At 40.5% G+C, this 72,089-nt stretch overlaps 1 long non-coding RNA gene across 1 annotated transcript; it reads left to right on the top strand.

Annotated features, from left to right (window-relative positions):
• Positions 1–27,976: 27,976 nt before the first annotated feature.
• LOC142018454 (uncharacterized) lies at positions 27,977–63,524 on the top strand. The gene is made up of 5 exons (XR_012646829.1): positions 27,977–28,155; positions 33,155–33,220; positions 55,806–55,943; positions 59,662–59,746; positions 61,972–63,524. It is a non-coding gene; the product is annotated as an uncharacterized LOC142018454 (long non-coding RNA).
• Positions 63,525–72,089: the final 8,565 nt, after the last annotated feature.

Below are 72,089 nucleotides of genomic sequence, written 5' to 3'. Positions count from 1 at the left end.
AATCTCTTCCAAGCTGTCTTACGTTACACTTAAATGCATGGCATGAACTATTTTGACTCTCATCTTATACACAATTTGCCCAATGTTGCAGTCCTTTAGATTTATGCAGTAGCCATGTTGTTAAAGTAGTTGGCAGTGGTGACATCACCTTTGTTGAGATGCCATTCTGAGTGATGAGTCCCAGATGTTAACATGCAGCCAAGAGAGAGAATACAGCGTAAAATCAAATACAGTAAGTAAAGAGATAATAAAAGTTATGTCCTTGTCTTTTAATATTACAGGCTTTATCTTATTCATATGTTCAACATGGATTAGAATGAAGGTACTTATGAAAATATGATTAGCTATCACCATGATGATTATACTGTGTTGTGCTGCATGAGAGGTGCTAGGCACATCTTGGGATAACTTGGTATAAAGACTGAATGAAACATAGTATCATTTGAAACATATTTTTGCTTTTTTTAGTTTATTCATGTCCTAAATTTTGCATGAGCTGATTACAATATACATTGGATAGGTACACAAAAAGCCAGATGTGTCTCTCTCTTTGAACTGCCAGGAGTTAATGTGTCATTTAGATAATGGTCATGCATGGTTATATCTGCACATCATGCTTTCTAATGTACTGTAACATGACATGCCAATGTAACCAAGAATAACACAGTTTCCTAATGACATGTCATGTCTATGAAATGGAAAAAGGATGTGGTTTGCTGAAAACTAGGCTTGAAAATGTGTCTTCATTTTAAAATAAAATCAAAATAGTTTTTATCTTAGATTATTGTAAAGGTGATTAATGAATGTGATTGACTTCACAGAACAGAGCTTCAGTTTTCCATAATTTCTGCAGGTGATACCCTGAATATTATATATACAAAGTATGGTATAAAATTAAAATGAATAAGGAATACATATCTACTCTTATCTATGTAAGTGTAGCTTGACTAATCTTTTAAAAGAAAAACTAGGTAGAAGTCTTCCCTTCATCTGGCACTGACAAGGATGTATTTTCTTTAGAACTTTATACAGGCTGAATGCTGGATAATGTTTAGTAGCATAAAAACAACATCTACAGCATTAGGAACTTGAGAGAACTGAAAAAAACCTGCTTAGTTGGCACATTTTTTAAAAAAAGTATTCTTCATGTTGCTAGGCATAGTAAAAACTTAGCTAAAGTTAATGGAGGAGAAAAAGACATTTAAACATGGCATATTGGGAAGGGGTTTTCAAAACGAATGCATCTAAATATGCATTAGTAGTCTGTTTGCATAAAATGTATGGATGTGACCTTAATTAAAAGTTTCATTAAGAAAAAATAGATCCAGTGATGACTATTCTATGGCATTACTTTATTTATGTTGGTTTATGTTTAGTTTTCTAGGAAGAAGAGGTTTTTTTTTAAATTTTAGCACTGGATTCAGGCACTTGGTATGTCTTTACTTCAAAAAACAAAAAATATTTTCTTAATGCAGGTTAGCAGTGAAGACATGACAATTTGGCTTTGTTTGGCTTAGGTGCTTGAATTCAACTCTGGACTCTTTAAAGACTTTGACTTGAGCTGCTAACCTGAACTGAAAGCAGAATTATGTCAACTTGTGTTACTAAAGTTAAGAACAACCTTTTATTTATTTTTTGTTAAGATGTATCTTCAGTGACTTGCACAGGATTTAGCTCCTAAGCAACTAGGGTCAGGCTTTCAAAAGTATGTGAGCACCTAAAGATACAGATTGGTGCCTAGTGGGATTTCCAAACGTGCTTAAGCAAGGCACCTGGCTTCCATTGAAATGAGCTGAAGATGTCTAAATATTTTTAGAAAAGCTGGCCCTAAATCACTTTTAAAATTGGATTTTGGCTCCTAAGTCACTTTGGAACCTTTGAAGCATATTCCTATAGCACAGTTGTGCTCAGTAATACTTTTTGGAAGGCTATACTGTGAATGGAATGATGTAGTCCAAGTATCATTTCCCCAAAATTTAGGGATGAATGTTGCTTTTTATCATTTTATTATTTTATGCACCTTTTCTTCTTGAGACATATCATTCAAAACCTGGGTTATTTAGGGCATGCGTAAATGAGATATCAAATCACCCAAACATTTTTAGGGCTAGCTAATGTGAGCCAACTTAGCTGTAGAGCTGACCCTCAAAGTCTTATATCTTCCCCATGGGAATTATTGAATCTGCATGTCCTGTCTTCCTGTACTAGATGGGATGTGAAAGACTTCACTGACTAGCCTGCAGGCCTGATACACTTTCAATACAAATTTTGTTAGATGATTTTTTTTTCCCCACAAACCATAAAGGTTCTTGTTTCCCATGCGGCTTATGGAACATTTCACACAGTCCTTTTAAAAAAATTTAATGGAATAGGAGATTGAAAGAAAAAGTGTGGTCAGTGTTTTTTTACATACCAATAGAGATGTGCATTTCCAGCTGTGCATCTACCCGGTTTCTGCGTGCATCTATGCAATATACAGGAACAGGTGCATATGGCATAACATAGTTTTACATTTGCCTCTGTACCTGAAATAGCCTAAGAAGGGTGCATGCCCAAATGTTTGATTTTCATGAGTACAAACTAAATAGGCATATGTGTGCTCATGCCTACCTACCTAACCACCTGACCGGGCAACACTCCAAAATGTACCCCTGGATGTTTGCTAAAGCTGCCAATTGCAGAAGAAAGAGAGAGCTTTGCCTGATGGTAAGGGATAACGTGTTTTCTTCCCATATATTGCACATCCTTGTGATATTGTAATTCCTTTGAGTCTATCTAGGCCAGTGGCGTCAATGTTCTTTGCCACACTAGTTATAACTGCTCTGGGCCAGCTATTGACTGGAAATCTGACTTTTCCAGACAACATAGTTAACTTTGCCTCTACTTTCAGAGGTGTAGCTGTGTTAGTCTGTTTCAACACAAGCAGTGAGGTGTCCTTCTTTTGGGATTCACACTTTTTTTTCAACTGTTGTGAGTGGGCCACATCCACCCCAATTGAATTGGCTTCCTTAGTACTGGTCCTCCTTGTAATAATGTAACACACCCATCTTTGCATGTGTATATAGCTTTGCCAAACTTAAGTCAGCACTTCATGCATCTGACAAAGTGGGTTCCAGACCATGAAAACTTATGCCCAAATAAATTTGTTAGCTTTTAAGGTCCTTTTACCTTTTTTTACACTGAAGACCAACCCAGGATTACACATAAACTAATTTATTAAATGCCACTATGGAACCAAACTGAAAAGGAGCCAACGCATAGTGGATCTGAAGTGTTTGCCTGCAGTCACGAATCTGGACCAGAGAGCTGATCATACGACCTGTAGTCTGTGTGCTCTCTTCTTTTAGTAGAACTGGGCAGCTCCTGTCACATACACAGAGTCCTTCTTCTATGTCCAACACCGAGAATCATGCCCAAGCCTTGTCCTCATGCATACTAAGTTGATTGCTTTACTCATGCTTTGGGCAGCGGTGCCTCTGTGATTTCTTTGGTCATGCCCAGGGCAGATTACATCACATGCCACCTAGCTCTGTGTTCTACTGTCTTGCAGTTTCTTTCCACTCAGTCACACACACACATTCCCGTGTTCACGCTCCCTTATCACATGGTGGAATGTTACAAAGCTCAAGGGTTATACAGGTAATAATGGAAAGTTACAAAGCTGGCAGAAAGCTATGGAACTTAAAAGGTTATGCTAACAATGACTGAAAGTGACAAAACTTACATTCATATTATACTGGACTGGGCTAAGGCTTTTGCCACACAATTCCTCATTGGTTTTGCCACTACTGACGTCCTTCCCCCTTTGTCCATACAGTCTTAAGCTTCTGTATCCCTTTGTTCCCCTCCTTATAGACTAGAGGGGCATCCTGATGCATAATGACAAACTTAAAGTAACTATAACTACCGGGCTGTCAATTAAACACCCCTCTGGTTTCTTGCAAGGCTTTACATTTAAGTTGAAGCTACAGTGTCAGGCTTTCTGTTTGCATGTGGTTCTAATGCAATGGTGTCTCACTGATTTCCTTTTGAACATTTGCTATCACATGACGTTGTTCACGGATTCTCTGCAGCTGTCTGCAATTCTTACAGTAGTGCGAAAGTGATAACTTACCCACTGCACCATAAAGGCCAGTTTTTTGTTGATTTTTTTGTTGTTGTCTAAAGTCACTGTGTACTTTCAGAGCATTGCAAATTATTATCATGAATATTTATGATGGCATAAAATATAGAGCAGCTGCAAGTTGTTTCAAGGATTTTTAAGAACATGAAACCCATTTCTACTGTAAAACAAATACGTCTGTTGGAACTGGGAGAAAGTAGATGTGTTTGGGGCTGATTGCAACCTCTTTGTGCATTTGAGAGCTGGAAAACTCTAATTGTGTAACACTAATATGTGTTGTATAGGTAAAAGTTAAAACATACGGGGAAAGTGTTGAGTTCATAGCTCTAGAGAGCACACATGAAAATAAATCAGCATTAATCAGGGATTAATTTGAAGCTGAATGCTATGAAATGCTGTGGATTCTCCCAAAGTTGACAATTATGGTGGAGTCAGCTTTAAAAAAACTTTGCACAAACTTTGATTTGCCTAAACTATGCGCTTTCTGCATTTTGAAAAAGCTGTTGTTCCACAGCAAGATGTTAAAATATGTGGTATTGGCTTCAAAGACAGTTGTAGGTTTTTCTTCTCAGAATCATGACTTAAAAGTAGCCAGTAATCAATATCTTGTTGGAAAAATATATCAGGAGACTAGCACTATCTTTGGTTTTAGGGTTTACAGAGAATTAATCTACCCTTCATCTGGACACTGCCTGATACTTTGGTCTGAATCTGAGGTATACAAACATCAGAATTGTTTGATGTCCTGGAGCCAGGACAGTAATGTGTGTTTTATGTAATGCACAGTACCTCTCTAACCACTTATGTGAATGGGTAAGACAATTTTCTCGAGATTGTTATCCAAATGTGATCATGCAAAAGAAACAGATAAATAAATAAATGGTCTGATTTAGCCACAATTATTTCATGTTTGGGTATGTCTACACAGCAGAGCTATTTCAAAATAACAGCCATTATTTCAAACACAACACAACTACTATTTCTAAATAAATTTTGAAATAGCAGTTGGCGTATTTCAAAATTGGTAAACCTCACTGCATGAGGAATAGCTTCTATTTTGAAACAGATAGGGATAGAGCCTAGTTTGAAATAAGCCAGAGTGGCTTTTGGCTTTTGAAATAGCAGTGTTATTTCAAATAAGCTATTCCTAAATATCTTACTTCAAAATAAGGGTGGAATGTAGACATACCTTTAGTTATATTCAGTTCTAATATTGAGGTTCAGCCTTCTGTGAAGTTGTTCTGTTTCGTTTATTTACTTTGTTGACTCATTAGAGTCATAGACGTAAAATCTAGTGTCCCTGAGACTACCTGCACTTAGCTTTGGCTTAGTGCTAATGATAAATGTACTTCCTGAAATGCACATCCTCAGACCTTACTCTAGCAACCTCTTTAAGCTGATTCAGAGATCAAGTTCATAGGCAGTCTCCTTCCCTTCCCTGAGCAGAATCTTCATCAACATTTTAATCAATATATAACACCCTCACCCCCACTCTCTGGAGCTGTCATGCTCTTCTGCTAGTGACTAGTGCAGAATGTTACAACTATTAGTTTGAGTAGTGTTGTGTCATGACTCAGGAAGGCTTTCATAACCGTATGCAAGACATCACGAGAAGGCCTGATGTTAGCTTGAGAGGATAATAACTATGAGGCATTCTTTTAATAAGGATCCTGTTTAAATGTTAAGGATGACTTGTTTTAATTGAAGGAGAAGAAAGAAATTCCTACCAAGACTCAGAAAGATCCCCTAGGGCACTCCAAAGCCTTCAGACTGTGACTTGCCAACGAAAACCAAGAGCTCAGCAAACAGAAGAGTGGCCCTCCATCATAGTGTAAATTGCAGCTGACCAGGCTATTCTCTCCTGTAATCAAGGATGTGGCCTCAGTTAAAATAGGAGACAGCTGACTATCAGAGTTATTAGAGGCAGATTATGGGGTCTCCTGATTTTATGGTCCAAAAACTTGCTGCATTTGTAAAAGTAGGGATAAAGACCCATTCTTTTTAGTCTATGTGAGCCACGGATTCTATCACATGGCAGCAATGTACACCTAACATGCAGACCATGGCTGTGACAACAGGAGGTGTGTAGCAGCAGAAACTCATCAAATCAATTGAATTGGCAGGTGTGGCTCATAGCAGAGGACTTCTGTGTTTTGCCATCCAGGGAGATCTAAAGGAAAATAAACATGCGTTGTGTATTTAAATAAATAAATATATATATAGAAACAGCTATGTTTACAATCTGTGTATTATAAATATTAGCTGGGAGGAGAGTGGACTCTTTAAGAGGAATTCAAAATAACATCATCTTTTCACACTCGGTTCAGATTATTAAAGCTCCTTTGGCATTGCTGTGGTCAGCATCACAAAACCTTACTGATTTAGGAGCCTAAAACTCATTTTCCAAATGGGTTTAGGAACTTAGGAGTCAACTTCTGAAAGGGAGAGTCAGAGCATTGGAAATGCTGGTGATGTGTTGCTAAGTGCATCAATGCCTGAATAACTTTTAAGACCCTTAATCTTTGATGTATATGCACAGATTGATATGGGTACAGTATATGCCATTGTGTCTATTTGACAATGACAGGCCTGGGTTTTGATTGCTGTAAAGAAGCAAATGCAAAACAAAACTCTTGTCTGTGCCATATGATTCATGACTTTCATTAGGCTTACAGAAATTTGAACTTGAGTGCTAATACAGTTAGAGCTCTTTACCAAGAACCAGTTCCTGAGGTCTCACCGGCTCAGCTGCTGCTGACTCACAGAGGATGTAGCAGAGATTAGTGTGCACAGGAAAAAAAAATCAGAAATAAAGGAAATCAACCAAGCATTACCTTTTGTGCAAAACAGAACAATGGCTCACCTACTAAGGTTCAAAATGATCCGTCTTATTCCCCTCATTTGTGCTACTCCTGTTGGAAAGACCACCAGGAAACATGTGAACCACTATGGAATACACACTGTAATCCATGGAACATCTCAATTAATATACCCGCCTGACTACCACTAGAACAATACATAGCATCAAGCAGTTTAATCTCCAGCAATAATGCCTTTTGTAAGACTGCAAGGTTTTTCTTTCCTTTCAATTAGGTTTTAAACAAGGATTTTTTTGAAAATTTGTTTGTTATTCTACATATTGTGAAGTGTAATTCCAGATTTCATAAGAACTAGCATATGGCTAGGCAAAATGCCTGGAAACCTGTCGACTATCACTAGCAATATTGCTATCAGTAAGTTCTACCGTGTGGATTTGGCATTGGCTCTCTTTAGAATAGAGTTAACCCTCCAAATATGCTTTGTTAGCAGATAATATACCTGAAATTGTACCATGCTTAAAACTCTTCTCTCTACTTGATGTAGTGCTACATAAATAATAACAGACATGTCAGCAAAAAAGTAATGTCTCCTTTCTAATCTAAATAGGAAGATCCAAAGGGGAAGCATTTTGAATCTCAGTTTACTTATGAGAAACAATTATTGCACTGGTTGAAACCACCACACAGTCTAACTCATTCTGAGAATCCAGTAGATTTTATTAAGTGAGATTATTTATAAACTGGATTTCAAACTTGCTGGGGCATGAGCTTTGTCTCTTGCTGTGTGCTTTTAGGATGCTGTACCCCAGTAAATAAATAAAACAAGAAAAATTAGAACAAATGTGGCTAAATTATATTAGAAGTCTTACCAACCAAAGAAAATGCAGAAAACAAAACAAAATAAGACAAACCAAAAACATCTTCATAGCAATCTGCGTGCTTGTCTGTGTGGTGGGATGCTGCATGGGTGCGATTCCTAAAGCACACATGTAGCACACAAATTGGTCCGGGTAGATCCTGTCAGTGTGCTTTAATATGCTCTGGTTTAGTATCAGTTCAAACAATGTTAGAGAACCCTCAGAGCACTGCAGTATGGTCTACCTGGACTTGGGGGGTGTCACAGATTTGATAAGCCCCTGGGCAAGGTGTTGGGGTGGGGGTACTGGCTCTGTGCCCCTGGAAGAGGTGAAGTCTCACATGGAGGAGGAAGGGCTGGGGGTGGCCAGCCCTCAGCATTGCCTGGACTGTGCCATGTTCCACTGCCTCCCACGCCACTGCACACACTCCAGCCTGAGATCTGACAGGCGTATGCCTTCTGGTCATGATTTAAAGGGCCCGGGGCTCTGGCTTCTGCCACTGCATCAACTATTGCTTTTGTCCCCCTCACCTGCCTGACATGGATCAATTAATATGTAACATGTTGGCGAGCTTTAGAAACCACAGCCCTGTGGAGTGCATTATCCCAGCACCTAGAGATGCCCTAAGAAGCTTTTCGAAATACCTGTGAAAATCACCATTTATATTTCGTACTTTTTTAAAAACTGAGGCTGTTTCTACACATGCCACTTGTTCAGAAAGCGTCATGCTAATGAACGGCCTGGAAAATGCTCATGAGCCGCGGAGGTAAATTTCTGACACCTCATAGCATTAGCATGATTCAGAAGAGGATTCAGAAGAGTCAGCGGGGGCTGCGCTTCGACATGCTGTTTTGGAGTCCAGAAGAGCTTCTTTTGGACTCCCAATCATGTGACAGTATGCTAATGAGGTGCTGAAAATTTACATCTGCAGCTTATTAGCATTTTCTGGGCCATTCATTAGCATACCACTTTCTGAACAAGTGGCATGTGTAGAAACGGCCTGATAGTGTATGTTGGCTAAAATCAAGACCCTTTGTTAACTTTATTAATTTCCTATTTAAAAATCTCTCTGTTGTCTGTGATTTTTATTCTCATGGATACGTTTCATAAATATTTATTAATTAATGTAAAAAATTGCTAAAATGTCCAGATTACGAATTCACTTACTCTCGTCTCCTGTTGTGCTATCAGTTAGTATTTGTGGCCAGAAAGAAAAAGTATGCCACTCTTAGGCTACGTCTACACGTGAAGCCTACATCGAAGTAGCCTATTTCGATGTGGCGACATCGAAATAGGCTATTTCGATGAATAACGTCTACACGTCCTCCAGGGCTGGCAACGTCGATGTTCAACATCGACATTGCGCAGCACCACATCGAAATAGGCGCAGCGAGGGAACGTCTACACGCCACAGTAGCACACATCAAAATAAGGGTGCCAGGCACAGCTGCAGACAGGGTCACACGGCGGACTCAACAGCCAGCTGCTCCCTTAAAGGGCCCCTCCCAGACACACTTGCACTAAACAGCACAAGATCCACAGAGCCGACAACGAGTTGCAGACCCTGTGCATGCAGCATGAATCCCCCGCTGCAGCAGCAGCAGCCAGAAGCCCTGGGCTAAGGGCTGCTGCACACGGTGACCATAGAGCCCCGCACGGGCTGGAGAGACAGCGTCTCTCAACCCCCCAGCTGATGGCTGCCATGGAGGACCCCACAATTTCGACGTTGCGGGACGCGGATCGTCTACACGTTCCCTACTTTGACGTTGAACGTCGAAGTAGGGCGCTATTCCGATCCCCTCATGAGGTTAGCGACTTCGACATCTCGCCGCCTAACGTCGAAGTTAACTTCGAAATAGCGCCCGACGCGTGTAGCCACGACGGGCGCTATTTCGAAGTTAGTGCTGCTACTTCGAAGTAGCATGCACGTGTAGACACAGCTTTAGAGACACTGTACACACTCTCTGCAGCATAGACTTAAGTTTGTAAAAAGGTCAGAAAAGGACCTCCCCTTTTGAACCCATGACCGCCACAGCATTTCAGTATATATTGGCAATGAAATAATTCTACTAGTGATATTTCTGTAGGAAAGACCACTGATCAACTCAATGCCTCTGTACCCTCTGCGTGTCGTGAAACTGATCTGAATGTTAGGCAGTGTGGGCCAGCATGGAAGGCCACACTAATGGTGGTCTGAGGATGGGCCAATAGAGGGATGGAGAATCAGCATTTAGGTGTATCCAGTGCACTCAACCCCCTGTGCCACTGGTGTGAAAGGAGAGGGGCTATGGCTGCTATTACAGGCAATTAGTTGGCGAAACACCTGCTGCTGTACACTTCATTAGCCCCTTACCTGAGTCTGGAGGAGCCACAGGTCTAACTCCACTTGCAACCTGTGTAGGGCTGAAATACTTCAGTAACACAAGTAACAGTGCAGGTCAACTTATCAAACAATTCCTCAGCAATTTGTTTTAGTGTAGTATCTAGTGTGAGGTACTGAGGATGGTGTAGGAATTGCAAGCTTATCACTTTATGGTGTTGAAAAGGGATGTTGGCTCCTAGTCCTGCTTTCAGGCGAGGGGCCTCTGTCAGGAAGCATACGATCAGAGTGACTCAGGAGAAGATTCATCCAAGTGCAAGGTGGGGTGAGTACTGCATTTCAGGGACCAATCTGCTTGTTAGTTTTGTGTGTTTATCTTTCTGAAGTCTAAGAAATCAGGTGGTGGTTTTTTTCGGATTTTCCAGCAAGATGTTTTTTGTTGCTTTGTCTACTTTCACAGCACACATGCTGGGAACAGAAAATCTGTAATTCAAATACCTTGCATTTAGCCAACCTAAAATACATTTTTGGCATGTGTGGGTGGGCGTGAGGGACAAGATCTTACTCCTGGTTCATGACGTACAGATGGCTTCTGAACTAAGAACGTTTACTCATTAAGAAATGTGCAGTGTAAACTGTTTTGATGCTGTAGAAATATTGCTTTTGCCTTGCTGCTTTAAAATGTCATTATAAAGTTGGTTGCCAATACAATATCTCTTAGGGAGTTTTCATCTGGACCTTAGAGCACAACAATATTATTAGTACATAAATCTCTACTGGTTAACTAAATCATGAATCTTTCATCAATATTCACATATAAATTATATAATTAATCATAATGATTTGTTTCAGAGATCATGTGGATGTAACTTCATGAGAGTTCTGCAGTAATTTAGCCTGAACTGATGTCCATTTATTGGGAAGCACTACATACATCAATGCTCTCAGTGTGTAGGGTGCGGCGCCTTTGAAAAACTGCTATTGTAAATGACCAACGTGGTATTTTGTGTTGGCCAAAGAAACCTCAGATTTGCAACTAAAGGTAAAAACAATGCATTTCAGTTCCACTGTATCCAAAAAAATCCACTAGATTCTGCCCACTCTTGTGTGAATGTGCAAAATTTGTGAGAGCGGATACACAGAACTCTCCCTCATTGTGCACGCGTGCGCTGTGGAAAGGCAGGATTGGACACTCGTTCTCTGAGGCCTGGTCTGCACTGGGATGTTAAGTCTAACTTAACTGAGTTAGGCTGATTTTTCTAATCAGTTAGTCCACACTACTGGGTCCATTCCACTGACTATTCGGGCTCTTAAGGCTGATTTTGGTACTCCTGTTTTTCATGAGGAGTAACACCAAATTCAGCCTGCATGGTCAACTTTAAGGCAGTTCAGATGGAGTGCTCTGAAATTCAATGTTATTGGCCTCCTGGAGGTGTCCCGTGGTGGCCCGGTGTGACCACTCTGGCCACCACTTTCAGCTCTGCTGCTCTCCAGGTGTACTGAAAATGTCCTGGGAAAGTTTGAATTTCATTTTCTGTTTGGCCAGCATATTGAGTGGAAAAGGCAGCACACCTCAGCAGCACATCTGGCCATGAATTTCCAGGGTCACGGATGATCTCTAGGATGGAGTGTGCAGGAGATCCATGATCTTTTTGCTGTGTGAGGGGCTGAAGCTGTACTAGCAGAACTATGAAGCAGCAAAAGAAACGCAAACATTTACATCGAGATCTCACAGGGTATGGTAGAAAAAGAATACACCACGGATGTGCAGCAGTGCCACATGAAAATGAAGGAGCTCAGGCAGGCATTCCAGAAGACAAAGGAAGCAAATGGACATTCTGGTTCATTGCCACAAACATGCCACTTATATGAGCAGCTGCACGGGGTTCTAGGGCAGGGCACCAAACCACTGTTCCCAAACAGTCCGTGATTCCTCAGACAGTCTCTGGCAACAGTAGGGAAGACAAGATGAAGGAGGAGGAGGAGGAGGAAAATGGTGAGCAGGCAATCAGGCTGCTTTCACCAACAGCCAGGAGCTTTTTCTCAATTTTGAAGCCAATCCCCTCCTCCCAAGACATCTCTCTGTCATACCCTGATGGCAGGGAAGGTAGCTCTGGTGAGTTCCCATTTGTAATCATGCTACCAATGTTTGGATGTGATCTGTGGCCGGTGCTGTACCTACCCAGACAGGGCCACCTTGGAACAACTTGTAAACATACCTTGGGACAGAGCAGGAATCCTTTGTGCACATCTCCATAAAGCTCTCAAACAGGTGCTCTATTCCTTCTCACAAGGCTTCTGGAGATGCCTGTCTTATTTTGACCTGCATGATAGGACACCTTTCTGTGTTAAGCCATCAGTAAGTGATCTGGTATGATGGCAGCACAGAGCAGTGCAGCATAACGTCCAGCTTTCTGTCCACATTCAGTCAGCATCTTCTTATCATTGTGGGTAATTATGTTATGGCTAATGTCACACACAGCAACCTAGGGGAAGCTAAATGTAACTTAAGGGAAACTTTCACTGTCCAAGCAAAGCGTGGAGGGGAAGCTCACGGTGACCCTGGGGCCCACAGCAGCAACAGAACAAGCTTGGCCCCTCTTCCCTGGGCTCCTGTGGGAATGGAAACTTTCAATGTCCCAGAAAAGCAGGGAGGTCAGGCACACAGCAGCCAAGGGAGCCAATAGTCATCATGCCCCTCTCAGCAAGGTACTAAGCCACTGTCCTACACATGGCTAGAGAGCATGCCCCAATTTGTGTCATGTCATACCTGACAGCAAACCGAGTCAAGCAGGTCCCTTAAAATCTCTGTGTTGTACCTGCTGCATAGAGTAGTGGTTTTCAACCAGTGCCATGAAATTTCATCAATTTTCCCTGGCGTGTCTCTTTGCAAAGCTGCCATGAGGGGAAATAGAGGACCCCTCGGGACACCGTTCACAATGAGAAGCAACTTGTTCCTGGCCCAAATGAGCTGGTGAGGAGTCCAGTCTCACTCCCAGCTGTGGCAAGAGAGAGGGAGGGCACTGCTGTGTTGCAAGACTTTTACCATAGTAAATATGATGTTTATGAGCAATTGACTCATATGAAAAAAGTGCATGTGCTATGGAATTGTTTGGCTCATTGAAGTGTGCCATGTTACTGAAAAAGTTGAGAACCACTGGCAGAGAGGATGCCTAAAAGCAAAAATTTGTCCTTGTACACAACACATTCCTATTGTTGTCCAAAGACACTCTTTCATGAAACTACTTTGTATGTTGTAAAACTTATCTCATCTATAGCAAATGTATCTCCCTAATGTCTTGCCTTCTCTCATATTGTGTTGCAGTGCCTACAACACCACCTTCTTTCACCATTGCCTCCACCTCTCCAGCTGTTATAGGAGCACAGATCTGAAAGTGAAAATGGACTCCGGAAGACATGTTCCTTGAGCACATGCAGTCCACCTTCATGGGCAGGGCATTTATATGCATGGAGGAAAACAAAGCTGCTGGAGAGCAGGATGGATTGAGAAGAAAGGCGGGCACCCAGGGAACTTGAAGTCCAGACCCAGGAGGAGATGATGAAACTCATGATCCAGCAAACAGCTACTGAGGTGGTGGTAGAGGGGCACAGAGCCCTGCTGCAGCCCATTCTGGGACACTTGCCCTCCTTACCATGTTCCATACCATCCCAGATGCCCCCAAATGCATGGGGGAAGTCAAGGGCAGTTTTTCAGTGAAACTCAAGGCATGTTTCCCGGAACAGAATGCTGACATACCCACACCTGTGATTGTAAAATGTCCCTTGCCCTTGCTCACCCACCTCCAAAGCTCCTGACATGAACTCCTTAACTCTCTGCCTCAATTTTGTTCCCTAAATAAAAATGCATAACCTCTCAACAACAGTACCCTTATTGTTTGTGTTGCACAAGTCAGGGCAGGAGTTTTACAGGGTTTACAGGCCAGCACACATACAGGGTGCACCTTCTAAATAGCAACAGACATGAATCTCAAGTTGCTGTCAGGTCATTCATAAAGCTGTTTTTCAAAGCCTCCCTGATTAGAAGTGCCACTCGCTGTGCTTTTCTTATTACCCTCTTGTCTGGCTGCTCATAATTAGTGGCCAGATGATCTGCCTCTGCCCTCCAACCTGACATGAAAATTTCCCCCTTACTCTCACATTATGGAGCACTCAGCAGACTACCACCATGAGAGGAATGTTGATTTCAATGAGGTCTAACCAAGTCACCAAGCTTCTGAACCTGGTCTTTAAATGGCCAAAACACATTCTACCACCATTACACACTTGCTCAGCCTATAGTTGGACTACTCCTGACTGCAGACTAGGCTGCCTGTATGTGGCTTCGTGAGCCAAGGGAGGAAGAGGTAAGTTGTGTTTCCCAGGATCACTACTGGCATCTCCAATGGTGATTTTTTCTGATCTGGGAAGAAAGTTCCATTCTGCAGCTTTCTGAATAGATCAGAGTTTCTAAAGATGGACCCATCATACACCTCTTCCAGCCATCCCACGTTGATGTCGGTGAATTGGTCCTTCGGATCCACCAACACCTTCAACACCTGAGAAATACCCCTTGCAGTATGTATACTCTGTGGTGGTCTGGTGCCAAGATAGAGATGTGCATTCCATCTATCACCCCACTCCAGTTAGGGAGCCCCATCTCGGCAAAACCACCCACTATGTCCTGCACATTTCCCAAAGTCACAGTCCTTCATAGCAGAAGGGTATTGATTGCCTTGGCTACCTGGATCAAAGCAGTCCCCACTGTAGATTTACCCATTCCAAATTAATTGCCCACTGACGGGTAGATGTCTGGTGTTGCAAGCTTCCACAGACCTATTGCCACTTGCTTACAAAGCGTCAGGGCAGAGCTCATTCTGGTATTCCTTGAAAGTAGCCTTACTCATGAGAAAATCTTGTAACCACTGCTGATGGACTCCTACCTGCATAACAATGTGGTCCCACCAGTCTGAGCTTGTTTCACGCCACCAGAACCAGCACTCTACTGTGTACACAACATCACGTGCAGCCAGCATCAGCCCATTGCTCCCTTCCAGTGTTTTACATACGTGTAGATGCATGTGTGTTCTCCTCAGAGTCTTCATAACTCTGATGGGTGCTGCTTAGGCTCTGCATATATGGCAGCATAATGTGTAAGGAGTTCACAATACTTACACAACAGTTTGAAACTGACTGGGTTCTGTACTGGCTTTGCAATGGCATCTGCGTGGATGCCTAGTGAAAAAAGGGCTCAAAAACACTGTTTGCCGTTGCTTTCCAGTGGATGGGCAAGGAGATAAGTGCACTGTGGAAGGCTGACGAAACATACCCAGAACCACCAACAGTACTGTTTTTGTCTCATCAGACACTAAGGACTTAATCCAGAATGCAAGGAGGCACCAGGAACTGTGGGATAGCTATCCACAATGCATTTCTGACAAACTTGAAGCTGCCACTCTAGTGGGAATGCACTCCATTGACTTCATGTGCCAGTGGGGGCATGCACCCTTGACTTTACAAAATCAGGTGCTAAAATGTTGATCTTACTAAATTTGACGTAATCTCCTAGTGTCAACATACGCTAAGTGAGAGTGTAAGCGCTTAGAGCAGCACTAAACAGTCCAAAGGGGACAAAGTGTATCTGATCTGCAGTTCATGGCTCAGGGCTGGAACTAGACGAGAACGTGGTATGTAGTTATGGAGTGTAGCAAGAGCTATCTCGGATCTAATGACCAATACTTTGTGATTGTCAAACATAGTAACACTTTCATTGCTTTCAGTGAGAGAAGGAATAGGTCCATGTATCCATTTGCTATTCAAACTCTGTATATTGATGGCCATGATTTGAGGCAATAGGGATTAGTGGATAGGGTGGCTGGGTGGATAGGAAAGTTTGCTTAAAAAATTGGACGACAGTGTCCATTTGTACATCTTGACCAGATGCTGTAAGTCCTGTTACCGTCGGCACTGGAGACAGAGATGTGCTGGATCATCAGCTGTGCCAGCCCCTATTTAGCTAGGGCCAACTCCTATTGCCTTGGGCAGTTGTAACCCAACCTCCAGCTTTGCAGGTGTGTACCTTCTGACCCAGGTGGCCATGGGGAAGGAGGGAGAAGAGCAACAAGAAGAAGATGAGAAGAAGAACAAATATGGGGCAGGACCTTGAGGGAGGAGGCTAGGCCATGGCAGGGCCTTGGAGGAAGGAGGCGTATGAGGCAGGTTTCAGCTCACCTGCTGAAGTGTCCATTTTTTAAATACTGTACTACAAATTTGGCAACCCTACTAATCGATACAGGACTAGAGAAAACCTGAACAGATCTGGATTCTATTCCGTGATCTGCCATTTCTGGGAGCCCCTGAGCAACCTGTGCTTTAGTTTCCTGAAATGTAAATATAGCTAATGATGCTTTCCTTCTTTATAAAAGGCTATGAGTGTGGAGGAAATATTCTAAATAAGAACTGGCCATTGTTATTTAGATAAATTGCTTGTCCATCTACAGAAGAAGAGTCAAAATGGAAATTTCATCTAAACCAAACTTGTGGGTCATATGTGCACTTTCCCTGCAACAGACAAACCTGCTTCATAACTAAGAAACTTCTGAAGGTAACGAATGCTTCATTAGGATAAATGAACTATTCAGTGCCCTCCAAAGGGAAATGGATTCTGTTCTGGAGGCAATAGCCTCTGCTGTTGCACATAATTAATATGATTTATATTATTGTTTAAATCACTACATAAATTTTGGATACTTTTAAAAATCAAGTTAATGGACCATATTTTATGGCTTAGCATCATTTATATCAAGAATTACTGGTTGTTGTGATAATATATTTGAATATGGATGAGCTAACATGTACAAGCAAATATCACTGCACTCATTTATAGTGTAGATTTAAAAAGCACTCATTGGAAAGAACATTTGGAAAAGTTCTATGTCCCATAAATGAATCACCTTTAAATTGAGTCAAATTATGTCACCAGTGCTCTAAGCTGGTAAGGCTAAATACTCTAAAGCCACTTTTGCCTCTTACATATGCTTAAAACCAAACTGCAATGGTAGAACATTGAGTCTGCAGAGAAATCTCCCTCTCCCCTGCTTGGGTTACTAGCTGTTTCTGTGAGAATGTAGCTTACATGACCCTTGGGCATTGATTTCCCAAACAGAGTGATAGGTGGCAACTTCAGGATGTGGAGTGGAGGGATCTTGAACAAAGAGGGCCTGGAGCCTTTAAAAGACTCTAAAAGCAGATAGAGAAGCAAAGGGCAAAAGAGGCTAAGCCTATTTCAGAGCCAGAACGTCAGAAGTGAGTAATTGAAAGGGGAATGGCAGTAAAGAGGAAACAGGAAGTAAAGGATTCTGAAGCAGAGAGAAACCTAGGACTTTATATTATTGGGTCACTGGGGCTACATCTACACAGCAGCATTGTTTGAAAATAATCCATTCTGGCATAGCTATTCCAAAATAGTTTATTTTGAAATAGCACAGCTACACACAAGAAGGCATTCTGAAATAGCACCCAGGTATTTCAAAATAGCATGTCAGGACACACAATGCCTGTTTCAAAATAGCGCTATTCCATATCTTAACAGCACCTATTTCCAAATTGCTATTCCTCCTGCAATGAGGATTGTGAAATCCAAAACAATGCACCTGCTATTTTGAATTTATTTTGAAAGTGTGCACATCGTATAGATGCTCACAAAGTTATTCCAAAATAATGGCTGTTATCACAAAATAACTTTGCTGTGTGGCCATAGCCTGGAAGACACATGACATAGTCCCTTGAAATTTCTTACCTCTACCAGACAGCTCTAGAACTCTGCAGCATTGTTTCCATTAGGTTTCTGGTGTTGCCATTCCTGGGTACACTGGCAGCAGAAAAAATAGTGTAGAAGCCTAATTTCTGAAGCCTGGGTGCAGAGATTTCAGAGAGCGAGAGAGTGTCATGTAAAACCAAGAGAGAAGAGAGTGATGCAATGTGGACTAGGTGGGGCCAAAGGGAAGGGTTACTGGAAACAGACACAACATGGCCTATGCAAAGGGAAAAAGTGGACAGAAGTCACTTTTTTTTAAATGCCCCCTTTTCATAATTTTCTTGTACCCACTTCCTCTCAGGATCATCATAAAACCTTGCCAGACAGGTGTTCAGGAGCAGTGAGAGTAGTAATATAACCCTGGGGTTATGTGAAGACTCAGTCTGCTGGTCTTTAGCTCAAGCTGTAGAGGTGCTTGCATTAAGCTCTAGAGATTGCAGATTTGAGTCTGCCTATGGGCAGTTCCTCATGTACAAAAGCATACTCAGCTACCTACACTTTCTCAGGGGGAGGAATTGCTCAGTGGTTAGCGCACTGGCCTGCTACACCCAGGGTTGTGAGCCCAATTCTTCAGGGGGCTGTTTAGGAATCTGGGGCAAATAGATTTAAAAAAAACGGGCAGGGATAGTGAAAGGCCCTGTTGGGGTGGGGGACTGAACTCCATGACCTCTGAAGGTCCATTTCAGCTCTATGAGGTAGATAGGTCCTAGAAGTGTGGAGTTTGCTCCATTTTCTTCTTATCGGTTTATACAATAGCTAGTACAATAGCGTCCCACCCTGCCTGCATCCTTTGAATTCTCATTAGATGTATGGTGGATTGCAAGCAAAGTGTTCCTGTTATGAGAAAAATCTGGCCACTTCCTCTTTATTTGATACGTCCTGACTAAGTAGAGGGGTATCTTTTTGATATGGTGAAGAGTACAGAATGAAAGAACCCATGCTGCTGCTTCTGTGCCTACTGAATGCGCTGATGGGATTTGCGTCATGTAAAGCTGGGCAGTAGGAGGAATTCAGTGATTACTCAGTCTGTATCCTGGGCTAACGATTTATCCCTATAGAATGTATTTTTTCAGAAAGCATAGTAACAGCTTGAGAAGCTCTAGTATATGTTAGATCTCAGGATGCCATGAAGTCATTTCCTTCCTAACTGCTTTCAGGGGAAAGTGTATGCTTATAATATTTGAAAATGAGGTGTGTTTTTTTAAAGCTTACAGTAACTACCTATATTGTACATTGTTGCCTTTAGGCTATTTACATTATAGGGTCACCTAGAGTTTTTTTGCTTGACTGGCTTCTATTGCTTAGACATGAAGAAATAAATAATAATCAATGAATTCACAAAGGACTGCCTCAGTTCTCCTTACATATTACATGTGTACTGCCTGGGGTCTGAAGCTAAGTGGGTAGATTGCTCACAGCAACACATTTCATCCATGTCCCCCAGTTTTGGACGTAGAGTGCACCTCCAGCTGTCCAGTAGCATGTCCATTACTGAGCATTGTGGTGGAACCAATAGTACTTCAGCCTCCATCTTTGAGCAATGGATTAGTGACAGCAGTAGGAAGCCAAGTTTTGTCCCTAGGGAATATTAGAAATCTAGAGCTAGAAATAGATGGATTAACTGCAAAGCAACCAACTTCTGATCCCCACTATTGCCTCTCTCTTTCTATCTCAGGAGGGAACCTGTGATAAAGAGTGATAGGCGGTGATAATGATGGAAGTCCAGGATTCTGCACCAAAGTGATAAACTTAATTCTGGCCTTCATTGTGCCCAACTGTCTTCAGCTGGATATGAGCTCTAGCCTGGAGCTATTTACACCATGATCAGGCTGGTAATTAGCAAAATGTTTAATATAATATAGAAGCAATTAGGAGGTGATAACATGCAATTAAGATGTGTTTTCAGATTAAAGATTTTATAGTGCTCTCTTTCTTGAAAAGATAAAGTGCCTATCTGAAAATGTCAAACTGCAGTGATTTAATCTGAATTATTTTCAATTAATATGCATGCATTCTTGCTATGTGTTCACCGTTGTTATTGACATTGATAAATTAAGCTCATCCCTGCAGAATTTATCCTTGAGTCGCTCTATATTTCCTGAATGTCAGCTCTTTATTCGTTTTTTTTTCCCTTTATTTTAATGCCTACAAGCTGTGCATGATCTAGCTCTAAGTCCCCTGATTCATTCCTGGGATTACAATGATGTGTCAGTCTGAGAGGAACAATAATCTGAAAGGGCACTGTTATAAATAGTGTGTTAGAATATAATTGTTTGTCATGTCGTTTCTCCCCTTTAAATCCCTCTGAGTCCTGTTTAAGTAATTTAGACAGCTAGAATGACAAGAGTCTTGAGACTTCGTGTATAGAGTTGTCCAACCAGTCTTCAGCCTATTCTGTCTTTTGAGACTGCCTCATCTGCAAAATCGGAAGTACAAACAGCAGATGAATTTTGCCTACCCTGTGAATTTGCTATGGGATTTCACACAGGCCATTTATAGAACAATGTAAATGCTACTGATACTAATTTTGCCCTGACTAGTCAATGGCATTGCTTAGACAATACGCATTAGCATGATTTTTACCATCAGCATAAAATTTTAAATCCCAAGGTATTTTAATGCACATGCAGCCATTTAGTAGAGTAATGGAAATATTTAGAGGCTTTCATTTTAATATATTTTATTAATATTGCAGTTATGAAGATTAAGGATTTGAGATAAGTGGAATGTGAACTTTTCTTTGTAGAACTCACATCAGTTTTTCAGCAGGTAAGATTTTTTCATAGAAAAACAGCTGCTAGGGGTGCAGAAGACATCATTCGTCTGAATTCTCTCTGCCAATGCAGGATTGTTCTTAACTATGTATGTTTTCTAGTGCATTGCTGTCCACTCTAGTTTTAAAAGTTGCAGGGAATGGGGCTTCTGGTGGAAGACAGATCTACAGCCGTATACGTCACATATCAGGAATTTTTTCCTGATATTCAGTCTAAATTTTTACTCTTTTAACAGCATGCCTTTTCTTGACTATATCCCATTTCTGTTAAATAATTCTGCTCTACCCTTGTTTCTTACAATCTTCCATTATTTGGACTTATGTCCTCTGTCACTTCCACTCCTTACTTGTCTGTATGATGACATTTGATTTTGTTCAGACATGGAAAGTAAGAAGTCAAGTTACCTGACATGACTGAGTTGTCACTGTAAACCAGGGCAAATTGTATTTGGAATCATTTCAGCTGAGACTTAACTGTTCTGGGACCAGCATTTAAGCAAGATTTGCTGACATGGATTGCCCTGTTGTATTCTGATTGGTCAGTTGTGGCAACTAGCTTGACTCCTTTGCAGTTTTTACTTGAATGCATTAAAATGTTTGTCCTGTGTACAATCTGTTAGTAATCTCTTAGCCAAGCAACACATATGTAATTCTTTTAATCTTTCTCTATAAATAATTCCCCATGGCTGTTTTCATTGCTTATCTGAATGCCTTCCAATCTATCAATATGTTTTCAGTCCTACAGTGCTTAGAGCAATGCAATATTCCAGTTGCACCAGAGATGGGCTTTTTGCTTTGCTGTCCTGTGACATGACTTCCTTTCTATAGTCTGTTTTTAAACTGGAACTCAAGGAAAAAGGTGAAGGTGGCCAACTCAAGTTAGTGTGGTGAGACCCCCTTCCAGGAATAAAAGTTGTGAGCATTGTAATAAGTGTGTAAATAGATGGAGAATTTGTTTAAATATTTGTAAGGATTTATGTCCTGCATACTCCAAAAGATCATATTCACTTTGAAGATTTTGCTTAAAACCGTTTGAAAATTAGTTGGTGAGTTAGAAGAAAATGAAAGAACACCAACAATTCAAACCCCCACCTACAATTGGGCCAAAAAAAAAAGTTCTTCTTTGGGAGTTAATTCAACATCATCCTAAGTCAATGCAACAGTGCTTAAATCAAATATGAAATGTCTGCCAAAAGTGAGCTGCCAAAAGTCTGATGGCTTAGTTTAGCTTGGATCACCACCAAAAGTTTGTATAGCTATCTGGAATCATTCAGGTTTCCTGAGTGTTTAGAGGGAAAAGAACACAAGAAGCATCATATTTTCTGTTCCTGGTTTGTCAGGCATTACTGTGAAAATAGCTTTCTTAAAGTGCGACCATATCCTTGGTCCAGTCTAAGAATTTGACATGTTCATAGTAATATTCCCACTGATATCAATGTCTGCTGGATTGAACCACAAATCAAAGCAATTGTGATGGACACAACTTCCTTGGTGTAATTTCACTTCCTCAGGCAGTCAGAGGTCCTTAAAGCACCTAAATACATCTGGGCCCTTTATATGAAATTGCTCTAGTTTTCTTACATTTTGTGAAAGCCGTAGAGTGCTTGGGCCAGTGGAACAGTTGGTTCTACCTTCACAGGGATCATCCACCATCCAGCTTGAAGTGTGCAACAATCCAGCTGGAGCTCAAGGAACCATAACTTTTTTTTTTTTTTGTAATGCTGCTGGCTACATATTGCAGATTTCTTGCCTTCTTGGATAAGGTATTGTAGACACTGGCCACACTAACAAAAGTGATGTAACAACTGAGATTGGAAAAATATAGATTATAGAAAAATATTTAACCAGAAGCATACTGGATACAGTCTCATGAATAAACAGCCTAACAATTCAAATATATTAATGCGACTGGAATAGTAATTACAAAGGATCTTTTTGTGTTAGATTTGCTCTTGATACAATTAGATAAAAGACCATTTGCCCAAATATTTTTATTTGTAATATTTTTGTTACAAGACCATATATAGAGTTTACTAAATTATGCTATTTGCATATTTAATACAAATAATGTTTCCAGAAACTATTATGTATTTGTGTGATTATACCAATGCTATCTTTAATTTATACAAGCATCCATTGTGCAAAGCTGCAGAATTAATTGTGCTGTAGCCTAGAACTCTGTTTTAGCTTGCATCTAATGACCTCCTAAGTGTTTGACTAAAAGTGATGTACATAATAAAGTTTCACTCAAATAACATTTGTACTGCTGTGATTCCTTGATTATCCCCAATGGTCAAGGAATGCGACATTTCAAATGACGTTAAACGCTATGGACCAGTCTTGGTTGCAGTGTCTTTTATTATAAATCTGTGCCATTATGGCTATGTCTACACTAGTGCCCCTCCACCTTTCGAAAGGGAGATGCTAATGAGACACTTCAGGATATGCTAATGAGGCACTGCAATGAATATGCAGGGACTCATTAGCATAATGGTGGCTCTGGCACCTGGAAAGTGCAGCTTTTGATCATGTGTGGCTCATCTACACGGGATCCTTTTCAAAAGGACCCCGCACACTTCGAAATCCCCTTATTCCTATTTGGTTATAGGAATAAGGGGATTTCGAAGTGTGCGGGGTCCTTTCGAAAAGGACCCCATGTAGATGAGCTGCTCACAATCAAAAGTTGCACTATTCATTGCAGCACCTCATTAGCATATCCCAAAGTATATCTTTAGCATTCCCCTTTTGAAAGGCAGGGGACTAGTGTAAACGTAGCCTATAACCTAAATCAGAATCTAACCATGTAGTTAATGCAAATATTTCTTCATATGTGATATAATAGGAATATCAAGTACTTTCATTTGATCATTAGCAGCAGTAGTGGTTCAAGGAAGACTTGATAATGTGTGTGTGTGTTTTTTCTTGTGTGTGTGTATTTGTTTCCACATTTAGTTAAGGTACGTTTAAGAAAAGGGAAAAACAGATTTTACAGAGCTACCTTTGAACTTTGGAGTTGCTTTACAACCCTTACTGCCTCACTGACAAGCCACAGGTGTACACTACATAAGCGGGTGAAAATGTAATTGAGGGGTATGATGACAGTTAATTGTCCATAATGTATTTATCCCAAGATGCACTTACACATCTGTTATATATTTAGGTGTTTGTTCCTAGTAGCTTTTGTGATGCTTCAAGCAGTGGCAATGTATATCTAAGAGACAATGAAAAGGATAAATGCTATCAAAGGGCTGTAAAGTAGCAAGACAAGTGAAGTTAGTTTCACCGTCTTTGAAATGAATGATCCTATATATTTCAATGTTTTTTTAACTCATATGCCATATTGAGGCTTGAGTACCCAACATGTCTCCTTTTTAAGGGCATGCTATTGAACTGGATTGCATGACTACCTACAGATTTTGAAATATTTACCTTTATTTAATAGTTTATTCTCTGTTTCAGCTGATTACTGTTATAAGACAACTTTATACAATAGATGAAAGCAGTGTCTATATATGTTGTAGGGTTCTTTGTTGATGCTTCTGTAACATTTATTTTTTAAGGATAGGGTTGTTAACCCTAAGCCAACCAACAATTGGAGCACTCCTGGAGCCAGCTAGAAGTTTTATCCCAATGCAGAGTGAAGTGGAGGAGACTTGTAGGTGACCTATGCTCCTTGTGGCATCCAAGGGTTAAACAGTAGTAGTAGTGTCTATATATATTCCTTGTCACATGGGGGATTTATGTGTGGGAATAACTCACAACACAACTCCCATGCGTGCATGGAGAATAAGCTACAGTACATTCTCCTTTTGAAGGAGGAATGCAAATGAGGGAGATAGAAAATGCAAATACAAATCTCGCACTTCATTTGCATAATCTCATGTGATTGTGTTTGTGGAAGAGACTTTTCTGAAAGCAAAAACAGCTGGGTAGACAGGGGTCCTTCTGGGAAAAAAAACCCGTTTTCGAAAGAACCTTTCTTTCTGAAACAAAATAGGAAGAAGGGGTCTTTTGAAAATGGGGTTTGTTTTTCCTAAGGAACCCCATCTACATGGCTCTTTTTGCTTTTGGAAAAATCTCTTATGAAAATGTGATCAGAAGAGATTATGCAAATGTGGCATGAGATTTGTAAATTAGCACTTCATTTTCATTTTGATCACCCTCATTTGCATTCCTCCTCTGAAGGGGGAATATAGTGTAGACACAGCCTATACATGTGTGCAACAGACATACTGAGATGAGAAAAAGTCATTGCAGTGAGATGGGTCCTGAATGTAAATGGACAAAATGTGAGACAGTTTGGATGCCAAACTGATAACAAACCCTGTTCCGGGTCTGCTTCTGCTCTCTGGAAAGTCAGTGGCAAAACTCCCATTGACTTCAAAGCTGCAAGAGCAGGCACTCCAGATGCAGTGTAACTGCCAGCTGAGCTTTCATATTGATATTACTAGATTAAAATATTTTAAGTCAAATTGGACATGTTTAAAAGCAGATTTAAACTCCATTATTGTTGTTGTTATTTATTATTTCTTTGTAACATAATAGTGCCCTGAAGCCCTAATGTGCTAAGTAAGTAAGAGTTAGTAAGAGTCACACTTTGCCTGGATGATCTTACAGGATAAAAAGACAGTTGGTCAAAAGGAAAAGACAACTACAGAGACTGGCCCAGTGTTCCACAGCAGAGCTAGGGAAACCACCCAGGTTTTCACAGTTCAAGCCCAGTTCTCTATCCACAACCGATCCTTTGAGTGTTAACTTTGTAATCAACCGTTCATTTTCCTTACTCCAGATGCTGCATTGTGATCACACTTGTGAACTGCTGTGCCCGCTCAGAGTCCCATTAACTTTAATGGAGTTCTGCATGAGTACACAGTACAACCACGTGGATCACAATTCAATATCTGGGCCTGTGTAACTATGTTATCTTCAAAGCATACAATCCAGTTTGATTCAGACACTGCTGAAATTGGATAAATATCTAGCATCTGAGGAATATCCTAAAATTGCTTAAAACTCATGTAACTTGCCACTGGCTTGGAGTGGTCTAATAAAAAAAAATTACACTTGCTGTGGTAAGGGTTGTAATATGTTCAGAAAAAGTACTAGGAATAAAATTACTTGCGAAAGGACTGCACAGTTCAGTTTTAATCTGCATGGCATGAATGTTTGCTAAAATTAAAACAAAACAAAACAAAACAAACACAAGTCTGCATAAGCAAGAGTCTGTTTAGTAGTGGGCTCTTCATTAAACTTTTAACACTCTCGTGGTGTTTATAGTATATTAACTAGACACAATTTTTAATGTCCGCTGTTTAAAATACAACAACAACAACAAAAAAGCCCAAACCTAAGCCACCAGAGGATGATTTCCTGAAGAATGTTCTCCCAGGTATGTTCAGAATATTAATTAGGCCCATCTATTTCTGTTGGACAATAACAATGTCCAAGGACTGAATAGGATCTGTGACCTGTGAAAGGACTATTCATATGCTTTAGTCTGCCCTAACGCATTCTTTAACAAGTGAACATAGACATTTTTCACAGTCATCCTAAATGTTTCAACTGTTTCATGGTTTGGTTCTTGTGTCTCCAAAACACACAGCATTCCCCGCCCCCGTCCCTGTCCTCAACCCCCACTCTAGTGGGAAGTGTTCCATACACGTCTCATTTAAATGCTTATACTTTTTATGGTTATTTTTACTGCCATACCTATGGGGCTTCTTACTGTATTGCCTGAAACTGAAGGAGGTTTTAAAGGAATTAAATTTGTTCAGCTTAAATCTTCTGGGGCGTACAACAATATCTTAAACAATTAGCAATAATTAAAAAGCATCTATTCAAACTGAATAAAAGGTAAATAGATTTAATTTAAATACAGTAGGCAGGTTTAAGGGTTTTATCATTAGTGTCAGAGAAGTTTTATTTGTCCATACCTTTATTTTCTCTGACTTTTCAGTGGATAAGAAAAGAGAACTTGCCATTTACTGCACTCATTTTTAAAACATATTGTTCTGTTCAATGGCTCACAACACATGAAATGAGTTTGTGGGCTCAGTACATTTCCCAACAGGGATGTGTCCATTTTCCAAAAGCATCACCACGCTGACAGTAACTGGCACCCTTCTTGGTGGTCTCATCAGAGGAATGAATTGAGAAATAGACTGTTAGATGTGGTCCCTCTAGGTCAGGCACATTAAAAGTGCAGAGTAGGAAATTTATACTGATATTTCCCACAGCAGAATAGTCCTCTAAGTTATAGTTGGGGGGGGTCACTTCTTTAGGGCTATAAATCCAACAATTGTCACAAACACTAAATTCACATGCAAGAATATTCTCAGATCTTATATATGGGTGCACATTTAGCCAATGTTTCTCTACCTGTGGAATTTTCTATATTAACTGCCCCCTTGCTGCTGCAGAACTGTTCGCAAAAAGCTGAGGGTGATATTTAAAAATTATATGGTTCTTCTACGCGTACGTAGCAGCGTGGCTTCTTCTGTAGATGTATATGTGCCCCTTGCACAAGAGATTAGCTTTTTCTGTATCTCTATCAGAGCCACATATGCACCATGTGGTAACTCATGCTCCTTGGACATACAAGGCAGGAAGACTGAGATACACCTTGCATTGCTGTTACTGCCCATGGCAGTATGTTGGAAACCTGGCAAGCGTCTGGAATTTTCTGTGAACTACAGACTCATCTTCTTGACTAAGTCTATAGTCCCTCCTTATCGTCATTAATTCTTTTAACATAATTTAATTTGACCACGCCAGCAATAGGGTCTTTAGCATCAGCAGCCACCATCACTGACATACTGATTCAGCATTGGTACTGACAGACTTGATGCTGGCCTCAGTAGCCACATCTCCAGCACTGATGATGTCACCAGTGGAACTGGCTCTCACACCCCAACAGAAGGGCAAGAACAAAAGATGGCATCAGAAGGAGACCAATCACGGCTCCCAACACTGAGAGGCACTGGGTTTCATAAACGGAAAAATGCTAGCTCCCCAAAGAACATAAGCAGGGGTAACCAATGCCTGTGCAGGTGTCAAACAACCATTAGCAGCCACTGTTCAGCAAGAGGGCTACAGTACAATGACTCACTTGAACAAGGTCACACTAGGGGAATTGCTCAATCTTACCTGGTGACTCAGCAATACACACCAAACATTCTTGGATTTATGTTCTCCAAACGCATAGATTAAGTGCATAGAACAGAACACAGTGTCCCCATGCTTCATCTTTTTTTTTCCTCCCCCGTCTGTGCCAATGGCTAGGAGAAAGCTGGAGCAAAAGAGACTGGTCCACTGCACTAAGAGAGAAAAGGCTGCATGTGAAAGACTAACCAACCTGCAATAGCCAGAGGAGAGTGAAAAAACTGTAGATGTTGCCAAGTCTAATAGGATTAAGCGTTCAGACAGCAGGCTTATATTTTCTTTTCTTTTGGTAAGCACACTGATCTTTTTGCCGATCATTTATAATCACTTAATATTTAAAACTTATTTTGATGTTTATCCTTGATAGTGAATTTGACTGCTGTGCTTGGCAAATCTGCTCAGGTTACAAAGTCCGGTGTGTGTCCATTGTCCACTGATGAAGTGGTGAACCAGTTCATAAAGGTGCATTGTTCAAGAAAAGATCTTGAGTGGTGCAAGACTGCTTATTCCTAGGGTGCAAGGCTGGGGGCTCGGAGGATTTGCCTGTTGTCTTGCTCTGTGTGATTTATGAGTGGAGCATTCATGCAATCTAACTGGGTGTGAGGCTCCACATGTGACTGTACTAAGTGGTATCAGCTGCTGGAGGGGGTTGCTGCCTGTCACTAGTAAGTCATTGTGACAAACAACCTAAAATAGTGAATAAAGGACACGCAGCTGCCTCGCTGTCCCAGGTTGCATCCCAGTGGTCCCGTCACAGGGATGTAGCTTTTTAGGAAAAGAATTATTAAAAGAATCCTCCACTCCTTTAAAGGATTCAAGAGCCACCTTCAGATTCTGAGGGATTTATGTTCCAGCCCTCCACAGGAAATACTATATATGTCAGCCTGAACAATCATGATACTTGAGGTGCTGTCTCCAGTCTTCCTTCTCTATTGCCTGTCTTCCATCTAGATAGCAGATGTGATGAGAGTGTTGGGAGCCACATTAGCACCAATCAGGAGCTAATCTTTGGGAGCCATGATGTGATATCCCCCTTGGACAAATGGCTGTTAGACATAGTTGCCTATCCTGTTCATCTCTGCACTCTCTCTTCAACCCACCCCATTCCCTGTCCTCCTTCAGGGATTCTTCTCACAAGAGTTTACTGCAAAAAGACATGACCACATTGCTTCATCTAGGAGCCATAGAGGAGGTTTCCTCAGGAATGCAGAGAAGGCAGCTTGTATTCCTCATACTTTCTTAACCTGAAGAAGAAAGAGGGTCTTCATGTTATCCTACATCTGAGGAGAAAGAACAAATATTTCTGCAGGATGACGGTACTTGTCACCTTCTTTCCTTCTCTTCACACTTAAGACTGGTTCCTGGCTCTTGGCTTAAAGGTCATAGCCATCCACCTGTCCTACAGAAAGTATTTGGGATTTGCTCTGGGATCAAAAAAATGCTAGCACAGGATACTGCCAGTTGGATTTGATGGCCACAAACTGCCTAGCAGTGGTAGCAGCCAATCTGTGAAGACAAGACATTCCTGTCTACCTCCTGCTTTGATTACTGGATTCATCAGAGGCAGATCACAGCTGGAGACTGCAGCCAGTATGCAAGGTACTCTATCCCTATTCATCCAGGTGGTCCTCGTAATAGAACTATGCAAAAACATCACTATTGCTGTTTCAGGTGATAGAGCTCTAATGCACCTGACGACAGATACCAGTCACTAATAAATACTCATATTCTAACTAAGATCGTTTGCCTCACAACCTCAGTCGTGCGGAACGCAATGCCATCCACAGCTTCAGAAACAACCCTGACATTATAATCAAAGAGGCAGATAAAGGAGGAGCTACTGTCGTCATGAACAGGTCTGACTACCAGAAGGAGGCTTCCAGACAACTCTCCAATACCAAATTTTACAGGCTTCTTTCCTCAGATCCCACCGAGGAATATACTAAGAAACTACACCATCTGCTCAGGACACTCCCTACACAAGCACAAGAACAGATTTATACCAACACACTTCTAGAGCCCCGTCCGGGGCTATTCTACCTACTACCCAAGATCCACAAACCTGGAAATCCTGGACGCCCCATCATCTCAGGCATTGTGGACTCTCTCCTCAGACCCTAAGCCACCAGCACTCCCAGCTATCTCTGAGACACCACTGACTTCCTGAGAAAACTGCAATACATGGATGACCTACCAGAAAACACTATCCTAGCCACCATGGATGTAGAGGCTCTCTATACCAATATCCCACACAAAGATGGAATAAATGCTGTCCGGAACAGTATCCCTGATGATGCTACAGCACATCTGATGGCTGAGTTCTGTAACTTTATCCTCACACACAACTATTTCAGATTTGGCGACTATATATACCTTCAAATCAGTGGCACAGCTATGGGTACCCACATGGCCCCTCAATATGCCAATATTTTCATGGCTGACCTGGAACAGCGCTTCCTTAGCTCTCGTCCACTAACACCCCATCTCTACTTACGCTACATTGATGACATCTTCATCATCTGGACCCATGGGGTGGAGACTCTGGAGGAATTCCACCAGGACTTCAACAACTTTCCCCCCAACATCAACCTCAGCCTAGAGCAGTCCACACAGGAGATCCACTTCCTGGACACCATGGTGCTAATACACGATGGCCACATCACTACCACCCTGTACCGTAAACCCACTGACCGCTACGCCTACCTTTATGCCTCTAGCTTCCATCCCAGACACACCACGTGATCCATTGTCTACAGCCAAGCACTAAGATATAACCACATTTGCTCCAACCCCTCCGACAGAGACAAGCACCTACAGGCTCTCTACCAAGCATTCTTGAAACTGCAATACCCACTTGAGGAAGTGAAAAAACAGATCAACAGAGCCAGACGTGTGTCACGAAGCCTCTTACTACAGGACAAGCCCAAGAGAGAAACCAACAGAACACCACTAGCCATCACCTACAGTCCTCAGCTAAAACCTGTACAGCGCATCATCAGGGATTTACAACCCATCCTGGACAATGATGCCCCACTTTCACAGGCCTTGGGAGGCAGACCAGTCCTTGCCCACAGACAACTTGCCAACCTGAAGCAAATCCTAACCACCAACTATACACCGTACCACAGTCACTCTAACTCAGGGACCCATCCATGCAACAAACCTCGTTGCCAGCTCTGCCCACATATCTACACCAGCAACACCATTACAGGACCTAACCAGATCAGCCACACCATCGTGGGTTCATTCATTTGCATATCTACCAATATAATTTATGTCATCATGTGCCAGCAATGCCCCTCTGCTATATACATTGGACAAACTGGACAGTCTCTACGTAAAAGAATAAACGCACACAAATCAGATATCAGAAATGGCAATATACAAAAACCCGTAGGAGAGCACTTCAATCTCCCAGGCCACACAGTAGCAGACTTAAAAGTAGCTATCCTACAGCAAAGAAATTTCAGGACCAGACTCCAAAGAGAAATTTCTGAGCTACAATTCATCTGCAAATTCGACGCCCTCAGCTCAGGCTTAAACAAAGACTGTGAACGGCTGGCTAAATACAAAAGCAGCTTCCCCTCGGTGTTCACACCTCCAGATCAACTGCTGGTAGTAAGCCTCACCCTTGCTGACTGAGTAACCTTGTCATCCCCACCCTTGCTCTGGCTTATTTATACCTGGCCCTGCAGATTTCCAAGACCAGCATCTGATGAAGTGAGTCTGTACTCACGAAAGCTCATGCTCAAAACTTTTCTGTTAGTCTATAAGGTGCCACAGGACCCTTTGTTGCTGTTACAGATCCAGACTAACACAGCTACCCCTCCGATACTTATAATTAGGGTGAGCACTTTGCCCTGTAGCAAATATGGGACACTCACCTCCAGAGATGCTCTCACATTGATGGACTCCTTAGTGATGGAGGCTGCTGCTCTATGGTTTGGCACTAGGAATGGGGGTTCTACAACCTGTTGGCAGTGGAAGGTGCTGAGAATAGGGGCTTCACAGCCTCCCAGCAGAGGGAGCCAGGGAACAGGTCAGTCATCCCATAGAGGAGCTTTCCTGCAGCCGGAGCTGCTTCAGTAAGGAATGGGGCACCAGGGAAGGAGGCAGCCATCCCATGGAGGAGCTCCCCAGCAGCAGGAGGAAGCTCCCCAAGGCACCAAGTAACAGGGCAGCCTCCCCACAGAGGAGCTCCCTGGCAGTGGGGGTTCTGCCCCAAGGCAAAGAGTGCCAAGGAGCTGGGCAACTGCCCTGCAGTGGGACTCCCTGGTAGCAGAGGCTGCTGCCCTGAGACACCAGGCACTGGGGAACAGAGCACCACGGAATGTGGGACAATTTGCACCTTTTCTTTAAAAAGTCAGGCCACCTGTAGGACAGCTTAAATCAGGACTGTCCAAGGAAAAGTGGGATGGATGGTCACCTTACTTATAACAGATGTCTGCCATCAAAGACAACAAAAACAAAAATTAAACAATACAAATCAAATAATTAAGGAAGGTTGCCTATTACTATTTAATTTGCATTGTAAAATACTATTCTAAAGAAACAAGAAAACCCCATATTTATATTTCAGTTAGTGGCTAATAAAAAGAGGATAAAGTTTGAACAGTTATATTTATCATTCATTGGATGATTCTGTTATTATCATGTGCAGCATGTTGCCAAAGTTGCACTTTGCTTCCGTTTGCCTGTACTTTCTGGTTAACCTTTTCATTATATATATTCTGATATGTGTGTTTCTAATGAAGCCAAAAGAACTGCTGCAGCATGTTATGTACTTGAACATCCCAGTCACAGACCGATTCTCTCCACTATTCAGTCCAATTCCTGGAAGGTGCATTGTGATTCCACCCTGCCAGACCAATCAATAGTTGCCTATTAAGGATCCTTTTCAGGTACCATTTGTTGATAGCCAATGATAGAGATCAATAAGTTCTCCATCCAGTAGCCAATAATTGGTAGGAATTTTGACTGTGATTATATGTTTAGTGAGCAGTGTTCTTTCCATCCGGAATTAGTTTAATAAAAACAACAGATAAATCAACTTTCATTAGATTTATTAATCAAATAGTTGGTAAAGACAGCACATAAACAGAGAAGCGTACAATTACCAACAGCTGCAGAAGACATTCCCTGTAGTTTCCAACAGTCTGCGTCCAGCCTGCCAATGGTTTTACTTCCCCTGTGATTTAGGATTAATTATACCCTTTTTTGCCCTTATTGTAGATCATTCTGGTCCTTATCTATTTCCTGTGTTGGTTACACATTTCTTATCATCTTAGGTTTTGCCCAAGGTTCCCAGTTCCATTGCACATTTTCAACTGTCTGAGTTGGCCTATTGCCTGGTGGTGAGTAAATGTTTATGCTTTTTGTTAATTTCATCCATTATACATATAATGTGGTTAATGCATTGTAAAAACTACTCTCAAAATAGGTTAAATGTAAAATTCCCTTCTTTGTAGGAGAGACAAGGTGTCCAAGATTTTAATTGCAAAACACAGTGGCTGTTTCTCTTTCAGGCAAGCCTTAAAACCTTTCTTGGTCTGCCTTTAGTGTCAAGAACACTATTAGTATTCTCCCTCAAACTCACTCTAGTATTGTGCCTGCAATAGATAATAAGTGGCATAAGACAAGATCTTGTTTCCATAAGGATTGTATGCCAATTCATGACTGAGTCTTAATCAGTTTAATCAGCTAGTCCAATATTTTCCATTGTCTGAAATGTCTGACCAAATTTACCAAATGTTATACACTATAGTTCTTGAAGAGATTAAATAAATCTGAAAAACTGTATCAATAAGGAATTTAATTTTGTGCCAACTTTTGATCTTTTCTACTGGCCACCTACATTAGATTCTGTCTTTTGGCTCTTTCATTATCTTTGAAGTACAGAAACAGTGTTTGAATTCTAAAAGTTTTTAAAATGAGAATTACAATAACGTTAAAATCTGAATTTAATGGACATATCTTCCATGCATTTTCTTGGTACATGCCCTCAGAGGCTTTCTCTGTGATTTTTAATCATTTATACACTTTCAATCTTTGGATTTACATAGAATCAATTTGTTTAATTTCTCTTTTTCAAAATCCTTTGCAAAATGATATGGGCACTAAGTCTTGCTGCTCTTGACACCAGTGCTTGTTCTTGTGGTTCTGAATGATTAGGACTTAGATTTTAAATACTGGTTAACCATTTGTCATCATGACAAAAGCACCTTACCATTACATTCAAAATATTCCTGACTTGTAGTATAATAACCATGTGCTCTAAGGTATCCCTTGACAACACTGTAGTCAGCCGTAACCCCTCAAGTAGTACATAGGGGCTAGTTCAGACACTGCAACAAGCTTCCTTATAAGAGGGTGATTTTAAACATTTCCCCTGTAACTAGTTACTTGGCCATCAACAGGAAAGACACTATTGACTTCAGTGAAGCAGAATCAGGCCAGTGGTGAATGCAAAACCAAACCATTCCAAGTTCTGGCAAGATTCCACCCCACTGTGAGAATGCTTCTAACACACTTTTGAGTAAATCAGAAAATAATTGTCAGGCTATTTGGGCAGAACTTTTTGGAGGGGAGAGTTTTCAAACGTTCATTCCAGCACCTTGTTTTTATTTATTTTAGCCATGCTTTTGAAGTGATTCCTTAAGTACAACATTTCAGAAGGACTGTATTCTCCTTTGGCTCAGTTGTTCAAGGTGCTCACCATGGGTTGTTCTAACCTCAAGGACATGCCTACTAATCACACCCAGTGAAATACGGTTACTCAGCACTCAAAGTGAGCATCTTGGGTGATGGGGATGAGTGGTTACATACTTAGGAAAGAAGGTGCTGAGCAGCTTTGTGTGAAAACATGCTTTTTGTTCCACATCAGAGTAATGCCTTAGACGATCAATGATGCTGACTCAGCAATAGGACACTGCCATTCTCTGAAGCGTAGTCAGCTATAACCACTCACTTACTGCACAGGGGCCATTCCAGCTTCTAGACATTACAAGGACTCCCAAAATGTGCACAAACCTGCACAGCCATAACACAGGCCACAGTTTTACATTGCAATTTGTCATTAAAATAAATGATTGAGGTTCATCCCCCACTCACAAAGAGGTGTATAGAAATCCAACCCAAGGGCATGGTGGGTGCTTTAGCAATGGGGAAGGCTACAGAGAACCAACATGTGCATATAACAAATTTGAGTTGGGCTGTCTGTTTTTCAGCACCTAGAAGCCCAACTTGTGCCATAAAGATGCAAAAATAATGCAACTGGCAATGTGACAGCTCAGGGCACTCTGTATTCATTCACTATTAGGTGTTCTGTTCTGGTCTCACTAGATGCTGCCATGAAGATTACGCAACAGAAATGGGATTGTCAGGAATAACAAAAACCCATAAAAGCACAAAACCATGGCCTAGTAGTCTTGACAGATTAAACAGCCTGGAACGAGTGCTGGAGCATGAATATCACTCACCCTTTCTCTCCTATCCCTTGGAGGAAATCAACAAATTCCTTCTTAAAATCAGGCCACCATGTAAACAACACACTAATAATAATAATAATAAAAAATTTCAAAGGACAAACTATTCTACTAAAACAAACCAGCAGTCCTGTAGTGCTTTAACAAAATAATTTATTAGCTGATGAGTTTTTTGTGGGACAGACCTACTTCTTCAGATCTGAGGAAGTGGTTCTGTCCCACGAAAGCTCATTGCCTAATACATTATTTTGTTAAACTTTAAAGTGCTACAGGGCAGCTGTTTTGTTTGTGAAGATGCAGACTAACATGGCTACCTCTCTGTGACCACCCTACTGAAGGTTATCTTTGAGTCACGCTGTGAATATAGAACAAATCTCAGGCACACAGTGTGTCTGTTTTATCAACATTACTTTGACTGAGTTGTGATTCATACACACCCATTGATATTACCTTCCACAGAGTGGCACGCATCTGATTTATCATTACATCTGAGAGAACGAAATGGGGTGGGAGGGGGCAGGGGCTGTAGATTTTAAGAGAATCATATGAGTAGTTGGAGGGAGTGAGAAGGCTGCATATAAAGTTGCTTTGGATCTGTGAATTGGATTTGAATTCTTTGTGTAATGATTTGGGTGCTCTGCAGCAGTTATCAGTAGTTTTGGGTGGGCTTGGAGAGGCAACCTGGAGCAGAAAGTGTCTTTGGTAACTACGTGTTGGGTCTATGCATCATATCTGTTTCAAATGGTCTCTGAGGCTATGTCTACACAGCAGGCATTATTTCAGGGTACAAAGGTATCCCAAAATAGCTGCCCGTGTCTATGCAACACACCCATTGTCTCAAAACAGTTTTCAAGACAACAGGTGTGCTATTCTGGCACCCCTGTACACCTCATCGCAGGAGGAATACAGGGATGCGTTGAAATAGTGCTTAATTTTGGCATGTCAAAATAGCCTATTTCAAAATCTACTCAAAATAAGTTATGTAATTTGCACAGTGCAAAGCTTATTTTGAGGTTAGGGGGCCATCTAGACATAGTGTCTGCAAGGTCAATACCATGGGTCTCTTCTTAACCCCTCTGACATCTCTGGGTTAAAACTCTACTAGAAACCATGACTAAGAACCATCCTCTGGAGAATCTTTTAATTTCACCTGTGCTGTTGCTGAATCCTCACAGCCTCCAAAAAGAAACTCTCCCATAAGCTGGTAATCAGCAGACATGTTTGTTACATTCACATAGCATTTAATGTGGGAAGTTTTCAGCACCCCTCTCCTGGGTGTCTTGATCTTTTGGCACTAGATTTCATGTAAATAACTGTTCCTATTACCTCAGCTTCATGGTTGGTTGTTGCTGAGGCAAACAATTTCCAAGAACAGAACAGAAGGGACACTGAGCTGGTGTAGGGTGCAGGCAGCTTGGGGATTGACCGTCATTGAAATAAGATACATTAGGAAGGTAAGCTTCCAGATGTTACTAACTTGAGCAACACTTTTTCCTCTCTGAGGCTGCCTTTGTTTCCACTTCTTCTAGACTACGGAGAAACAGGTCAGACTCTTAGCTTCCACTGCTTTTCTAAGTTTAGATGACCAATACAGTATGGGAAATAAATGTCACTACCTTGCATCTTTCTTGACCCTGTAAGATTTCTCAGATTTCTACTGGGAATTACTTAAAGAAGATATATTTCTTTATCTGTGGCATGTAAACCATTTTTTCTCTTGATTTCATTCATTTGAGAAAGCTCAGGGAGTAATAGCTAAAATGTCAGAAATAATTAAGAAAAATACTGATACACACCATGGCAGAAAATTATACCATTTGGTGACGACTGTTTTCATCATCTACAGTAGGTCCCCTGGTAGATATAAATACAAGCTTTAACACCTTATTTTAGGTGATGATGTGTTGAATCAATGTGGATGAAGACTATGTTTTGCGAGCTGAGGAAGAAAAAGGAGTTTATATTAGGAGGCAGAAGTCAGAGGTTCACAACCAACTAACTAATTAATACAGAAATCCGGTGTTCCTCACTGGTGTTATAACACATCTGATATCGTTCGTGAAAATCTTATCATTTCTCTTCCATCTGAGCTTTGCTTTGCTCCACTCTTTACGTTAAATACCTTCTTCCCACTTCATCTATAAAAGCAGGGCTCTCAGTTTAACAAGTGAGTAAAGAAGAGCTGCTGTACAAGATATTGAATCACCCACATGAGCATGTCCTAATGACAGGAAAATTACTATGGCTAAACCCAACAGTTCCTGTGATCATAGCAACATTGTCCACCTAACAGTTTGGGAGTTATTCTTTCAGGAAACTTCATATGAAGCAGTGATATACACCGTGCATATAGTGCTATACACCACCATATTCTATGATAAAATATGATACAAATACATACATACATACATAAATACAGGCTTTCAGACTTCTGACACTTTTTCTGTGATGTGGCTAGGAAGCTCATACTTTTCTCCATTTTACACATGTAGAGCTTTAATGTTAATATATATGTTGATTGCTCTGATAACAGCATAGAAAGCCATGAAGGAAACTCAAGAAACAAGTATAAAATTGACTTAAACCCTTGTACTCTGTGGCTGTGGCCACACTAGCCCCTACTTTCGGAGGAGGAATGGAAAGGAGGCACTTCGGCAGATGCTAATGAGGAGCTGCAATGAATATGCAGCACCTGATTAGCATAATGCTGGCTGCATGCACTTTGAAAGTGCTGGTTTTGAAATGCACGCTGCTTGTGTAGCTGAGGGCCTTTTGAAATGACCCTCTGATTTTGAAAGCCTCTTCTTGCCATTTGGTTTTGGGAAGACGGTGTACATTTCAAAACTGGCACTTTCAAAGCATATGGCCACCATTATGCTAATGAGGTGCTGCCCATGCTCCTGGGCAAGGTCGTAGGGGAGAGGCTGGTTCCATGTTCCAAGAAGGGGCGGGGCCTCAGGAAGAAAGCGGTGGGACTAGGGTAGCTAGCCCTGAGCCCCAGACCACAGAGCTGCACAGAGCGCACCACACAGTGCTCCATGAGCAATTTATAGGGCTTGTGGCTTTGACTGCCACCACTATTGGCAGCTCTGGGTGTCAGGGAAACTGCCCCCTCTGCTACCCTCCACCCCATCAGCAGGCCTGCAAGACAGACAAATGCAATATAATCAACAAGAGACAGCCGCACAATTTACACTATATGAGATGACTGCCATCAGGAACAATGTAGGAAGAGGCCCCTCAAGAGGAGAGTTTAAAGGAGGGATATGAATGAGAAAGAGGGCAAGTGGCAGACAAGGAGAGGTGACTTGTCCTAAGTTGTGACATTACTATAGCTGAAAGATCAAATGCAAAAGCATAGGGAAGAGCAAAGGACTATGGGCAGCAATGTAGGTGAACTAGGGCTGCTTCTCCACATGTTACCTCCCATTGGAGGTGCCATCGTAATGAGGCAATTCAAAGCAGGCTAATGAGGTGATACTATGCATATTTAGTGCCTCATTAGCATAATGATGGCCATGCAAATTTCAAAGTGCAGACTTGAATTGCAAATTGACAGTGTAGATGAGCGCAGCTTCAAAATAAGCGCCCCACTTTGACATTCCCTTACTCTGATCTAGTTCTGTGGGAGTAAGGGAATGTCGAAGTGGAGCACTTATTTCGAAGCTGCCCCCATCTTCACTGTCAATTCAAAGTCTGGACTTTGAAATTCGCATGGCCACCATTATGCTAGTGAAGTGCTGAATATGCAACATAGCGCCTCATTAGCCTTCTTTGAATGCCTCATTACCATGCCACCTCTGAAGGGAGGGGGCGAGTGTAGAAGCAGCCTAGGTTAGTAAAAGAAAATGAGGCACTTGAAGTGCTATAGTTTGCTTGTTAAAATACCAAATCCAAAGCTTCCCTGTGTGAGTCTCTAGCTGTGTCTACACATGCACGCTACTTTGAAGTAGCAGCACTAACTTCGAAATAGTGCCCGTCGCGGCTACACGCGTCGGGCGCTATTTCGAAGTTAACTTCGACGTTAGGCGGCGAGACGTCGAAGTCGCTAACCTCATGAGGGGATCGGAATAGCACCCTACTTCGACGTTCAATGTCGAAGTAGGGACTGTGTAGACGATCCGCGTCCCGCAACGTCGAAATTGCCGGGTCCTCCATGGCGGCCATCAGCTGGGGGGGGGTGAGAGATGCTCTCTCTCCAGCCCGTGCGGGGCTCTATGGTCACCGTGTGCAGCAGCCCTTAGCCCAGGGCTTCTGGCTGCTGCTGCGGCAGCTGGGGATCCATGCTGCAGGCACAGGGTCTGCAACCAGTTGTCGGCTCTGTGTATCTTGTGTTGTTTAGTGCAACTGTGTCTGTGAGGGGCCCTTTAAGGGAGCGGCTTGCTGTTGAGTCCGCCCTGTGACCCTGTCTGCAGCTGTGCCTGGCACCCTTATTTCGATGTGTGCTACTTTGGCGTGTAGATGTACCCTCGCAGTGCCTATTTCGATGTGGTGCCGCGCAACGTCGAAGTTGAACATCGACGTTGCCAGCCCTGGAGGACGTGTAGACGTTATTCATCGAAATAAGCTATTTCGATGTTGGCTTCACGTGTAGACATAGCCTCTGTGAGCTTATTGAAAGTGCCATTCTGGTCCCTATTATATAAGAACCTACACTGTTCCAAACCCAGAGTTATTGTAATGTAATAATGCATTTGGATTTCTGCGTGTGTTTAGGCTATTTAAATAATTGACTTTTTGTGTCCTTCTGAGAGATCTGTTTTCTCAAGTATTTCAAAGATGTCATATTTATTCCCAAAGGCAATGGATTTAGACTAGATTTATTGCAGTAGATCAGCAAAGATCAAAACTAATGTACAAAAGGTTTTATATTTTTATTTAATATAAAATCATAGAAGGGAACAGGAATTATATATGCACTTTATGTATTAAGCACATTTCTCTTTCTCTTTCAAAATGCTTTAGAAAGGAAAAAAGGACTTTGGAATGCCACTTAAAAAGCATTAGTTATTCTCTATAACGTATTGCTTTTTGCAATAAGGTAACTTAAGGGACCGGATGTCATCTGCATGATTTAGGGCTCCCATCCCCAACCTCCCTCCTGGGGTTTAAATGTTACTTTACAGGTTGGTGGGACCTTTTCGCAGAGAAATCACCTTTATACAGCAATATCCTTAACTTGCATGAATTAACAGTTAACCAATGGGATTAATACCAGGGCCAGGTCACTCCGCTTCCTGCTGCTGTGGTTGAATGTGCAGGGTGGGAACCAACCCCTGCTACTGGTGCCATGCCTCACGGTAATCTCTGGGGTTGCATCCCTTGGAGGAGGTGGCTTGGAGAAGACGTGTGGTATGTACAGGAGGTGGCAGAGCAGGAGCAGGAGCAGGAGCAGGCTAGGCAGGGGTGGAGCTGGGGATGGTCTAGGCCAGGGGAAGGGATGGAGGGCAGGTCAGCAGGGGAGTGGACCGGGGCAGAAAGAAGCAGGGCAGAAGCAGGAACTGGGGATAGTGTGGTGGGGTGGGAAGGGGAACACAACAAGACTGTGATGCAGTTGTTGCTGGTGCTGTGTGCTTCCTTAGGGCTGAAATGCTTCCTTAACAACCAGATATTCTACTGCTTTGTACAGCTAATGGTTGCTGTGTCCACTCCTTGCTGCACAAAGACTTCACATAATATACTGAGTTGGTATAGCAGCTTGAACTGCAAGCTCTCGCTCTGCTCTACATTGTCTGGCACAAGGAGGCAAACAGGTGTATAAGGGGATCAAGAGATTGGCTATATCATCTGCCAGTTTTAAATATTTCTATATTCTTAGGCTATGGCTACACTGTGCCCTATTGCACTGTGCAAATTGTGCATCCTGTTTCGAATTAATTTCAAAATAGGATATTTCAGCATTTGGCATTGTCTACACAGTGCCAAGTGTTGCACTACTGACTATTTCAAGGCATCCCTTACTCCTCCTGCAACAAAATGTACAGGGAAGCTGTAATAGTGCACCCGTTATTTTGAACACTATAAATATAAATATGATAAATATGCCATTAAGGACCAATCCAGCTTTGGCTGTATGGCCATCTTTATCGAAGAGTGCAACCTCGGATGAAAGGCTGGGTAAGTCCAAAGTGTAATATTTAACTTTTTGTAGCACCAAAATTCGCATACAGTTCTACCCTTTTCTTCTCATGGCAAAAACGCAGTGTTTTAAAGACCAGAGCCTGCTGGGTCCCCAGGTAACAGCCAGTCAGAATTGAAACCCCCATGCTCTGGGGAGTATAGGCATTCCAATGTTCTTAGTCCCCCAGTTAGGCCCAGAGCACTCCAAACAGGGCTAGACACAGGCCTCTCCCTTTCCTATCTCACATGTACCAACCAGTAAAACTGACTACCATGCTAAAGCAGTAAATGGACCGCCCATAAAAAGTGTGGCAGAAGGCACTCTGACTCTGCACAATGAAGGAAGCTGTGGAAGAAATTCTGGAGTGATGACACCCTACATCATCTCAAAGGAATTCCATTCCTGCATGGCACAATCAAGTGCTAACCAGATCAAAAGCATGATTTCCCTGGGTAAAGAGAGAGATGTTAAATATGGCTAACCAAGGCTGTGACCATTTTTTCATGAAATTAGGCACATCTTTTTGAAGTGTTTTTTTTTCATGCTATTTTGGTCACCACAAAATTAGGATTTTTGGAGTTTTCCATAACAGGTTTTTGTTTCAAGACACGAGAAAAATCTAATTTGCTGTCATTAGATTTAAGTGGAATTTTATTTATTATGAATTTATTTATTTATTTGTCAATCAAATGTACTGTTTATTTGTAGGAAACAGCAGAATTTCTCCAATTCTCTATGAGATTTTCAGTTATGTGAAATTGCAACTAAACTTAAAATCTGATGCCAATTGCATTGCTATTATTATTATTTTTATAAAACGCCAACATGAATGGTATAGCAGTCTAAAAATTTAAAAAACACATTTAAATTTAAAGAATTTATATAAAAGAATGTAATTGAATAGACAGTGAGATATATTTCCAATGATACATGAATTATTATTATTATTATTATTATTATTATTATTATTATTATTATTAAATAACAAAACATTATGCATGATTCAGTGGAAACATATCTAGCGATGTATTCAATTAAATTCCTTTTATATTGATTCTATAAACATAAAAATTGATTTATAAATTTTTAGAAGGCTATAATAGTTATGTAGGTATTTTAAAATAAAGTTTGATCAACCTTAACTTTCAGTATGAGTTCTCGTCAATCTACACTCCATTAATAAGCTATCAGAGAAACATTGGTCTACTAGCTCATTTAACAGAGCACAAGGAACAGGAATTTGTTCTGGACCTCAAACTTCTGCAATGCCTTTACTGCTAAACTATTGTATATTTTTATAATTACAAGTTGCCCACAGAAGGACTTCATATGGTGGGGCTTTATGCTTTAGTAATAACTCTCGTTGATATTTATGTTATGTACAACTATCAGTAGGATATTTTCCCTGAAAGAGTTCTGTATAATATGGTCTTGTTCATACCATAGAACATCTAGTCATACTGGGAAAAATTCATTCACAGGACAGATGGCAAATACAAGACCTCTCCTCAAAAAACTCATGTTCTGGTGGCACTGAAGAACTGCAACTTCTGACATATGGGCAGGTGGGGAGGGTTGTCTTTTGTAGGACTATGTTGTAGCTGGGCTGGGGAGAGACAATAGGACTTATGTTTATGTAGACCTAAAATCACCAAAATTCTAAGTGTCAGATGGATGGTCTTCCGACCAAGTTTTAATTACTTTGGAGTCCCTGTTTGGAGAGTTGGGTTGGATTTCAGTACCTGAAATTCCCCACATTTCTTACTCAGCTGATTGATTAATCTGTCACTAAGGTGGTTGCACTCAATGGCTGTGTCTACACATACCCCTCATGTTAATGAGGCATGGGGTGTGTTAATGAAGCACTTTGGAACAGGTTAATGAAATGCTGACGTGAATATTCTGAGCCCCATTGACATAATGGAAGCCAGTCATGCTTCGAAAGTGCTACTTTCGAAATGCAGACTGGCTGTATAGATGCAGGCACTTCGAAATAAGCTCCACTCTTCCTCATCTGGGAGAGAAAGAAGTCTTCTGGAAAAAGTGTTGCATACTTTTGATTTAATATTGAAACAATGCATTTTGTGTGTAGACGCTCCATGGGTTTTTTTGAAAAAGACCCAGCTTTTCAAAAACAAACAAACAAACAAAACAAAACAAAACAAAAACTTGCTAGTGTAGACATAGCCCTCCAGTTTTTCATCGAATAGCTTCAGTAACCATTGGAATCAGACAAATTTAATTTCAGTGGCAATAGTGCCTTAGAAATTAGTTCATGATATGTTACTGCACGTTCCTATTACATGACATTTTGTTCTGACCTATAGCTTCCCTCACAATGAATGGGGCTGTACCTTTAAGTAAAGTTATACACATGCGTAAGTGTTTGCATAATTGGCTCGTAACATGGAACTAAATTGAGCTTTAAATAAATGATTTGAATGATAGTAGGAACGACAGTCAATCAAATGGTGACATTTCTGTTCAGTAAGCATCTGAATTTCCCCCTTCCATTTAAGAGAGTTCCTACTCTAATTTTGTGTCATCTTTTTGGATTTTTAGTTTTCATGCTTGGCAGTGTAGTAGATCAAGTTAGGGGGAAACAGAGTATTTCTAACAGGAAAGCACTGTATTTCACTGGCTTTAGCTTTTCAGATTATCTTAAACTTTTGTAAATATGCCACTGTGAAAGCCCACCTTTTTTTCATACTGAATGCATCGATATATGGGCTCTGCTCCAGGCAGACAGAATTTAATGAAAGGCATCTTTACTGGGAAATATCAGTGCTGGTGTAAGAGTGGTTAATATTCTGATTTTTAAATTAAGTCCATATAATGCAAATTATCTTGGTGGATTTGTATACTGAATGCTGTGAAAAGGCATGTTCTATTATCTTAATCAGCTAATAAAAGATGAGGCCTGAATTCAAATATTTAAATGTTATATTTAAAAAGACACTTTGGGACAAATGGATAATTGCAGTATAGTGGCATCAGTGATTTTAAAAGATAGTGCAATGATGTATGCACTTAAATTTAGTCTCAGCAAGTGGAGCTATATGTACAGACTCCTATATTAATCTCACCAGCCAGTGGTTTGCCCTGATAAAATTTGATGGGTGTCCTAGAGATTTAGTTTAACTAAAATCTTAAATCAAAAAGCTGTTATTTTAATAAGAGAAAAGTGGGTAATTTAGATCACTTACTTGAATTCTGTGCACTTACTTTCCTCTAAAACCTTTTCTCTTCAGATGCTTCTACACTACATTCCCCTTTGGAAAGGGGAATGCAAATGAGTGAGATCAGAAATGCAAATGAGGCATGGATTTATTATTTATTCTTAGAAATTCCTGAAACAAAATCGGAAGAAGTGTTCTTTTGAAAACAGGGTTTATTTTCAAAGGAACCCTGTCTACATGGCTGTTTTTTGCTTCCAGAAGAGGCTCTTCCAGAGGTGAGATCGCATGGGAATATGCAAATGAGGCATGAGATATGTAAATCCACACCTCATCTGCATTTCCCATTTGAAAGGGGAATGTAGTATAGATGCAGCCTTCCTGTCCTGGCATGTTGTGTCTTTACTTAGATTTACTTTTAGAAACAGCAACTTTGTTCTGCAAATATTCACACAGTCAATAAAAACCTATAACTTCAAAGTATCCCTATTTCTATTTAAATCTTCCCTACTACCTGCTGTTTGTTTATTTTTTGGCTGGGTCATCAATCCCACTGGAGTTCAACAAACTTAAGAGGTCTTCTATAGGTTCCCAGACCTGTACATGTCCCACGTACTCTCATATCCCTGCAACTTCTGATGGAAAACAGATTTTACGTTTTTGTAGAGCAGAGGTCAACATGAAAGCCTAAAATGAAACAAAAAGCTGGCACTCAGCTTTCAGTTCTGGTTTTTATTATAACAGAAGGGTATATTACAGTCATTTTACAAAAATCTAGTATTGTCCAGCATCAGACCCTAACCCTCTTTGTAACTCAGTTTTTAAATTACCAGCCTGTTCAGTTTAGCTGACTTGTGTGCTTGTGAATTACCAGTGGACCTGCAACCTTGTACAGTCACCATCTTACAATATACTGATACTTTGCAAATATAGCCTCTGTGTATATTTTCATTAATTTGGCTTCCAGAACGGCCAAGAATGGCCTGTGATCCTCTTATTTCCATGGGCCAATAGTTACTCACACAGCTGTAGCCTTCAAAGAGTCCACTGGTGTGGGTAACTGGTCTCCCCGTGGGAGGAGTAGATTAGCAGTTGGGTAACAGTGCCAGAATTCCCTGACATTCCAGACTCGTTCTTTCCAATTTTGGAACAACTGAAGATCTATTTCACGTGTAATTACAAGTTATATTTCCAAAGTATCAGTGGGTATAATGGGCCAAATTCTGGAATATTTCTTCAATTTTAGTTCTTTTTAAATACATGGGAGTAGAGTGTGATGGGACTATGGCCTGCAAGGTGTGGCTTATTGTATTAACCTGTTTGTGACACTTCATGTACGTATCCAGTCTTCTGTCTTTATTTCCATGTTTAACGGGGTAGAGATAGTCACAGGAGATGAAATTCACCCTCATGCATAGAGTCTTTATTCTGCATTAGAGAGCAAATCCAGACCCCTCCTCGGAGACCATATAGAGCAATGTGACCATGGAACCATTGCAGTTCTGCTGTGCAAGAGGTGAGAGGTGGATGTTGGCTTTGTGTCCTGTGCAAGGGCTCAAGCTCTGCTTTAAGCTCTCCAAGCAGCAGCACAGGCAGCATGCAGCTAGGCTGAGCAGGAGGATGACAGGTATGGATGATGCAGCTGTGTAGCTTTTCCCAACCTTGCCTCAGTGGTGAGCGACATTAAAGTCTCTGCAACTACTCCACGGCGCACAGGGAAAGATCTTTCTACCTTTCTGCCCAGTCATCAACCCACCCCTGGAGACTCAAGCCAGAGGCTGGGCTCTGGATTCGTTTTTCAATGCATAAGCTACATTTTTTCCCGGACCTTCTCCTGTTTCCAAAAAAAGCTAAATTTGGAAAAACAAAATAAGAATGGCTTTTTGCAATAATGGTACTAAATTAATAATAATCAAATTGTATTTTCATAATATTTGCAGGCATTGGGGGGGTGGGGACTGGAACTGAAGTAAGTTGATGCTGAGGGCTGCACAGTGCTGCACAGGAACAGACTCACAGAATATTGTAATTAAGTATTGACAGACAATGGACAGTTTAAAAGTAGGTATTATAACTATCTGAGAAGAGTTTTAAAATCTCATTTTTAGTTAAATGAAAATCTCGACTATTCAGAGTCTCTTTTTTCACTGAAGCAGCACAATGTGTGTATGTGTGGGTTTTTTTTATTTGATGTGTCTTGCCAGTGAGATGTCAGCTCTTTTTTTTAAAGATATAACAACACAGTGTGGCATCCTGACAAAGCAATGTGTCTAACCACCCCAATGATGCATCTGGTCAAGAGAATCGCCAAAGATGCAGTTCACACCAAAAAAGATGGGAAGGCAGGGTGCAGGATAGTTTGGGGAACTGGCCCATGAATTTTCAGCTAGGTAGCCTTGTCAATCAGATAGAGTCCTCCTAACCTTCTAACTTAGATAAGCCTTTCTATCAGACAAGATAATCTAGTGCCATTTATCACAAGCCATTTTGTTCTAACTGTACCAGAGGTGAAATCTTAGTTTAAATGTTTAATAGAAAATGAGTAACAACTCATAATAAAGATATTAAACAGAAAAGCATTTTAATTGAATTTCAAGTTTCTTGTGGAAAGGGACAAGTTGAAACTCCATCCCTCTACACCTGTAATACACTTTTGTATTTAATGTATGTACTGTATTTATACTCAATAATTATGGCTTCCATTCAATACCAACCTTAGGTAGATTCAAATTTATGAGCTAGAGGCCAAAGGCTCTGTGGCCTATTAATAGTTACCTGACCCATCAGGTACCCTTCCAACTCTCTCAATACTCAACACACAATGCCCAACATTCCCATGGCTCCTTTTTCTGTTCAGTCTGTTCTTGGGGCTGGATCCAGCAACTGCCAGCATTTCTTAACAAAGTCCTTGCTTTTTTTTTTCTTTTCCTGTCAATCATCACAATAGACTCAATTTCTGCTGCATGCAGAATGGCTGATGTCTTCATATTTCTTAAGCTTCCATGTCCCCCTGCTCAGAGGGGCACAGAATGCTTCCCCTGGCTCATTTCAGAAGGTGCAAAATAAAGCTGTTATGAGTCTTTGGCACTCTGCTTGTTGCCCAAATTTGGCATCTCTATGTCTTCAGAAGTTGAACAGCGCTAGTTTGTGTTGGCATTTAAGGCCCATATTTGCAGATCAAATGTTGGGATGGATTATAATCTCTGACCCAATTAATCTCAACGGGCATAAAATTTCACATTCCAATTTGGGGATGGGTTGCTGCTGGAAAACTGAAATTTCTTGCATATTTGGAATATGTAATTATAAATCATAGTTTTAAAAAAAATCCAAGTCTGTCCCTGGATATTAGACAGACAGCATGGATGAGGTATTATCTTTCATTGGACCCACTTATGTTGGGGAGCGAGACATCTTTCAAGCACACACAGCTCTTCTCTCTCACGGACAGAAGTGGGGGCCAATGAAAGATATTATCACACTCACCTTGTCATTTGAGTGTGACAGTTTGAATTTCTTTACATGTATTTGAAAAATCTCAACCATTATAATGTTTTGAGCATTTAGCACTAACTGCACACTTTAAATATATTCCTTTATGAAAATAATCCTATATAATGTAGTAGAGATAACACCTACAGGCTTCTATAGAAAATACTCTATAGCATATACAGATTTAAATGGATAATGAATGATACTATGTATTTCCATAAAGTTTTTGATTGATCTTATGGAATTGTGTAACAGGGCTATAGAATGGTTAAAAAGACTCAGCAAATACATGGTTTGTTTTCCTATTAAATGCTAAATGACTTTTTCATCAGGGCTGATAGGAAAACATACACAGCTGTGTATACACCCAGCACAAATTAAATTAACTGTTTGGATAAGACTGTACCTTTGAGGTACAGTACTGAGTTAGCAGCAATGCAAAGCTGGACTGTTTTGTCCCTTTTTTCTCACCCAAATGTGACCGGCGTGTGAATCCGTTTGGGATGCCTTGCGGGTGGATGGATGGATGGGGCAGACACTCTGGTTGTGACACAAGAAGTGGTGGCTCTTTGTGTTCTTTCTATAAGCACTCTCAGAAATCAGTGTACACAGGATGTATTAGGCATGGCGGCCTGACTCCATTAATCAGAAAACACTTGGAAACACTCAGATTCAGAAGCTTAGAATGGGCATAGTAGCAGCAGCACATACCTTGTTAGAATGGCAGAACTTTGTAGATGATTAGCACAAAATAGTAGTAGCCCAAGTGTGATCCATCATTGTCTCTCATCGCAACTAATGCCCAGGAGAGAGACCAAATGTCATACAGGGGAGTATTCCTGGAGTGTCACTTGTCAGTGCTGCTAAGCGTTCATTGGCTAACAAATTATATAATAAACATTTCTTTCTCCTCCGGAGGACAAGGGCGTACATGTCTGGCAGCAAGAGGAATGAAAGCACAGCAACAAGTGACAGCTGCAGTGACCCCCCTGGCTTGGAGGTATTCTCCATTAGAAGATGAGAAAGTCACAGCAGGAATTCAGTGCATTCACGCGCTGCAGACAAGCCAGAATTGGTTGCAAGTTGGGAGCAGATGAGAGCTGAGAGTCATGGGGCTCCCTGCTTCATGCACAAACTAAACCAAATATTTTTGAAAGAGCAAAATTATTTTAAATATCTCCCCCTGAAACCATTGGGGATCCTTCCATTGACTTCATTGGCAGTTTGCAGTAACCTTTAGTCTGTAAACCACAAGTAAATAATAGACAGAAACTTGTAATAAAATACCTTAACTTTATACCTGTTATATGGCTTCAGCAGTTAGGTTAAGATGTATTACAACAAAAAGGAGTGAAAAGGTGTGCTTTGACCATTGTATCTGTCAAGTTGGTTGTTTGTAATGTGTTTACTGTAAGCTGTGCGCTTGTGTGGCTGCTCAGGAGAGATTCAAATGCTGCCCAGCTGATTAGCAGAGTGCACACAGCTAGGTTTTTGTATTTCTACCTGTGGTCAAATACCTGATGGCTGAATCTCAAGTGCCTGGGTATCATGACTAACAGTCGCAATCCGGCTTCTGAGGCTACAGCTACACTGTGGCCTTAACTTGAAATAAGAGATGCAATTTGTGCTATGCAAATTGCATATAATATTTTCAGTTAATTTCAAAATCAGCTATTTTGGGATTTGGCGCTGTCTACACAGGGCAAATTTTTATATACTATGCTATTTTAAGACATCCCTTACTCTTCTTGCAATGAGGGGTAGAGATATTTGAAATAGCACACCTGGTACTTAAAAATATTTCAAAGTACTGGGCATGTTTCATAGACCGGGAGTAGCTATTTTGGGTGTCCCGAAATAGCTCTGCAGTGTAAACACAGCCTGAAGGATAGCAATGTTCTCACGAGTCTTGGGACTCCCCTTGTAGGGCAAATTTGGCATCTCTATGTCTCCAGAAGTTGAACAGTGGGATTGTTCAGCACATTCAACTCACCAGCTAGGGCTGATTTCTGGTACATTCAGTAATTTGTTTTTTCCCACCCACCCCTCAGCTACAATGTATGTGGCATGCCACTCCCCTTAGGGAGTTTAGAGTCATGGTATTATAGTGCCCTAGCTACATGTGTGGATGGTATTTAAAATAAGCATCTCATGCTACATGTGTACATCATGTGTTACCAGCAGTGTTTGCAAGTGGAATGTTCACACAAAGCATGTGGAATGCCAGCTCATTTATTTCACTAAGGGATGGTTTTATAGTGGAGCTTTTTCCATGCAAGCCAGACTTCAAACTGCTCACAGGGGAGTAAAACCTTCACTAAAGAGACAAAGAACAACACATGGGTAGGAGATAACAGAAATGTACATCCAAGTGCAAACTTAAATATGCAAATATGAAAATAAGGGTCTCCTTTTTTTAAAAAGCCATTGCAGTGCCTAAATTGTCGCTGTTGGATATTACATGGGGCTTTATTCCCCAAACAACCCCATTCATTCGGACAAAAACAAAAAAACTGCCACAGCTAGGCACCACCACCTGGGAACCCAGTGCTTTCACGTTGCTATCAGAGTATGTAACCTTTTCCAACACTTCATAGCGAGCCTAAAAAAGAAAAAAAAATGTATTAGAAGAACTAAGTCACATAGAATTTTAATCCAATGCTTTTTCTAGCTGTAGCTTCCTCTCTGCTGTAGCCTTTCTCTCTGCTGTTTCAGTCCCTTACACATGTATCTTAAACAATTCTGATTCATTCTCCAGTGACAGTTTTTACTCAAGTTCCCCATGGCCTGCCCTTCCTGGCTGCCCAGGACCAGGGTTTTGCCATATATTTAGTATAAAAATGATTACCTTGTCCCTTTCCTGCAAGCCACACCACTGGTTTGCACAGGCTGCTTGGGAACTGCAGAAAGCTGAATGCTCTGGGATGATGCTGGCTGTCTCTGAGCCTCACCACACTGAGGTTTGAGGTTATAAGCTGCCTCCAGGAGCAGCAGAGGGTCTGAGAGATTCAGACTTGGTGTGGGCGATACATTTTGCAGGACTCAAAATTCTCCTGGTTCAGTTAGTAGGGTCCCCCCTCCCCTCTGATACTGGCTTTTCACGAATCCTGTAATTTTCACTAATCATCAGAAAGACAACTGATGGAAAAATTTCTTCAGCAGACTTGCAAGTCAATAGGAAATGAACAAGTTTCCTCTTGCTATTGAAGTGCTTTTTATGTATTATGCTCATTGTAGATTGTAAACTGGGCCAGGATTGTCTCCAAATATGTGATTTTGTGCTGGGGCTAGAACAAACATGACCCAATATTAGTTTCAGAGGGGTGGGGTTTGCAATCAATAAGATGCAAGAGAGGGCTTGAACAACAGACCCCAATTTTCATTTTTTTCATGGTGTAATTGCATGTGCAAGTAATTGTGCAAATAAGAGCACATGCTCATTTTGTACTTGCATAGCCCATATTGTTGTGCTCTCAAGTGACCAATGACCCTTTAATGACTCAATTTGCATGCCAAAAATGCAAGTGACCTAACCTGTTTTTGTGGCTGCGATGAACTCCAAGTGCATGTGAAAACAATTGTCTGACACAGAATCACTGGCCTCGAAAATGACCTTTATAACTTTATTACTGTAAACATTCCACAGTGGACGTTGCCTTCATTAATCAAAATTTGGCTGCGATTTTTATATGTGAAGAATTCAGGAACGAAATGAGCCCAACTATGGGGCACTGTAGCATTGCAATGCCCCAGAGAAGTGTGCATAATTTTTTAGCTGTCTGGCATGCAACAGAGGGAGAAGAGGTTCCACCATCTATTTTTTAGTCAGCTGATACAGAGACGGTCCCTTGGCTATGTGATCCACCCTTTCTTGTGCTCCATGGGAAATACAGAGCAAGGATGTAGCCTAACATAGACAGCACAAGGGATAAAAAACTTCTAGTGCCTCCTCCCTCACTTCTATGTGCATAGGTGCTGGAACTAGGTGTCTGAGTGGTGCTGCAGCACCCCCCCTAGCTTGAAGTAGTTGCCATTAAATACAGGATCTCTAGTTCAGAACAATCCAACTATAAAAATTGTTGCAGCACCTCTGCCTATACACCTGTCTAAGGGTCAGCCATGAGCTGGTCTTCAGCACAAAGCGAGTGGAGAGGGAAGTAGGGGAGGGGTCTGGCCCTTGTTTACAATTATTTATTTGAACTGCAGTAACACTCAGAAGCCCCTATCAGAATGAGGGCGCCATCACATGAGGGGTTGTACAAATGCACCATCAAAGATGCCCCCCCTGCCTCAAAGAGCTTCCAAACTAAAAGGACAAACATGAAACCCGTTTGTAGGGACAGGCACACAGTGCACAGAGAAAGCGTCATGAGGGGGCATGCTGGGCATGCAGACAGCTCCACTGCTGCTTCTCTTTTAATGTCTGTCCTTAAATTAGGGGTGAGGTGGGCGAGGGCAGAAAGGAGTGAATAAGCAGGTAAGAAAGAAGTACAGAGGAAAAAACACACTGAAAAGCAGCGGGGAGGATGTGGAAAGCAGGCAACAGCGGGACTGGAACATTCTGTATAGTCAGGGTTCTGCAAGTCATTGAACCAAACCGCAAAGCATGTACATAATGGAATATGCCTCAAGCCAGGGGGTGCAGCAGCACCCCCAGCGCCTAGAGTGAGTAAAGAGGTTCACAATCAACTGACTGTGAGGAAGAGGAGATGTTGGGGCAAGCAACCATTCAGATGGAAAATGTGTTGAGACTCCAGACTGTTGACATCACTGACACCAAGGAACTATGAATGTTCTGAGGGACAAGAGGGCCCTCGCTAGGCCTTGCCTTGATCTACTGCAGCTCCCAGTTATTAGGGAAGACCCAGATGCTTAAGATACAACTGCATTTGCTCCAACCCCTCTGACAGAGAGACAAACACCTACAGGATCTTTACCAAGCATTCTTGAAACTACAATACCCACCCGAGGAAGTAAGGAAACAGATCAACAGAGCCAGACATGTACCAGAAGACTCCTGCTACAGGACAAGCCCAAGAAAAATCAACAGAACACCACTAGCCATCACCTACAGTCCTCAAAACCCCTCCAGTGCATCATCAGTGATTTACAACCCATCCTGGACAATGATCCCCAACTTTCACAGGCTTTGGGAGGCAGGCCAGTCCTTGCCCACAGACAGCCTGCCAACCTGAAGCAAATTCTCACCAGCAACTATACACCACACCACAGCAACTCTAACTCAGGAACCTACCCATGCAACAAACCTTGGTGCCAGCTCTGCCCACATATCTATACCAGCAACACCATCACAGGACCTAACCAGGTCAGTCACACCATCACAGGTTCATTCAGCTGCACACCTACCAATGTAATATATGACATCATATGCCAGCAGTGCCCCTCTGCTATATACATTGGACAAACTGGACAGTCCCTATGGAAAAGAATAAATGCACACAAGTCGGATAACAGACATGGAAATATACAAAAGCCTGTAGGCAAGCACTCCAATCTCCCAGGACACACAGTAACAGATTTAAAAGTAGCTATCTTACAGCAAAAAAAATTTAAAACCAGACTCCAAAGAGAAACTGCTGAGCTGCATTTCATCTGCAAATTTGACACTCTCAGCTCAGGATTAAACAAAGACTGTGAATGGCTGGCTAAATACAAAAGCAGTTTCTCCTCTCTTGGTGTTCACACCTCCAGATCAATTGCTGGTAGTAGGCCTCGCCCCCCCTGACTGAGTTAACCTCATTATCTCCAGCCTTGCTCTGGCCTGCCTATTTATACCTGCCTCTGCAAATTTCCACGACCTGCATCTGACGAAGTGGGTCTTTGCCCACAAATGCTTATGCTCATACAGGACCCCTCATTGCTTTTGCAGATCCAGACTAACATGGCTACCCCTCTGATACCAGATGCTCTTGTGAGCTAACATCTCAAGAAAGAGTCTGTTTATCTGGGTTGCTCCCAGCCCAACCATCTCACCAAGTACCACTAGGGAAGGGCAATAGCAAACAGAGTGGTGGGCAGCTTCAAAGGTTCAGCCCATCCCTTTTGCTTACTGCTCTTGATCCTTCATTCCGACTTTGGTGACCTTTGGTGCTGGACGGTGAACTCCTAAAGAGATGTGGTTGTTCTTCCCCTATAACTGCACTGCAGTTGCACTGCACTTCCCTGCAGCTCCCTGAAGTCTGAAAGATGTTTCCCATGTTTTCCTTTTATGAACACACCACACGTGATGTGATGGACAAAAGCATCTTGGAATCTCACATACTAATGTTTCACCACACGGGGAATCCAGGTTTGAAGGCATCCATATTTAACAATCAATAGGGTTACCAATTTTAGATGGATCAGTTCATGGAGGTTTCATAACATGCTATGATCTTTCTTTCAAGATTCATCTTGAATTCCTGCATACTCCTGGACAGCCCTGGAGAGTTAGCTACTTTGAGTTCAATATCATGTTACCTGGTAATATAGATGGATCTGATGAAAGCTCATCACCTAATACATCATCTTGTTATGCTACATGGCTGCTGTTGTGTTATAATACCTGGTAGTAAACTGAGGGTTAGATTGTTCCTGATCTCTGTGAAGTGACATAAAGAGCATTGAAAAAAAAGCCTTCCCCTCCCTGTCATGTCTGGGTAAGAGACAGAGATAATAGATGCCCCTACATTCAGGAGAGCAGAGGGATTTTCCACCCACTCATCATTGTGTGTGTGTGGTGACGGGGGGGTGGGGGCGAGGGAGTGCAAATTGCCATAGTAGTGCTAGTAGGCCAGAGCCCTGCCTCATCTCATTCTGCACTAGCCTGTTCTGTTGCCTACCCTGCCATGCTGTGAGCTTGGGCATGGGTTGTTTTTCCCTGCGGTGGTGCAGATACAGTGGAAACCTAGTCAGTCTAATGTTGTGTGTACTTCTCATCACATTCCTTTATTCCTGTAGTCTAGATCCAGAAACACTGAACACACATGTCCTGAAATGAATGCTTTAGGAAAACACAAATAAGAGACAGAGGAGGCTAGTTTGGAGGCATATGTTGCCCCTTGGTATTTTCTTTCTTCCATAGGGTGGGCTGCCAGTGTTTGGGAGTTCTTCAGAAGAAGGCTGCACAAAATTAGATTTAACATACAGTGAGTTCATACCTCAAATGTCAAATAAATAGTCCTGCTGCTAGAGAAACACACACATACACAGTATATGTTAATGCTACAAAAATATACAGACCGGAGGCAGCTTTGTGGGCCTTTGAAAGTTTTGTTGTCAGCAGACCCACAAAGTTATATCAGCCATTCAAGAAATGAGATCAGTGATCAAAAATGTTTTCACAGTTGCAGAAGTAAAATATAAAACTTGTCATCCCCTCCTGTTTGCAGCTGTCACCCTCCCTGCCCCCACTGCTGCTACTAATGGATACATGTGTGAACCGGGAGTGTGGGGGTGGGAAGAAGGGGGAAATGACTTTTATCATGAGCTGTCTGGCTTGGGTAAGTGTCTTGTTCACTGTGCTCGATCAGGTCAGCATTCCATATGCATTAAACTTTTTATGTGTATTAATGATCAGTAAGGTTGCCAATTTTAGATGGAACTGTTCCCAGAGGTTTCATCACATGCCACAATCTTTAATTCAAGATTCATCTTTAATTCCTAGGGGCTCCTGGACAGTCCTAGAGGATTGGTGGACAATGCTCAAAGCTTAATGCTCAATTGAGGGTTGGATTGTTCCTCCATCTTTCTGAAGTGATGTAAAGAGCATTGAAATAAACCTTCCCGTCCTTGGCATGTCAGGGTAAGGGGCAGACATTTCTTTTATTTTTATTTATAACTCTTAAGAGGTTAGTATGAATCTCGTAGTATCTGGTATTCTCTCTTAAAGACACGTTGATGGAATGAGAAGGCTTGCTTCAGAATCTTGGCACTCAAAATCAAAGTTCCTAGCTGTCATTTTTAAAGAATAAAGCTTAAAATGTGAATCCAAGGTATTCAAAAACACCGCAGTGGTGTTAATGCCAAAATAAATCCCCATTTAACATTCTTCTGTAGGTATTCTCTTCTCTCTCCTACTTCATCATGTTTTCTCATCTAGCACTGAGGGTGTAGGTATCCCAACTAGATCAATGAAAAACTCTTTGCTGTGGCATGTCTAAGAGCCAAAATTAAAGCTGACACTTTCTGATAAGGGAATTGCATGTTACCGATGATGCAATGCTCTTTACACCAGCAAAGATGAGTTCCAGCAACTTGCCAATGTCTTCATGCTAGGTTGTGATAAATTAGCACTAATCATCAGTTTAAAAAAGATAATGGTTTTGGCAAAAGATATGTTGTTTGCACCAGAAGTTTTAATAGCTAGCAACCATGCTAAAATTTTCACACAGATTCTAGGATCAATTGTATCAGATGCTGAAACTGGAAGCCATGCTTCATTCTCACACCAGAAAGGCAGTCCTGCCCTCCCCTCTCCCCAGTTTGGCCAACTGAACAACCACATGTACGATAACAGGAAACTGAAATTCAACACCAAGATACCAGTCCAGCAAATATGCATATCGAGCACTCTGCTGAGTGGGTTTGGATCAGTTACAGTGTCAACTGGTCATCTGCAGTGCGTGGACAACTGATGAATTCAAAAAGATTTTGCAAATGCTCCCAGGCCATGGGGTTGATCTATGCTGAAGTTCAAAGACATTTTCAAGACATACCAGAAGGAATGTAGAAGAATTGGTAAGAGACAGGGTGGTGGTCATGGTACGTTCTCTACACGGACATGTGGAGCAGGCCAGCTAGAGTGCAGAAAGCACAAATATGATTCGCTCTATGCATCTTCTCTTTGTACCCATCTGGAGGTCCAGCCTGGCCGCTGTGCCTAAGCAGGTGTGCACTACCTCCTACTCAAATTAGTGGCTAAAGAGGGACTTGACACTGTATACAAGTATGAATCTTAACAGGACAAATGATTACGTCCTTATATAGTTTTTTTCTCTGCCTTTACTCTGGTCAAATTCCACATGAAGTTGTCGGAGTTTCACTTGAGTAAAATTTGAATAAAAAATGGCCCAATAATAATTATGCATGCAGGGGACAACAACATAGGAATTGCCATAGTACATCAGACCTTTCATCCATCTCATCCAGGATCCTGTCTCTGACTGTGCTGCTTCAGAGTGCAGTCCCATTGCTCTTCTCTGATCCCACTCGTATTCTGTTCCAGTAGCAGCTGTACCATTGTTTTATACAATACCAATACTAGCACACCACTATAAAATGTGGTATGAAATGCAACTCCTTCTTCATCATATACAAAAGACCCAAATGCTCAAAGTTTGGATTCAGATCTGGACTTCCCCAGTATTTGGGATCTTATGGAGGCAAAGGTTTGGTTTTAGCCTATTTGTAATCAAACTGAAATAGGTTGTGAGTGGGTCCCACTGACTACAAAAGCAAGCTATAAAGTTTTGTGTCAAAGCCAGGTCCTGCTAGCATTGTGCCCACTCAGTGAGTGAGCACGAAAGGAGGTAATTTATTTTCTGTTAATAAATTAACTAGCACAGGCACTTTCCACAAGAATAGGTCTCAAATGTCCTGGGGTCTTTTTTTGCAAAACACATTTTTTTGTGTTTTGAAGTAATTTTTTCACATGATACTACTCAACCCCATATACTGTATGCCAGGCACTTATTTTCATAAGGCACTCTTTTTTGCTATTTAATACAAAACATACTGCTGGCTGACTTCCATGGAAGGGGGTCGAGGGAAGAGGAGAAGCACATAACTTGAGCTACTCAAGCATAAGGTATTTTTATTCAATTGAGCCCTTTAGTTCAGATTAGGATCATGCTTTCTTTACAGTGTACAAGTTACTTTAAGTCCTTTGTTCAGGATTGAAAAACTAACACTTCTAGACATCCCTGACAAGTTCAAATAAAAAGCCATTAGGCTCTTCTGAGTTTAAATCTTACTGGAAAGTTGAATTTGCGTAAATGCCCATCTGCCTTGTATTTAAAGCTCTATATGAAAACAATAACACAATAAGTTAATGCACCATAGTAAAGGTAACATTTTTTCAACTTAAAATGGAGAAAGATAAGTGTATATTAAATGAAATATTATTGTAGCTAATTCTAAACTAGTGGACCACATGGTCAATAAAAATAATTGAAAGAGCTGGATATTGTTTCAAAAACTAGGCTCATCTTGAAGCAAAAAGCACATTTTTCTATTTTCTATTCCTTCCATGTTGGAAGGTTGCATTTAATTTTTTTTTAAATGTATGCTAACGTCAGAGTTCTACCAGGAAAGGGAACTATTCTACTAAAGTGAATTTATTTCTTTGGTTTCTTACCTACAGGGAGATCTAAAAACCAACCGGGAAACACAAAAGCTCTAAAATTAATAAATCTGCAAGAGTTTATAATTATTTCTTTCTCTGTGACTTAGAGTAACATATTGAAAGTTAATAAAGATAAATGTAACATTTACTGGGTAATCAGAGACTGCAGAGAGAAATAAACAAACCTAGGATACACGGCATCTAAGTAAACACAAAGGTTGTAAAACCTTCAAACTCAAATATCAAGAGCACTGCAAATTAATGCTGCACACAATAGACCCTTTGGAAGCTAACTTAATCCACCCCCATGTATCTACATGAGGGCCATGCATAACAATACATGAGCTGGATTTCCATTAGAGTTTCCTCTGCAGGCTGTCAGTTGTTTGAAGAAATAACAATTTCCTAGGCATGAAAGCTTTTTCAGAATGTTCCCACTGATGTGTAATAAAAGTGACTTTACTTTTTTTTCCTTTTTCCTTTTCCTCCTCCTCCCCCCCAAGATGTGACTTTGGGAGAGAAGGGGGTGGATTTAAGCCACAGGCCCCCTACTAGTTTACCTTGCGCGGATTATCAGTGCAGGTGTTAGTATAATTGAAGGTGTGGTAGCAGATACAACCACCCTAATAGCTTTTCCTATATGGAGATTACCTAGGTAGAGAATGCCAGAGTACCTGAAGAATAGGCATGTGAGTACCTTATTAACATATCACCATTCAGCAGCAGCTGCATATCTAGGAAGAAAAAAACCCTTTAAAGAGCCTATTCATCTATGTTAATGGGCCCATTGCACAGTACATTGTGTGGGAAATTAAGTCTCTGGCTGTGAACTTCCTGTGCTGTGCAAGCTGCCTTGACTCTTTTTTATTGCTTCAGTGTTATTATCTCCTCTTGGAAATAAAAACAATCATGTTCTCACATTTGAGAAGCCAAAACATTCCAAGATAACAAAGTGGTTGAAAGTTTCCTTTGTTTCCCTTATTAAGCAAAAAAAATATGTTTTGAAATTAAAGCAAACCCTAAATTAACATCAAAGCCTGTCAAGTTAACTGAGCTGTCACATACATGACAATATTCCCCCTCCCTGTGTAAAATACACATGTTAAATTGCTTTTCTATTTATTTTTCCTTCCTTGGAATTAATTTTTGCAACAAATATGTTAATTTATTCAAACAGGATGTAATTTTTGAATGTGTAACTGGCAAAAGAACTGCTTTCCTGTGGAAAGACTAAAGTTGAAAATGTCACCGAAATTTTAAAGGTATTTATCCAAAGTTTACATCCTTTTATGTTTCAGTGCATAGTTCATTGACTCTTTAAAAGTACCATTGAAAAAGGTAAATTGAAAAAGAGAAATCTTACCTAGTAAAAATAGTTGGAGACTTCTCCAAGAATCCAACCACAAGAACCACAGTATTACAGCCTCTCTTTGCTTGAAGCAAGAAAGAATGATCATTCGTCCTTTATGATCTTCATTTCCATCCTTCCTTTATGATCTACAAGATGCACATTGCATCATCATCATCATCATCATTATATCATTATCTTCATCATGCTGACAAAAGAAAGGACTAATTATCAATACTAACTGATTACAACTCAATTGAGATGAATCCTTTCAGTGCAATTCTTTTTATCTAGCATCTTCCAGTCCTTAAGCATTATAAAGATAATATGTCCCACTATTTAACATATTTAATGAGCATGCAAGAGTATCAGTAAAACCATCATTCAATGCGCTGTGTTGCTTCCATAGAACATATTCTACTTCCCTTTGTCAGCACTTACATAGAACATTCTGCCCAAATTCTGGCTTCATGACTTGAAAATAACAGTCCTTGAAATAGGGAGGGCAAAATCAAAATCAAATTACTAAATTAAACAGTTAATCCCTTTGTGTGTGAGTATTAGAAAGCACTCTACTATCAGCTATGAGGTGTGGTGGATCCACTACAGGCCTATTATGGTCCCACAGACAGAAAGACCTATCTCCATTTTCTAAAACCACCACATTGTTGCTTAAGGTTTTGTTCAGTTTTAGGGGTTTTTTTGTTACTTTTTTCCACCCAACCCTTTGTCTTGCAGATTGAGATTGTCCTCTCTTCCGAACAGGGACTTTTTGTTATCCTAGCTTTGTACAGAGTCCAGCACAGTGGGACCTGGATCTGAGTTGGGGTCCATAATTGGCAGTACTACCAAACTGTAAGATTGTTAATAGTAATAATAATAATAATGAAAAAAATTCACTGAGCTTTCATGAAATATCTGCAAGTAAGAAAAATGAGTAGGGATTAATATAAGAGGAAGGAATTATTATTAAAAACTTCAATTAGTGAACGATGTTCATGACTGAATAATATTGATTTTTCCCATAATGAAATCTACGTAAGTTTTATGAAATCTTGTCTTTTGTTCAGCTCTTTTTCTGGAATAGATGTGCGGGTACTTTGAATTACAAGTTGCTGAGATTTAAATAATTTAAGGAAATGAGATGTGATTTCCAGTATAGACAGATATTTCTTGCACGTTGTTGGTTGTGCAGAAATGTATGTTCATTTATGTTCTTGAAAGGATTATTAATATTGATACATGTTGTTAAGGGTAATAGAAATATAGAAGGCAATAGGAACAACATGGACACATTCATACTTCATTTAGCTCATAGATATTGGCTACGGCTACTCTAGCGAGGGTTTCTTTTTCACAAAATCGGAGTTTTGATGACAAAACTTGCTGCATGTCCACACACAAAATACATTTTGTCAACAATCTGTTGACAAAACTTGACGCTTCCATCAACAACCTTCTGCCTCTCCCAGATGAGGCAGAGTGCCTTTGTCGACAGATTCTGGGAGACCTTCTGTCAATAGACAGGGGTTCCAGGACACTGGACAGCCCTGTCTGCTGTGCTTCCAGTTGGCTGTTTTGTCAAAAGAGCGGCTGGGCAGTGTGGCCACTCTGTCGACAAAGCAGATCGCTCTTTTGATCTGTGTTAGTGTATGGCTGCACTCTGTCAACAAACATTTTGTTGGAAAAGCTCTTCTGACAAAAATATCTGTCGACAGCTGCTTCTAGCGTAGCCATAGCCATTAAGTATCACTATTATTGCACAAACACTATTGTCTTGAACTGAATTGTTTTTGCTCTGCTTTAAATATTTGCCAGTATACTGTATCTAACATAAAAGAAACAATATACCAGATTTATTTTAAAAAATGTGTGTCTTAGTCTAAATTTGTTGGGTTGGCATTTTGCAGGATTTACAGCACTTTATTAAGAGTTTATAAATGCACAAGGAAGGTCCACACCAGACATTCATGTCTAGTCATTTTTATATATCAAGGAGGCTGTTGGCATTTCAGGAATCACACAAAGGCCAGTAATTTGGAGGAAAGCAAGATTTTTTGAAACAGTTTCTGTAAAGATAATTCAGATTAATGGGCCATTTACAGTCCTGCTAACATACTAACTGGCTATGTGCTCTAGGTAATCAGGGTGACATTACTGCCGGCACAAAAATGACATCTCGTCATCAGAAATTTTCTTCATTGGCACCGAAAATGCCAGCCACATCACCTCTGACTGTGTGGCCACCACATCTGTTAACCTTATTGATTTGGAGCCGTGCTGTGCCACACTGGAAAACTACTCCCTGCTGAAAGATTCAAGTGCATCAATCCTGAACCTTGAACAAGAACTCAATAACATAACATAGTGTGCTTTCACCATTAAGTATTCTTCACGGTAAATCACATTGAAGAACCTCACTATGATGAACTGCCCTTATGATTCTGCAGTTATCTCAGAATCTAACTAAAAATAAATTGCAAAATAGGGAGGTAAGAGTTCATTTATTGTCAAGGTAAATTTATGTTATATTCTCAGATATCAATTGCCCAGTGATATTTGGTTTTGTTTTAGTTTTTTCTTTCTTTCTTTTTTCACTTTAACTCAGAGCATTGCTTGAGTATGAAAATGAGTTAGCTGTTCCCAAGACTTAAAAAATCCATCTGTCTGGTTTTTTTTTTGTTTTTTGTTTTTTAATTTCTTGAAACAGTTAAATGATCTAGTGGCAGATGATCTTGCAAAATATTTTTTATGCTGTGAATTTCAGTAATTTCACATGTTTATCAGAATTTATTTTGTGCTAGCTACATTGTAATGTGTTTTGAAGTAGAAACAAGCCATCCAATGCCTTTGAGGCTCATACAGCTAACAAAGAAGGCAACAAAAGATAATCCAGCGCTTCATATTTCTTGACAAAAGACAGAGCTGATCTACATGTACAAGAAGACTGCAACAAACTCCATTCATATTTAAATTTCCATCTTGCATGTTACCATTTCCATTCTTTTGGGATGGTTTTGGGACCATCCATGTATGCTTCTGTGATCAGGCCTACAGTCAAGTCTGTGTACCAAACCTTATGATTCCTCATTTCACCTCTGGAAAATGTTGCTGGTGAAAGATAACACAGTTAATCGCTGAGGCTTTTGGCATAAGTGTACCCTCATGGTCCCAGAAACTTATGACACTGTGGGAACAACAAACTTTTACACACCTGAGTAATCATTGCTCACTTGGGAAAGTTCAATTAAATCCAGCTGGAGCACTTTCCTCAAAGGAGGTGAACAACCATCTTGAGTACGAGTTGCAGGGATAGGCAGGATTATTTCTGGTTCACAATATTATGACACTAGTGCTTTAGCCTGAAGATCTAATCTGAAACTTCTGGGCACAGGCTTTAATTTTGTATTAAAGTTAATGAACACTGTGATGGCCAATGAAAGTAATCTCTGTGTTGTATTCTGATATGCATGACACATGTTGTTAAATACACAGTGGTTTAGTTCAAAGAAAAAATATTGGATTCAACCCCCCAAAAAAGCTTTCTGTGTCTCACCTTTTAAAAATCCACACATTACTTGTAAAAAGTAATTTCTCAAAGTCATGTAAAAATCTGGAAAATACAATTTTTATTCCTTAGGATATAACCCTGGGTGCCTAATTAATAGATTGAAATTAAATCCATTTATATGAAAAACTGAAAATAAATCTATATATGCTCTTAACTTCAGTGTTTGTCTCTGAGTGCTAACATAAGCTGTATTATGTGAAAGTCTAACAGGGGCATACCATACATTGTCTTTATTTATAGCCCCTAGGCAGGAAGTATGGATAAAAAATCAAAATTACTGTTTTTCTTTACTGAAAGCCCTCTCAGGAATTCATCAGAATGAGTTCTGTCTGCCCATCTAATTGATAATTATTTAATTAGCAATTTATAATGATAATGGGATTTTACCTCCCACCAGTCCATCTTGTCTGTAAGAAAAATATAAGTAGACAACCTTACATATTACTTTACCACTTTCTGCAGCTGGCACAAGAAACTGTGTGCAGCATTGTGATTTCCTATGTTTAAACCATAAAAGTCACGTGTGCCGATATTGTCTTTGCCCACAGTGTTTCCTTTTCCCATTACTGTGGGTGACTGGTATTCTAACAATTTGCGGGGTGCACAATCTTGTTGTGTCACCATGGACAGTTCTAACAGCAGCATCATTAGTTCTTTCTTTCTTTCTTTCTCTTTCTTTCTTCTTCTTCTTCTTTTTTTTTTCAACAACAAAAGCTATTTTTCTCCTGCCTTCTCTTTCTTTTCTTTACTTGGCATGTGGGTTGAATTTTTCTTGGACCCCCTGCGTGACTCTTTTTAGAACTCCCTTTGAACAGTGCAGCCATGTGAACACTAAGAATTGTAACTGATAGACTGTTTGCAGCAGAACTCCCTTTGTTCACGTCACATCATCCGGGTTCATGCAGACCATCCTCAACCTCAGCCAAACAGAGAAAAGGAACCCCAGTTTTTAATTCTAGGTTGATTAGAATTATTGTATGGTGACGTTACATCAAATGGAGTATTCTGAGTTCATATCATTTCTTTCAGGAATCAGAGGGAGTACTGGCTTAAGCATAGGTATGCCAACATGGAATTCTCAACACATACACAGGCCTGGCTAATTCAAATTTATTTGCCATTTAGATGTCTAGGCATAATAAACATTTTCAGTAGCAATTGCAAGTTAGGAAGATTGGAGTGTGATCTTGCAAGTGTTTATCTGAGTGCACGAGTTAAACACAATGGCGCTGTTTGTGTGATTGAGATTACTTGCATGAGTAAGGGTTTGTAGAATCTGCCTTTTTTTTTTCTTTAAGAAAACCAAAGTCTTACAGGAAAAACAAAGATTTGTTGGCACTACAATAATCCCACTCTATGGCATGAAAAATGTAAGCAAAGCTGGAAAGTAGTCTTATGTAGTTGTCCATTGAAATTAATGGAAACAGCTTATTTCAGCATTGCAAGGACATCTGATACAGTAAATTAAATCTCATCTAAGTAAAATTGTAATATATATTTAGTCACTTTTCTTACGTTTTGACCCTTTTAAAATGCATGTAACATGTAACATGACCTGATACTAACACCAATGATGGGAAACTAGAACACAGACTTACTATTATTTAGCAAACTAAGACACATTTTAAAAAATTAATTTGAAGCATTTTTGGTCTTATGTGTCATGTAACAGAGGACAAGGTTTTTTTCATGAAAATTATTTTATATGAAAGTTAGTGAGAAAAGGAACATTTTGGAAAAATTCCTGAAGTACTTTTTTGGCTAACTTGTTTTAGGTTGTTACTCTGTTGTTATTTAGTTAGTTAGTTATAGTGACTTTACTGAGGCCACCTGAATTTTAGTATTATTGGGAGTATTAATGCAGATTGTGGAAATCCTAAAACAAAGTATAATATCCTAAATCCATCCTGAGGCAGCCCACACTTGGGTAGGCCAGAAAAGTGTCAAGGAGGGTTATGAAAAGTTTCTAGTGACAGCTATCTGATGTAATTGGGAAGTCTATAATTTGAAGATGCACTACTGTATAAAAGCACTTTAAAGACTAGCAACATAGTTTATTAGGTGAGCTTTCATGGGACAGACCCACTTTTCAGACCGGTCTGAAGAAGTGGGTCTGTCCCATGAAAGCTCACCTAATAAACTACTTTGCTAGTCTTTAAAGTGCTACTTGACTGCTTTTTGTTTTGATAGTGTATAGACTAGCACGGCTTACTCTCTATTACTGTATAAAAGATTAGAAAAGCCCAGGCAATGTTTGGTGTAGATACCAAAACTTTGTTTGTCATCAGTCAGACCAGGAATAAAACTGAGATTATCCTAAGATCTTTTGAGAACAAACCAAAACTGGGTTATAAATAATTATAGCCAAGTTGAAAGTGACATTTATTTACCCAAAATACAGGCCATAGGATGTACTGTAAAAAGCTGCAGGAGAAACTATGGATGAAAAGAAGCCTGTGGAGAAAATCTTTGCCAAAGAAAAGATGACTCCCAGTGTAACTATATCTTATGGAAGCACCAGTGAGACCCACTGGTGCAGATAAGCCTGGACCTCTGTCCTGATGTTTAGGGAGGTCTATCTTTCCTCCATCCTTCTTTAACTACCTTCTCAAAACATCCTTATTCCAAGAATTCTGTAGTATAACCATAGTCTTTCTTATTAGAACTGTTAATAAATGAATAACTTGGGTCTTCTCTCTAACTATTTCGCTAGATTTCTGCAGGGCCTGGAGGTTCAGGAGATGATGGAGACCATAAAGTCTAAACTTGGGGAAGGTCTGGGAGAGCTGGACCAGGTTCTATTCAATGGGGATACTTCTGGCTTACTAACAAGCAAAACCAAGTAGCCACCAACAAACAGCACTGCTAAGACACGTACTAAAATCTCTCTTAACCTTATATCCAACTCCACATGTAACCTGAAGGTTAGCCATTAAAAAATGCAGCAGACTGTACTAGTAACTGATCTACTAGTAATCAAATGTTTCACCAGAATGGGGTGTCTGGCAATTTAACAGCCAAAACCAGAAACTTTGAATCCAAATGTGTGAGCTTGTAGGCATCCATAAACTTCACACCATTCTGGCCCAACAACATTCTGACGGAATGAAATCAGTGTAATTTTTCAACTGTGTAGAGAACAACAGTGAGTCAGAGCACATGAGCAGAGGACCACGACAAATGTCTTGGATAGAAAGTTTCAAAGGAACAGCAAAGACTTTTGGATCAAGTAGAAACTCAGCAGATGAAAACAGGCAAATTTAATTTTAAAATAGCTTTGATATAATAAAAAGGCTTGTTGAGGTTGGGTTCTACAGAGATTTTCTTTTCTTTAAAGAAAGAATCAGGCTTTGTTCAGTATTTCCCAAGGAAACAAGAGAAGGAATTGTAAAATACATGCACCAACACAGTGCTGACTTGAATAAATAAAGTAACAAAACAAAAAGCAGTCAGGGAACACTTTAAAGACTAGCAAAATTATAATAATAAAATAAAAATAATAACATAATATATAAAAATAAAATAATAATATATAATAATATGTAATATATAATAAAATAATAAAAAATAATTATTATTTTGCTAGTGTTTAAAGTGCTACTTGACTGCTTTTTGTTTTGATAGTATATAGACTAGCACGGCTCCCTCTCTGTTACTATTCAACGAATAAAGTAACGTGAAATCTAGTTGGATCCCAAGACTAAGCCTAACATTGCCTATTAAACTATTAAATTAGATCAGGATCTAATGGAGTAGAATTAGGTCAGGATCTAATGGAGTAGAAGTTCAACCAGTCACCCACCAGAAAATGAAAGCACAGCCATGGAAACTGAGGGTGAAGCACTTGTGACAGGAATACATATTCCTAGATCACAATGGGCTAGCTCTCAAGGAGCCTCAAGAAACAGACTACTCAGGAACTACTGACACACATCAGGAGTCAGCGGAAAGTGGTTCCTCTTGCCTGCTGAGAGCAAATCGTTCAGAGAGAAGAGGATGGGAATGAAACTGACTTAGGAAATGTTGGAAGCAGGAAGAGGGATTTGAGAACAGGAAAAAACAATTTATAAATATGTCAATAAGTCCTAATTTTGCTTGTTGTGTGTTTTGCCTTTCTTGTTGGCAATGTGCCTATACCATTGACATTTTGGGAGTCTGAAACTCTCAGTTTCTTTGTGAAGAATAAAGATGCTGCTCTGAAGGGGATGCAGTCATGGCAAAAGTGGCGAGGACAAGGAATTTAGTGAAACTTACAAGGTAACGAGTGTAATAGTCCCAGTCAGAGTTCACATCTACAGTAGATCTGCTTAACTCAAACTCTAACTGGAATGTGTAAGCAAGAATAATGGGACAGATTCTCAGCTGCTTCAAGTGAGCATTTTGTCCATTAACTTCAGTAGAGCTATGCTAATTTACCAAGCTGAGTATTTGGACCAAAAGGTGCCATCCAAAAAGATGGGCTATCAAATGTGGACAGTTGAGGCTCTGGTCCTGATTCATCACTCTGTGTACACTGCAATGGAGTTCTGATATGCACCTGTTCATTTCCACTTAGAATCAGGCCTCTTTTCTTTGATACTAAGAATAATTTAATGTATTGGTGTATTTTGAGAGGGCAAGTTAAAATAGCATTGAGGAGAGAAACCTAAGAGACTGACAGGCTGGACACAGAACTCTGTAGGGAGTTCTTTTGTGTTACATTTATGAGCTGTGAACTGTGCTTTGCTTTTGCCTCCTAATAGTCCTTGTTTAAAAATGCACATACAATACTTGTAAATAGAATAGGATATAGCCTCAGGAATGCTCCAAACTAACAGCTGCACATGGTCCCCAAGGGCTGTTCAGGCAGTAAAGGATCTCTGGGTCACTGGGATATCCTAGCTATGCCCCTTTTCATCAGGTATTCACTCCTGCCATCAGAGGACCTATCATGCCAGAGGAATGTTCCCACTAAGTAGGTCTTCCTGGTTTAAGCCTGCTATGTGCCCCAGGCTGATGCAAAGCAGACCAGAGAACTGAGCCCATTCTGTCTTCAATAGCATTGTGTTTGCTCAAAAAATGTGTCACTACAAATAATGAAATACTTGAAATAATTAATAACAAACACATTTGCAGCCCTCACTCATACTGGTGACAGCTTATGCAGGTGAGCAGTCATTATGTAATCCACACACCTTCTGGGTGCTGGGTGCTGTCCTATATAGTGGCACTGACACCGCTTACAGAGAGAATAATAAATCTCTACAGCTTTAGCTAATAGCAAAAGTTGTCCTTTAGCTCACGCGATAGAGGTGTCTGCCTATTGGCATTACAATAACAGGGGCTACATAACTGGATTTTAAATTGATGCAGGTGGTTAAAAGTTGAGTTCATATCTACAGAATCCTGAGTATCTGTCCTGAAATGCTCCCACTTTGATCCTATCAAGCAGGCTTTGGTGCAGTTATTCTGATGAGGTTGGCTTTTGTTCTCTTATATTTATGTATTTGACATTTGTTTTGACTGCATACAGTTAAGAAGCTAATATATATTAACTTGTAAAGGCCTTCAAGAATGGCAGCAATGTATGTCTCTTTCCACTGATCGGACCCAGATCAAGGAAAATCCAGGTACATTTGTTATTTTTCTTTTTTCTTTGCATTAACCGGTACTCTTGTTTTGCCACTTACATCAAACAATCTGATAACCATAGATTTCCCTGCACTAGAGTGCCAACTAAACTAAACTAAACTAAACACTCAGAATCTCAGATTCTAGCTTGTGGCCCCCTAGAAACCAATGTCCAAATTTCCATTGAATTCAGTGATGCCAGGAATTTACTCACAATTTATGGCCACATCTACACTACAGTGACCTTTCAAAAGATGATCTTCTGCAAGATCTCTCCTGGAAGATCTTCTTTCAAAAGAGCACATTCACACACAAAAAAAGGGGATCAAAAAAGCAATCTGCTCTTTTTAAAGTGAGCATCCACACAGCCCCCACTCTTTCAAAGCAACAGGCCAGGGGTTGAAAATCTGGCATCACGAGGACTGCTTTTTAGAACAGAGGAAGTTGAAAGAGTGCATTTTGTGTGTGGATGCTATACTTGTTCTTTCGCAAGAGGGCCTGATTTTCTGGAAGGACTTCCTAGCGTAGATGTGCCCTATGAGACAGAGCTTCGCAGGTTCAGAGAGGGTTTTTTTTTAAAGAAGGAAAGCAGCTTTGAATTGTATTCTGAATCAAAGAGGGAGCTACCACAATGGAGTCATCCTCTACTTCCCTAAGTAAACAAATCAAACTAAACCAAACCAAAAAGTTCTCTTGAAAAAAAAAAACCCACCCACACTGCCACATCCTTTTCTTCCAATGTTCTTAGAAACCACTGATTATAGATGCTGATTTGACTCCCAGAACTTTCAGCAGCACTTCTGAGGCTCCTATTTTCCTTCATGGCAAACAGTTTTTCTTTCTTTTTTAACATTTTTTGGAAGGACAGGGGGAAGCGATTCCAAAGATTTTATTCACAGTAGTTAACAGGTGTGAATTGGTGTTTGCTAGCATAAATGTCCTGCTGTGTAGCCCTTTGTTCCTTTCATGCTGCTTCCCTGCTCTATTATGGAAAGAGTTCTTTAATATAATTTTTAATGTTTTGTACAGTATGGACTTTTAAAGTATTTCATGAAATAATAGTGAATATCTATCAGAACAATGAATTCTTATGAACCTTTAGCAGCTGGGTACATTGCTTGATTTCAGTGGGACTACTTACAGAATAAGCTACTACCCAGCCTGTGAAATGGTGAGAGAATCTGGCCTTCTATAGGCACATTTTGTTTCCACCAGCATGTGTCAATTAAAATGATTTTACTTTAATAAAATACCAGGAGATAGAAAAGAAAGCCACACTGAACTAATCAATGTGGTAGAGTCAAGCTGCCTTTTCACAGGATACAGATACCCTTTTCTTATCCACAACAAATGGTAATAATGCCATCCATTTTGCCAAAGTATCACAGGGTACTGGGGGACTAGACTCTTATGTCACTTGTGCTGGTGTAAATCTGAAGTATCTTTAATTATATCAAAGTATTTTGGATTTACTTTGGCACAAATGAGGGTGTTCTTTAGGAAGAGGACAAACAGCCACAGAGCAAATACAATTTTGTATTTTACTTTTCATATGAAGTATATCTGAACATAACTGAGAGTGTTAAATAATACAGGTACAGTGCTAAATTATAACTAACAGTGCCGAAAAATTAAGCAGGCTATGCAGGGGAGAAAATCAAATATCTTCACTTAAGATTTGACGTGAAATGGAAAATTGTTAAGACACACAGAAGCTATTGTAGAGAAACTACTTGAAATAGTGGCTTCAGTGAAATCAATGTCAAAATTCCCCTGGAATGCAGTGGAGCCAGGATTTTACTTGTCATTTATGACATAGTGCTTTGCAGGTTCATAGAGGTTATTTTAAAATTAAAAGAACAGTTTTGAATTGCCTTATGAACAAAATGGGGAGCTCAGAAAATTATCTGATGGTTTGATGTTACAGTCACAGATGCAAATTCTCTGCTGTTGTGACTCCAACAGGTAAAACTAGAGAATTTGGCCCATTTTTGGCATATGTGAGAACGTGGGCACACGTTAGAGTCTGGAGAATGGGGATGTAGGAAAATTTTAGGAAAGGACTCAATGGTTTGAGCCTTGGCCTGCTAAACAGAGGATTGTGAGTTCAATCCTTGAGGAGGCCATTTAGGAGTCTGTGGCAAACAGATTAAAAAAAATCTGTCAGGCAGAGTGCTTGGTTCTGCCAAGAGGGCAGGAGACTGGATTCAGTGACCTCCTGAGGTCTCTTCCAGCTCAATGAGATGTGTGTAAAGGAGTTACAAAGGAAAGAGCAGAGGAGATGAAAACAGAATTTAGGAGAATTTCAGCCAAAAAGGAATAAATACAGTACTGTTCAAAAGTGACATTGCATGGGTGGTAGGCATATCTGAAAACAGCAGATATACTGAAGCAATACTAAAAGGAAAAATGTTAAAATGATGCTGTTCTCCTGAAGAAAAGACTAGATGTTTGAAATAAGGAGGAAGCTAGAAGAGGTGGAGGTGTGTTTGAAACTGCTTTGTATGCCCAAGTGAATCATCTACTTACGTAGTCTTTGAATAGCATTTCAGCTAAAGACACTTGGAAGATAAAAGAGAACCACGGAGGAATTTTTTTATATGTGTATTCAGAAACCCATGTGACCCTTTTTTCAAACCGCCGTTTTCATATATGCACTGTAGTGGAGTAACTCCTGATTTACAGCAATATGAGTAGCAAATCTTTCCCATCGTTTTCATTCCCTCATGTAGTCATTCTGAAAGAAATTTCGTGCAGAAGAAACCTTACAGATAAGAACACTTTGTGTCACAGCCAGTATTTTCCTTTTCATTATAATAGAAAGTATTTGTAGCAACAGTAACACCTGGTTTTATATATGGCTTTGGAGGGTTACAATACAATTCAAGTTCTGCTAATTGTGATACATATATATATATATATATATATATATATCATAGAGCTGCAAGGGACCTCCAGAGGTCATTAAGTCCAGTCCCCTGTGCTCATAGCAGGACCTATCACCATCCCTGGCAGATTTTTTTTTTTTTAAATTTACTCTGCCCCAGAACATTGAAAGGCCCCCTCAAGGGCGGAA

This window comes from Carettochelys insculpta, chromosome 10, assembly GCF_033958435.1.
Source record: "Carettochelys insculpta isolate YL-2023 chromosome 10, ASM3395843v1, whole genome shotgun sequence".
NCBI lineage: Eukaryota > Metazoa > Chordata > Testudines > Carettochelyidae > Carettochelys > Carettochelys insculpta.
Note: the sequence above shows the minus strand (reverse complement) of the source record. Positions and strands in the feature narration are given on the sequence as shown.